Here is a 53,103-nt window from a genome sequence, read left to right as displayed (position 1 = left end):
CTCCACTAGCAATAAGATTAGAGTAGTTACTTAGAAGGTTTGGTCCATAAAATGCAGACCTTCAATGATCCCAATTAGGAGGATATGTCATTAGATTTGGCTCTACGATGCTAATTATTGGTGTATAGAATGTTGCCATTAAAAGAGATATATTAAGTGTTGCAGAGCAGGAAAGATGCTTAGGTTGGATGAGTGCTTTACTCTTAGAGTAGAATACGAAATAGAGATATATAATGAAAAGTTGGAGTAGCTCCAAGGGAATTAGATTAGAAAGAGTTGCTTAGATTCGTTTGGTCTCACATAAAAACGATGACCTTTTGCATGACTGAGTTGGAAACTAGATGTAGTAGTGTGTTGCCACCTAATCTCACACACTTGCTCTATCATTGTTCTCTTGAGCCAATTATACAATGAGTGTGTAGGAGATGCACATATCCGTACTAAATCATGATTATGTAACATATTATTTATTTTTTTTAAAATTGGTAATGCATATTATTATTTGGTTGTAGAGAATTTATTGTCCAAGTGTAGTTAAGGATATATTTAAAGTATAGAAAGTTAGAGTTATAATGTTGCCTATGGCAAGAACAATTTAACATTTGAATTTTTGGACAGGAGTGATTATTTCATCAGCGTAGCTGTTAATTACTTTCATTTATATTAGTAGGGGGTTTTTTTGTCCATATTGTTAGCACATAATCAGCATTACATGGCTCTTAATATAACAAGCCGTCTTATCAGCATCAACTGTTCGCAGCTCCCTTGCTCCGGCGGATCATTGCATCGATCAAGTAAACAAGTGCCACCTCGGAAAAGCTGTTGTTACAATGCCTCTTAATCACGCTGACACGGTCCCTAAACCACACTTTGATTCCTCTTCTTTATAGGCATATATAAGCCACTGTATCAAGCACCTTTGGATACGCATGGAAAATACAAAAATCACCTTCCGCTCCAAATCTCTTTCTCTTTTTTGTTTCTTAACCAACGGTCTTGGTTTTTGCAGGTTCATTTCAATGGCAATGAGAGCTATACCAGGCGCTGATAACTCCATAGCTATCTCTTATGGCAGAAAGTCAAGTTAACTTCTGCAGCATCCGCAGCTCCAACTACACTTCAACCTGCTACTACAGCAGCGTAATCGAACTTTCACCTCGCCCGCTCCTCTGAAGTTTATTATCTCAAACCATAAAGCACATAGTCAAATGTGCACTTAGCAATGATAATCACTCATATCATGGAGGCTTGATTTCAAGTCCTAAAAAATTTTCATCGCGAATGGTTTTTTTGAGGGAATTTCTCTCTGGCTTCCAATGTCTGACCCACCGAAACATATACACCCAGGCATCAACCACCAGGCAGACTATCTCTCAATCCCCAGCTATCAACTATGGACTAACACAGATCAAAAACCTTTCAGCTGGGCATTCGTTCTCTTTCACCATTTCTCCGAGCATATTCCTTCTAAATCAGTCGTTCCGTGACTCTACAGTAACATCTCATACGAGTATATTGGGCATACAGCTTGGAGCAAGGAGCTGCCATCCCACCAAATCCTATCAAGGGTTATATCAACTCAAATAACGAGTTGCAATATGAATCGACGATGTAAAGACTTACCATAAATCTAGTACGTAGCCAATTGTGAAAAATGTTGGTTCGAACAACATGTTCCGCTGCTGGTTCATCATGTGTAATCCTATTATGGAATATATAATTCTACATATCATTAAATGGCTTTACATCCTTTCTTACAACGGGTTTCAGAAGGTCGCTACTTTCTTAGCAGGCCATCCGCTAATTCCTGTTAGATGGCTTTGTATTCTCTGTGTAACTACCTGAAGAAATTAACATCATGAATGATACGCCGATAGGATGCTAGCGATTCCATCTGATTCTACAGCTCTTATAGCAATTTCAAAGGAAATACTACCAAACCCGCCCAAGAATAGATACAGCTAAATCAAATCGTGGTCGAGATTTCCCAATACTAGAGCACCTGCAACTAGTTTTATAATCCTGCTCGTCTCTAGCAAGAAATACATCGACAGTAACCTACACATACGCATCTTCTGTCAAATCTGTAATAAAAACTTGGTCATGCGTCGCTGTAAACTTGCTGGCATAGAGCAAACATTTATGACTTTGACTCTTACAGGTATATGTATCGTAGAGATTGCAATATTCGCTTCAGCATCCACGCTGCATTTCGGCCCGCAGCTACAGTCTCACAATCAGCAGAACAATCCTCCTACGAGTGGTATTTGGATCTGGTGCATCAAATCTGCATTCCTCACTTCTGATCTCTCAGCTGCAATATTCCAACCTTATAGCGCAGTGATAGCTACTCCATCGCACAATCAGGTTCATTACCTTCCGATACAGTCTAACCTGGCTTATCAAGGTCTTCTTCCAGAGTGACCTAAACTCTCCTTGTAAGGCTCCTTCTACCACACCTCTTTACACGTTCCTTTCTTAACACATAATGCTTCCTCTCTATCCCATAAGCTCACAACTGATAATTGACTTTGCTCAATTTGATTTGATTCTCATGGATCATCTTTAATAAGGACATCAGACATACTCAACCCAATCCTTAGAGGTTCAGTAGTCGAAGAACAGGTCTCTACATCCTTTTCTTCCTCATCAAAAGTCGGCTCTAGCATACTCCACAGCATAGCACTTCCATGCTGGCACTCGTCGGCTAGGCCACCCTCATGACTTCAACTTCTTCAGCATTTAGCTAGACATAGATAACTACTTATTTTGTATTTCAAGCTCTTCTACTTTTTTGTGTAGAATCATGTAATGTGGCCAAAAAGCCAAACTGAGCGTTCACTTCTAATGAAAAGCATCTCTATCTTTATTTTGCTCTTCGTACATTTGGATGTTGGGGTCCCGCACCTACTTCCTTCTCTAAATGGACTTTAATTACTACGTTTAATTTATTGATCATCAACTACTCCGATTCCTCAATGGATACTACCCTATGCATCATAAAGCCGAAGTTCTCAGCAAATTTCTTAACACCTTTACTACCAACTCATTAAGAATCAATTTAACGCAACAATAAAAATCTCCGATCTTGATGGTGGCGGCGAATACCTAATCCCACGTCCAGACAACTTTCAAGAACTCTTCTAACACAACATGCGGTATCCACACATCAAAATGAGTTTTCCCTATACTCCAGATGCAAAATGGAACTCCGCCGAGAGAAAACATCGTCATCAATCATGAAACTACCCGCAACATCCTTCAATGCAGCTCACTTACCCCTCAAATTCCTGGGATAGAAGCTCTAACTCAACTGCAAATTTATCATCATAAATAACGGCCTCCCATCTAAAGTCCATCAATCTTAACACACTCCTTACTATCTCCTTCATCACAACTCAACCCTGCTACACTCATCTAAACCTTTGGCTGTCTTTGTTACCACCTAGCTCAAACCCCTTTCTGCTCCCAAACAAAACTCCAACCAACCGATCTTCTCCACTGTATCTTGTTGTCTATTCTCCTCATCTCATAAAGGAAAAAATATATGATGCTTCAATCTTCAAACCAACAAAATACATATATATCTAGACACGGTTGTCTTCTACGAAGACACGTATTACATACAACAACATTCAATCTTCACTCCTCTCGTAACCACCTCAATCTCTAAACCTCTCGCACTACTCTAATTCCTATCTCAACCATACTGCTTCATCACTATACCTGCTTCTCCTAATCTCCTTACCTCCATTCCGATGCACATACCTACATCACCACAACAATTCTCTAGCTCCACCTTAACTCCGTTCTGCCTCCCACTACTAGCCAAATCCCGTCGCTCCATAAAATCACACTCCCACCTCTACCTCTATATTGGCATCGTCCACTACCTTACAACCCCCCTCACATCCAAATGCTTGACCAGATATAAAACTGGTAACCTCAAACCCAAACAGCAAACTTGATCTTACTTGCAATCATCTGATTCCCGTCCACTCCAACTGCTCATCAAGCAACAAATCTAACTACCTGGAGAAAGGCTATGTCGGAAGAATTCACGTAACTCTACCATCAAAAAACAGGGTACTTGGTTCCTTATTTCACCCCCCCCATAATGAACAAAACTATCCTTGGCTGTCGTTGACGTTTCGGACCAAACTAAAACCAGATGGTACAACTCGATCGCGGTCAAAAAAGCCGCGGTTGGTAAGCACAAGGATTCAATCAAGAGTTTGGGCATAGGAGCGATAAACTGGGAAAAATATGACCTTTAGTCCAGTTGCCAAAAATGCCCACTAATACAGAATCATGCTTCTCACATCGCTCTAACATCGGAATTGGTCAGTTCCTAGTCCAACGTTGACAAATATCCAGATGCATTTTTACATGGTTGCCTACAGAAGAGGCGTATATGAAACAACCATCCGAAGGTTTTTAGTTAGATATCAGCCATTCGCCAAAGCAATGTAATGCACTAAACTCACAAAAACTATCTATGGCTTAAACAAGCACCAAGCAATGGTTCCACACTTTCAGCAATTTTCTTCAGGCCATCGGATTTCTCTCAGCAATCTGATCCCCAACTCACTAACTATTCTAACAAGAAAGCGAGCAGTTCAAATCTAACATTCTTTCTATATGTAGGAGTGCATATACTCCGTATCGGGGCAACAGTTACTAGCAAAATTGCCTGAAAGTTTATTAAACTGCAGACGCCGTTTTCAGCTGAAGGCTCTCGGTCCCAAGTTTCCTTTTATTCTGGTGCAATCCAAAGTTCCCGCACTGCTAACTGGTTATTTTCTTAACCGTCCCAGTATGCTCACGACAATCATCCATTCGGAACCAGGTCTAACTGACTGTAACCCATCTCAGACAGCTATTGCTTGTCAAAACCATCTGCTAGTTCAACCCCATCCTTGGATCGATCCACATCTCTCACAGGAAAAATGCAGGATCATTGCCAATACCTAACAATCACTCAGCCAGAACATTGCCTATGCGAACTAAAACAATTGTTCTGTCAACATATGCATAAGCCAACTGTGATGGATTTTCACCCATCTCTTAAGCGAATTGCTGCGCTATATTCAGGGACCTGTTCCTTCGGCCTTCCTAGGACAGTCCTGGTAATTACTACAACTTACAGCCTTTTCTGAATTCCGATTGAGCAGACAGATCACAAATGACCGGAAGAATCTATGTTTCCGATTTTTGTACATTTCTCGGCCCATTCTTAGTATCATGGGTGTGTACAGAAGCAGGCTACAGTCGCTAATCTTCAATCTGAGGCAGAATATCGGGCCTCTAGCACATCAAGTCAACATCTGAACATCATATGAGTTAAGGAGGCTACTCTCTGACTTCGATGTTCACCCTGCTCACCATTTATCCAACCTTCTCTCCATGTGCAATACTATTAGTCGGGCACTATGCTCTTGCATAATAATCCAGTCTTTCATGCTAGATACAAAGCATGTTGAAATTGATACCAACTTTATTTCGCCGAGCCCGTATCTGCTCTTTCCCAAGAAATATCGCAGTCCACCATCACTTCCACATTGATCAACCAGGTTGATATAGCCACTAAGGCCATTTGTCTCTACCTTTCGTTCCACTAGAGCAACCTCTACCGATTCAAGCACCTGAATCCTAAGTTTGCGGGGGCCTGTTAGCACATATCACATTACAGCTCTTATACTAGCACATGCCCGAGCTTATCAGGCTCACTGTTTCCACCTGTATCAGCTCACTGTTACCATCTTAATCAGCTCACTGTTACCACTCCCCCTGCCTTAGGACCACGATCATCACTTCAACGTAGTGCCTCTGGAAAAGCTGTTGTCGTCACGCCTGCGTAATTCAGCTGACCTGCTCCTCCTTCTGATTTCCTCTTCTTTATAGCAAAGTATACTCGAAGTAAAGGTAAAGCAAACCTTTGGATATCATGCACGGAAAATACGAAGTATACTTCCGCTACCACTCTTACTCTTTTCTCCGTTTCTAACCATGTGTTTTTGCAGTTTCTCTCACAACTTCTCCACGACAATCAAGCTACCCTCACACTAGTGAGATCAACTATTGATTCATCACACGCACACACTCTCATCATGACATACATTGGTATTTAATCCCCCAATCGTTCGTAAGATCTTCATATAGTGACAGTATTGAAGCCTCATTATCAACTTCTTATTTGTGGTCCTATCTAACACAGTTCCAACATAATTAGAGAAAGATACACAGTTTAAGGAAGCTTGAGGACTTGCTTTGTGATGCAACTGGTCAAATTTTCACATAATATCGAGACAGAATGACTGATAAGGAGGCACAAAACTTCTATGATTTTGGCGAGGCGCGAAATTCAATTTAAATGGTGTATCTACTCAACGTATCACTTGAGTTATTTGTAGCTGTGTGGTCAGCATAAAAGTATCATATATATAATGTATCCAAAGAATGCTTTTAATTTAATCTCAATTGGCCTACTTAGGAGATCCAGAAATACCATATTGGGAAATAATAAGAAAATTAAAATTAATTTTTTCCAATAATTATTTTTTTCCCATACTAAAAATTAGTTTCTAAACTTTTTGTTTGAATGGCTAATAAAAATAGATTGGTTTATGATTAACGTAAGATGGCTGTTACACTACAAGGGATACAATTTGTAGAGATTAACATGTCGTTATTGTAACGTGGCCAAGGTTTAAATCAATCTAAAAAAAAGTAAAAGTGATGTGCCAATGGCAGTCGAGTTTATTCTAACTTACCCATTATTACCATATTCCCTAAACCGTTTATATGCCATCAATTGAGTCTTATGTTGCAGATATGAGACGAACATAGAAGAACACAGTTCACAAGTAGGTGTTCTACACACCCCCATACCGTCAATAAAGCAAGAAGTTTGGAGTGCACGTTGACCAATAGCAAATGCCCTATATTTTGTAGCATCCAAAATCCTTAGTTTATGATGCTAAAACAATTAGTTACTATTAATTAAGAAATAAGCAATTAATTAAATATAATTTAAGAAAATTAAGTATTCCTAATTTCTAATTACCAAACAGCTGCTTGCCAATAAATGTAAGGTAGCAGTTAATCTTCTTGTGTGGGCGCTTTTTAATTCAATTGATATTCACGTTTCAAGGGGTACTAGTTGGTTGTTGTAAGTCAAAGTGAAAGCAGGCAGTTTATGTGAAATGGGTTACCTATCCAATTTTCCTTCAAGTTTGGAATTTTTGGCAAGCAACAATTAGGAAATTGAAGGAGGAATGTTGATGTTTTGTTCCGCTGCATTTGATGATTCATAGTAGCTCTGTGTCTGTGTGTCTGTGTGTCTGTTTGAGTAAATTATTTGGAAGATTTAGTTCAGTAAGCAAATTCCAAAGCCAGATCCTGGATAAAAGGTTTAGTCGCGGCCCGGTGCGAGCGGGATTCATCCCGGGTCGGGTCGGGTCGTGACAACATGTCAATCAAGTAATAACGTGATGGAAAAGAGTGTGATCCCATGAGGAAGTGTTCTACTTAATTATAATTAAACTACTACTATTTAATATAAATACACAATTTATCTTACTGAATGCAAAATGAATATTTTTGAGCTTTTGTCACTTAAGGGTGACTTGCAAAAAAATTGGATTCTAATATAAATAAAGTATTTTGGACTAACTATTGCAAAACAATATATTTTTCATAATAAGCCCACTTAATTCTAAATATGGATCAAAGCATATACATCCTTAAATCTCTATCAAGATTGTAAGGGTGAAAAGGGAGGTTTATGACCTTCCTATAATTATAATATCTTCATAAAACCTAGAAGGTATAATGTCCTACGTCTAGATATGCCAAAATTCCATTCTTATACTCCTATTTGTTCAAATATTTCTCCGTTGAGGTAATACATCACACTAGATATTAACTATATACATGATCATTGTATGCATTAAATTAAGAGCAAGAGAAATTAAAAATGAAGTAATTCAAATAACAAAAATCTACATTAGTATTTTCTATGTGTTTACATTATTTGCCCAAAACTTAGAGATTTAGTCAGACATGAATAACAAAAAAATATACTCATGTTCATTTCATTCATATAAAAAAAGAGATACATGAGAAGTAATAAATATAAATACTAGGTGGAAGAATGAGTTAATGTTCTCCATACTCCTAATAATAGAATTGCTTACATAATACAAGCCAAGATATCCCAATTAAAGTATCTTGCAATTTACTAGCCTCTCTTAAACTTTACTCTTGGGGGATCTAAATGAAGATATTCAAAAGTACGAGACTCCACTGAAGACAAAACTCTCTAATAAAAGAACTGCAAAATTATTTATACAAGTGCATAAACGGCCTCAAGCCCCACAAAAAGCTTTCTCTATTGGTGGTGGTATAAAATGAACTAGCGCTTCAGTGCTATAAAGCTTGCTTCGCTGTGACTCTAGGCTTACTTAGCACGGTTAATGGTTGAACTGACATGACTTTTGACTAAGTTAGCATAGCTCTTCATTTTGAAAATTTCTCTATCGCAGCACTGCAAAAGTTTAGCACAGCGGCACTTGAAAGCACAATTCAGCGTTGTGGCATTGCGATGATCGATGTTCTAGCACTCATTTTCTCTAGACACCAGTACAACGTTGTTTATTTTTCTTATAACAGTGTAGTGAGGTGCTACAACACTGGCCTTGGCTCCACCAGGGTGTTAATTTTTCTTTAAATTCTCAGCAGGTCGGCGCTGCAATGTTAATAATAGTCGCTGGGGTATTGAAAATTAATGGCAATGTTGTGATGTTGTATCAATGTTATTTCCACCATGAGTGTATGTGTAAGATTGACTTCTGATTTCAAAAATGAATAATTTGTTATTTAGAAATTAGTTATGTTTGAAGTTAAATTGAAAGTTCATTAGTCACAATCATATGTATTAGCTCACTTATATAATTCTATTTGTTTTAAGTATTTGGATGTTTTTGTACTTGAGCTTCAACATATACCAATTTTTTAATGCACTTTTTTTTCATATTTTCACTTTTTTCATAATTCTAGAGTACATATTTAATAATTTTGAATATCAGTTTTACTTTCATCCTCCCGCAACCCTAAATTGATTTGATGTAAGATTTAATAATATCATTAATTCTATATTTAAGTTTACTATGATCTTCCTTATTTGAGTTACTCACTTATTTTCTCTAAACTCAACTACTCATTCTACAATTCAGTAGTTAGTGTATTAGTGCATAGTTTCTAAATTCAAAATAAGTCAATAGCTTAAGTAATTTATATTCATTAATTCTTAAGCTTTTCAAATTATGAATTATTATATATTCACTTCAAGAAAGTTGATAATTTGTAGTAGATTTGCAGTGGACTTTGTGATAGAAAATTTCATCTATAAAATTACGATGAATTTAAGACAAAATTTTCATTGAATTATTTGTGACGAATTTGCAGCGGATTCAAATCTGATGCAAATAATCTTACATAAACTCGCTAACTAGCCATTTCTTTCATTAGCTTATTCTGGACCTCCATCGACTAATACATTCTTCAAATGTGTTCCTTCATATGCTTGTTCTTAACCTCCTTAGACCCATGCCTCCTTCGACAACCTCCTTCGACGATTAGCATCCAAAATCACACTTCCTCACCATTTAGTCGAAGACGCTACCTCCTTCGACAATGCTGCCTACATCGACACTGCTCCTTTGATGACGTTCCTCATCGTTCAATCACACTTCGTTGCCGTTCAGAGCAGCCTCCCCTCTCACTGCGACTATCTGGCCTCATTTGATGACGTTCCTTTCTCTCACCTCATTCGATGATGTTCCTTTCTTATTGAGAAGGTGTCCATCTTTCTTCCTTATAATGAGTCTATTTTTCATAGTTATGATGTAATAGATGGAGATATTACTAGCATAATTCATATTGTATGCATGATTGTAGTGGAGGAATGCATCAGGCTTATTGTGTTATAGAAAAATTCTCTTCAACCATAATATTAAGTTAAGTGTTGTAGAAATGAGGATCCTTAAGTGGATGTGTGGCTTAACTATAGAGATAGTATGCAAAATGAGTATATATGTGAAAGGTTGAAATATCTCCACTAGCAAATAAGATTAGAGATAGTTACCTTAGAAGGTTTGGTCACATAAAATGCAGACCTTTTAGTGACCCAATTAGGAGAGAATATGCATTAGATTTGTTCTACGATGCTAATTATGGTGTAGAATGTTGGCCATTAAAAAAGAAGCATAATATTAAGTTAAGTGTTGCAGACAGGAAGATGCTTAGGTGGATGAGTGCTTTACTCTTAGAGATAGGATACGAAATGAGCATATAAATGAAAAGGTTGGAGTAGCTCCAAGGGAAGATTAGATTAGAAAGAGTTGCCTTAGATGGTTTGGTCACATAAAACGATGACCTTCCGATGACTGAGTTGGAAAACTAGATGTAGTAGTGTGTTGCACTCACTCTCTTCTATTGCCCAATATACAATGAGTGTTCACTCTCTTCTATTGCCCAATATACAATGAGTGTGTGCAGGAGATGCACAACTATCCATGTTACACATATTATTTATTTTTTTTTAAAATTGGTATAAATCTTATTATTTGGTTGTAGGAATTTATTGTCCAAGTGTGTTAAGGATATTTAAAAGTATAGAAGTTAGATGTATAATGTTGCCTATGCAAGACATTAACATATGAATTTTTGAATGGAGTGAATTATTTCATTCAGGTATGTTTTTAATTACTTTCATTTATATTAGAGGGGAGGTTTTATTGTCCATATTCCAAACACAAAAATCAAGCCTACCTCACACTGTGAGATTACTATTGATCTATATTATAAAGAATTCATGCCAAAATATTAGTATTAGACTTCATATAGTGAGTATGAGCCTCATTTCAACTCTTATTGTGGTCCGTCTACAAGTTCCAACATAATTGAGAAAGATAAAGTTAGGAAGCTTGAGGACTTGATTTATGATGCAACTGGGTCAAAATTTTAATAATATATAGAAGAATCACTGAATAAGGAGACACAAAACTTCTATGGTTTTTTTGAAAGCTATGCAAAAATCAATTTAGAATAGGTGTACTACTCACTCACTGTTATCTATAGTTGTGAAGTTGTTAAGCATAAAGACATAATATAATGTATCTAAAGAATACTTTAATTAATTCATTAGCCTACTCAAGGAGACCAATCCATCTGATAATATAATTTCAATAGATTAAAAATTAGTCTCAAAACTTTGTTTGATGGCTATAAAAATAGATTGTTATGTTAAAAGATGCATGTTACACTACGGGAGTAATTTGTTAGAGATTACATGTCGTTATCGTAACGTGCTAAGGTTTAAACCAAAATCTAAAAAAAAGTAGAAGGATGTGTCAATCAGTCGATTATTCTACTTACCAATTATTCCCATATTATAACATTTATATGCATCAATGAGTTATGCTGCATATATGAGATGACATAAGGAACACATCTCACAAGTAGGTGTTCTAACACATCCATCAAAAGCAGAAGCCTGGAAGCACTTTGACCGTACAAATCCTATCTTTTGAAACATCCAAAATTCAGGTAAGTATAAAAAAAATTATTTAAGAAAAGTATTAGTTTATTCTAAATAATTAGTTACTGTTAAATTAGAAATAGCAATTATATTAAATATTAATTAAAAATTAATTATTCCTAATATTCTAATTATCGAACAGATGCGAACAGGAATTGGAGGGCAATTGCCTTGAGAAATTCTGTAGCGGTGTAAGGGAAAAGGTGAGAGTGAAGAAGTGTGGAAAGCACGATTCATTGCTATGAAGAAGGTATAGTGCAGATTTTTGCAATAAAATTTGGCTATTGATTTCGGTACAGTACTTGGAAGTCCTTCGGAGTAATTCAGCACAAATCTCTGAAGGTTCAGAACAGGAAAATTGTGGAGGAAGTAATCGATTATGGGGTTTAGAGTGAAGTGGAGCAACGACTGTAGGAAAGAAATAGGGTATGAAACTAAGTAAATTATAAAAAAATTTATTTTGATTATTAATAGAATTTAGTTAATTTGGAATTTGTTGTCCTAAGTGTAGAATCATATATTTATTTTGTCAAAGAAATATATAGAAGGAAGAAGAAATTTAAGGAAAAGGGAATCAAGGTTAGTAATTTGGTAAATGCTTAGTGCAGATTTCCATTTAGTAGTAAATGTTCTTAAAGATGATGTATCTTATGGTGTTCTAGATTCATTTAGTCATATGCAAAGAGAAAGTTTTGAAGTGACTTACAATCATATAAAAGTTTAAAATAGAGGATTGGAGGAGGCACCTCTCAGCATGGAGGTAAGTAACACAAATATATTTCAAATATAATGACTTTCATTTACAAGCATGGAGGTTAATTTGAATGCATTAAAGAAAAATGGTATTATATTTATTTAATGTATAGAAAGGATTTTTACATCCAAATTTTCAAATATGAATAACCATATACATAATTTAATTATATGAGTTTAAAATAAGATTTAGTGTGTTAATCTAAATATTTTCCTATTTGATAATATTTTTGAAATATGTCAATTTCCTTGCTTATTATATGCATATTAATTGTATATATATGATAGCATAAATGATTATGAAAGCATACAACAACTCAAGTATGACTTATGAATACTGGAAAGTTTAATGAATATTAATTTAAGTAAAAGTTTGACTATAAAATGATGTATAATTTATAATTGTGAGTAGGGAAAAAGGGTTCCTACATATGACATTGCATTGTAAATAGGGCAAAAGTGACCCCAAAAATATGAGACCTACATAGCATGTTGGGCAAATGGGACCCCTAAAAGAAACAAAACTAATCTCTATATAATTTAATGGCGATAATGTCAGATTTAATTGGGCTCCATTGAATATGTTTATAAAAGTATGGTCAAATCTTTTAAAGACTAAAATGATTATTTAGTGTCTATGTCAAATGAAATAAATGATGATGTCAAATATGACTTTATGATATTTTACAAATAATGACAAGTTAATTCAATGATGATTTCAATGTTGTAATTTATTATAATATTACATTTTAATTATTATTTAATTTGCATAGCTTATCGAACCTCATAATTCACTAGTATCTTTCTTATTTGTTGTTGTTACAAGAAAGGGAAAGGAAAAGGTTGAAGAATATTAATTTTCAAGTATGTTAATTGTATATGTTAACATTTATCTCTGTTTGTAAGTCTACATCTGAGATATATAAACAGTTCAGTGAGTTCTTATTTTGGATTTAGTAGTGGCTTTGTAACTATGTCTTATTAAAGTTTAAAAATTACTAGGTGCTTGAGTTGATGTGATGAATGAAAACTGTTGGATTTTTTATAAAAAAATTTAAATGTTCAAAAGTATTATATGAATGATTGATAAAAATGTTATGTTTATGATAGTAATACTCCCAGTACTATTAAGGGATATTGTGGGTTGTTACACCTTTGCCATAGAACTAAGGAACGCAAGATTAGGTTTTATGTGCAGATAATTTTACACCATTTACCTAATCTTCATCATGTTACTCATGTTGGCACATGATACTCACTCGTTACAATCTTCCTCCAAAGTTGTGTATGACTACACCCTACATGTTTATGACACTTATTTCTCCAGGGTCACATAATTTAAAGGTAAAAGTAGACATGTTCTTGCAACCTTTAGTCAATGACTTAAATTTATTGTGGAATGAAGGAGTTGCCACAAATGATAAATCTACCAAACAAAATTTGACATTGAGGCAACGTTACTTTGGACAATTAATGACTTTCCAATATATAGTATGCTTTTCTACTTGGAGCACTGTAGGCAAGCTAGTTTGCCTATTTGCATGAAAAATACTAAATCATTCACTTTGAAGCATAGAGGGAAAAACACTTGGTTTGACTTTCACCGCATATTCTTACGTGTAAACAATCCATTCAGGTGAAATAATGATGATTTCACTAAAAATAGAGTGGAGACAACGCAGCCTCCACCAAGGTTAAGCAGTGAGAAAATATTTGAAAGAGTAAATTTTATACTCGCAATAATTAATTCTCCATCATTAGCTGTTCACAAAATACTCTGGTATGAAGTTACTCACAATTGGACAAAGAAGAGTTTTTTTGGTCTTTGTCATATTGGAGAACAAACATGATTATACATAATTTGGATGTGATGCATATAAAGAAAAATATTTTTGATAATGTGTTCAATACAGTGATGGACATCAAGGGAAAATCTATAGATAATGTAAATGGTAGGATGAATTTGAAGAATATTTACAGGAGGAAAATGTTTGAGTTGAAGGAAAATGAAAATGGTAAACTTCTTAAGTCAAAAGCTCCATTCACCTTCACTTTAGAGCAAAGGCAAGCGGTTTGTGAATGGGTGTAGGGCCTAAAGCTACTTGATGGATATGCTTTCAAACTTTTTTTTTTTAGATATGCTTCCAACCTTAGTATATGTGTTGACATAATACTGAGGAGGTTGTTTGGATTGAAAGTCATAATTGTCACATCTTCATGGAATATTTGTTGCCCATTGGTTTCAGTTATCTTCCAGATTCAATTTCAAACCCCTTAACCGAACTAAGTATCTTCTTCAAGGACTTGTGCTCATCAAGACTTAATGAAGAAGTTTTGTTCTATATTGAGCATAACATTCTTTTTATCTCTTCACAATGGCACAATCTGTTTGGCGATTGAAGGTTGTTTGACCACTTAAGTGACATGTGGCGCCCATCAACCGTCGCTTGAGCTACCAATTTTACCTCTTTTTATGTGCTTCTTAGTATATGGGCCAACAAGAATTTATACTGCCTCAACATTAGTTACATTGTTTATCATATTTACAACAACAACAACAGTAACATCATCAAGCTTTTATGTCACTACGTGAGATCAGCTACATGGATCTTTTTTTATATTGTCCTTTTAAGAGTCAAATTTTTATTTAAATATAATAAAAAAAGTTATTTTTAATATTTTCTAACTAAGTTATTTTAGGTCTACCTACCTCTCTTAACATAGGTCAAATTTAATACTTTTTTTTAATACATCTCTCTTAATCGGGTCATTAGAAGGCCACGTCTTATGTGACCAAACCATCTAAGGCAACTCTCCCTAATCTTATCTTCCATTGTAGTTATTCATGTAATGATTAGTAGGCAAGTTTTACGCTGATTGTCGACTACCTAATGCAACCATTCACTCTTCTCATCCAGGACTTGAGAACTGGCAATGACGGTGTTCGTATTTTGCTTAAAGTTCAAGTTTTTACCATCAATTTTAGTAGTTGGGTCCTGTGGATGTTTTGGTCCCTCTTTTTTATTTGGCTAGTTTAACTTGCGTGAGTTAGCGAGTTAGCAGTTCAATGATCAAGCTATAATTTACTCTTTTAGTTGCTACTCGACCTTATGGCTGCGATTTTGGGTGACCCCTGAATGTTCTGTTTGCCTTTCATTGCTGCCCGTTATGAATTCATCTTTATTTAGCTTTCAAATGATGAGGATTTGCATTGAAGGTGCCTTTCTTAGGACAACACCTGTGAGCTTTCTCTCATCTTTTTATTGTTTCATAGAACAACTAGTTAGAAATTTTTATGATTCGATTGGAACGGTTGCAACTTTTTATAAAAATTATTATAAAACTGTTAAGGAGAAAGTAAATTTTTTAAAAAAATTACTATAAAAAGCTGCTTCCAAGCACAAAAAAATTTTGAAAACATAAAAGAATAAAAATCAAATAAAAATTGAAGTTACAATTTGAGGAAAAAAAAAAGTAGCAAAAAAGAAATCCAAAACTCAGCCACCTCTACCATCTGCTGATTCCTGATGCTCCTTCTAAGTAAGAAATGATTCCTGATGCTCCCTTCTATGTTCGATTAATTATTTTGTGCGGACACAGGATGTCATCTGAACTTCATTATGTATCGCAGCTGTGTACCAAATGACGTGGCGCATTATGAGCTACATCCAGTGTCCGCACTGAATAATTTCTCTCCATGTTCAGCCCTTCCCTCTTTTTGATTTTGGTGTATCACAGGCTGCATTTATACCTCTCTACTTCTTTAACACATGAAATTTACTTCCCTTTCATTTTTAATAGCTATAGCGCCCAATTTCCTAACAAAGTTAATATTGTGATGTGATTGATTACTGGCCTTCCTTCAAAAAGAATCCAATCCTACCATTCCAAACAAAAATCTACAAAGTTATTCTTTCAATGGAAAATAAATGCCATGGAACCCCAAGTCAAAACTTTGACGGAGATTCATTTTTTACTAAGATGTAACGGCTTTCTTGCCATCCAGAAGCTCGAATACTTCCCACAAATATACAGGAAAAAAAAAATACTGAGATAGGATTGTCGAGAACCAGATGGTGCCAAGCCATTTGGATGTTCATTTTGATTAGCCAAGAAGAACATCATTTTTCTTGTCCAGAAGGATTGAATATTCACCGTAAAGAGAAGCACGAAGAAATATTCTGTGCGGAGTGCGGAGGGCATTCGGAGGCCAACAAAAATGCGTCATGTCATCTCATTGGTGGGTACCCAGCTCAGTACCCGCACTTGATACTGCTGGGTACCCAGTGCTTAACCGGACGGTTCTCCCATCCGATCTCCGTACAGAATAAAACAGCCCAAATACCAGCAGACAGAAAAAATTAATTATTTTCATTTGACATATAGACATCACAGTAACATATTATGGTTTCAGCAGAAATCTCATTAATATATATATTCTTCTCTTGGTAAATAAAGGAATTCTGTAAAGATATTCATCATTACATGCAAGAAGTCAAGAGCTGTCTTCAGTGTCATCATCTTCAACCTCGTGCACAGCCTGAAGAGGACCCCTTCCAGAAAGCAACCCGCTTTCAGATGTGTTAACTGGCCAATTTCCAAATAGGCAGATCTGGGGCTCTATTCTGTTGAGTCGATTCCACTCTTCGTCTGACAACGACCAATCGAAAATATCAATGTTCTCTATAATTCTATTAGGCTTTAGGCTGCAAGGTAAGACACTAGTGCCTCTTTGTAATCCCCATCTCAAAATCACCTGTAAGATGTAGAGTTACATAGCATCATGATTTTATAACTATAATGGCTTTCATGTTGAGTCAAAATTAACAAAATTAAGGTTTTGTTTGGGACGGCTTTCTTACTGCTTCTTAAAGCTACTTTCTAGTAATTTTTGTACTAGAAAGTAACTTTAAGAACCAGTAAGAAAGTCATCCCAAACGAAGCCTAAAGCTGTCAAGAACCAAGATATTCAAAATGAATGATATAAGAGATTGATGGACATAGAAGGGAAAGGCCAAGCTTCAACAAGTTAGATGAGAAAGTCAAGTTTTTGTATACAACAATTTCAAGTCAATGTTCAGCAGGCCAGATTTCTCTTCAAAAAAAAAAGGTGATGAAAAGGGAATTTGATTGATATGATCACATTTTTTAGAAATAAAAAAGCAACCTTCATCCATTGTAGAGATAAGACTACATAGATCTCTCTCTCTCTCTCTCTCTCTCTCTCTCTCTATAGAAGTTTAAAAGAATATCTACATAAAAATGTCTATAGTTTACTATAATGGTCAACATGAACAAACATAAAACAGATAATTTTGAAGTAAACATTGTTCTTAGTTAGTGGGAATGTTCAAATCAAAATAAACTTATAATATGACATTCTTCTTTCATGATAACACTTGGAAACAGTTTATTCTCTTTGCCATTACACAAGGCATAAAAGAGGGTAAAAGGAGGCAATTCTAATTGTAGGAAATAAGGACAATTCCATATTGACAATAACTTAGAAATTTAGTTGAAGCTCTTCACTAGACCATCAACAAGAACCATCTCAATATCCTTGATGATATGAGAAAATGATAGTTTCTGTCAAAACCAACATTCTACAGCTGTTGAAGAGTATCGATAATAAATGAATAAAGCCAACCCAGATGGTGCCAAAACTATAAGGTAGTTTTTTTAACTAATCCTATGCATACTATGTCAGGAAAGGAGCACGCCAAACTTGATGATACCAAAATGCTTACACATAAGTATGACGAACAACAAATAATAAAAAGAAATCAAGAATCATAAAAAGAGAACATCAAGATTTATAAGGATTGGATTACGCAAGCCTATGTTCACAAGAGAAGAAAAAAGATTCGATCCACTATGTTGAGCACCAACAAGAGACTTATTGTTGATCCATGCATTAAGAATCACAAAAAAGAACAAATCGACGACACAAGCAGCAATCAAGCAGCACGATGCGCTACTAAAGTGCTCAAACTGCGTTCAATCGCATCTTTTGTAATATTGCCTAATGGACCAAATCATCTAAAAATGATTGTAATATTGGAACGACCAAATCATCTAAAAATGATTGTAATATTGCCTAATGGACCACACGCGCGAGGAAAAAAACACCAATCTCGAGAAAAACAGCATCAATCTCGAGGAAAAAATGCGTAAATCGAGGCACAAAATTCTATTTCTATTTTATTAGTCTGTCATAATAAAAAATTATTATTAATTTTAATAATACTAATGAATTTGATTTATGTTTCTAATGCTCTTCCGTACGATCGTCTGTTCCCGCCCCGATATTATCGGGCTAGCCGGGCCGGGTCGTGACATGTACACTCCAGCAATCCTGGCCAACGCTCTGCTCCAACCCCAATCAATTCAGTCGAACCCGCCAGCTCTCCTGTTCGCAAGCCGTAACCTCAGCATCAGCTCGAATCTTGATACCACCTCCCTCTCATAGCCAACTTGTTTCTGCTCCTCCCAGCCAAACAATACCCAACCCTTGCTCACTATGTCGAGCTCTCCTCCAATTGAACCAATAGCTCACACCAACAACCTTCTCTCCCTCTGTTATTATAATTATTATTTAAAAAAAAAAGAAAGAAGAAAATAAAAAAGAGAAAAAATATATTTGTGCACGTTTTCGTCGCCGCCGTCACCTCAATACCTCCGTCATCATCTCTCGCACAAAGTATAATCTTCTCTAAACTTTAAAAAAAAAACCCAAATCTAGTTTTTAGCGCTTGTGGCGCAATGAGCAGACCACCTATGTGCACTTTTCTTAACGCGATGGGAGAGAGCTCGGTGCTACTTTTGTGATTAGGTGAGCGAGCCTTGGGGATACTTTTCTTAGTGTTGCGGGGTAAAACTTAAATACCCGTACGCGCTCAGGCTGGTGTGGAAAATTTGCAAGTCTTTCGCACAGGTACCTATGCAACTCATGCATGCCTTTCTTGGCATTGTGGGAGTTTCAAGTAAACGCAATTTGCATGCAATCAATATCACCTAATGGCAAACAGACATGACAACCCGCCTGCAAATGATAATACTTCTTACAAATATATACAAGAAGACTACAATGAATGTCATGATATGTTTATGACCAAAACATGAAAAATATGCAACAAATGTAACAACCTCCCTATGATCAATATCAAATAGCTTGCAAATGAATATGTTAATTCCCTACAAACAATGGCGATTGATGTATAATGAATGCCATAGATTTGGGAGAGCCGGATCTTCCTCTCTAATTGAATATCAAATTGTATCTCATGTTTTTCTTCTTAGTTCCCTCAATAAAAAAAGAGTTATTGTATGTTCTTCTTCCTAAATTTCTTGTGTCACTCTTAGGTTTTGCTGAAATTGCATCCAATTCCTATCATATTAGGATACACAAAAATTTCAAATTTTGCAAAAGTTTTTTTTTTTTTCCAACCAACTATAAAGAAGCACTTTGATTGGTTAATTGGCACCAAGTTGGACAAGTTGCATGTGAGAAATATGAGGAGAACACAAATAAGAAATTCTAATTAGCGACTTTTATATGGATGAAACAAATTCAAGTATTCTTATAAAGAGAAGTACTGAAAATATGCTAAATTTGAAAATTTTAATCCTTTTCTGAGTGGAGAAGGTAAAAATTTTAACCTGTTCAGGTGTCTTCTTATGATGTTCGGCAATGTCTCCAACAACAGAAAGCTTCAGCATTGGTCCATGAACCGATCTCGATCTTCTGAAAGCTATTCTAGGAGTTCCAGGCTCATCTTCTGAGCCACTATCTGAAAAGCCAGAACCTGTGTTCATGCTAGGATTACTTGCAGGCACTCCCAGAGGAGTATGAGCTGAAACATGAATACCACTCTGTTGGCAAAACTTTACAAGTTCATCCTGCCTCCAGAATGGATGCAACTCCACCTAGCAATAACCAATTTATTTATATTATTTAAAACCACTGCAAGTTATGTAAGATCATGTTTGAAGTTGGTGTAGATATCTCCAGTATGTAAATGGCCGATAGAAAATAGTATCTTAAGAAATACAAGCAGCTTATAACGCACAAAATACAACATTTAGTTAGATCCAAATAATCATAACCTATCAAACTAAAATGGTTGAATGCAGTTATACATGATGTCATTTCTGATTATCCACCAATGTGATCATATTGCTTTTAATCAGTGAGATCTCTGCTGAAAAGAGCAAACAGCTAGAACAACAGAGGTAAAAAACCGGTAGGCCCGACAGTCGGGTTCATCAGAGAACCAGAATAGCACAAAATCGGTAGAAAACCGGTAGGCCCGACAGTCGGAACCAGACCGCAAAACTGGCAATCGGTGTCGGTTTTCAAAAACTGCTCGGTTCGGTTTATAAGGAGAAATTAGCAAATAAAAACCTAATATTCCCAATTGAGCTCATATTCCTTCCTGTATCCCGTCGCCTGCTCTCACATCTTGTTCAAACATCTAGAGTGTAGCCTCTCGAGTCTTCCGCATCCCTCTTCGTTCGTTCGTCAACTCAACGAGGGCTAAGGTGACAAAGGCATTATTCCTCTTCGGCATCACATTCATTTCTCTATTTTGCTTCAAATCTAAACGGTGGAATGTAAGTTTTTAAAAACCCTAATTTTTCTAAGTTTAGTTTTGATAATTTTTTTAATGTTTAAGTTGAAAAGATTTTGGTATGAGCTTTTTATATGTTTGAATTGGGATTTGATTTTAATCTTGAAAACCCTAATGAAGATAATGCAAATTTTAACAAAGTTATTTTTATCAATTAAAGTAAAATTGATTTTGTTCTTGATTCTTCGTTAATTAATATTGTTTTTGTATTAGCTTTTTGTATATTTTGAATTAGGTTTTGGTATTCCTACAAGTTAGGGTAGATAAAATTCATTTATAGTATTTATTTTTTATTTGATTAAAAATAAAATAGAACTGAAGAATGTATGCATTCTTCAACACCCAATGCACAAAAGAGGTTGACAAAATATATGCATTCCTCCCCCAATGCAATGTCGTTTGGTAATCCTGTGTGAGAACCAGGAGCCACAGGATGTCCAGACCACCTCGTGCGGGAACATGGAGCCGCAAGGCATGTCGTTTGGTGATATTGTTTGAATTACAATTACTCTCCATTTATTATGTTAGTTATAAATCATGCTTAAGTTATTTGTGAAATATTTGTTTATGATTTATAGACTTACTTGATGCCACATTTGTATTGTGTTATTTGTTTATGTTTTATATATTTAATTAATGCCACATTTAAGTGTTTTGATTAGTGTGATATGAAAATGGAGTTTAGAGTGAAGGTAATAAGTTTCAATGAAATCCATAAGTCATATGATGTTAAATGGTTGAGGAGGTGAAACTAATTTTATTAATTTTTAATAATATTATTATTTATTACATCATCAAGTTCGACCGATCGAATTGTGAACCTCTCTTTCTTCCGATTCGTTGTCCGGTCTGATTTTCAAAACATTGTATATATCCGATATAACTTCTTGATCTAAGACTAAGTGAATAAAATTTGTTAAGGCACGTGAAAGGTTTAGGTTTAGACAGGTTAAATACGTAAACAAAATATATTGGTATGACAATACCAAGTGATTGACTCCCATTACTAGGCTCAAGCTTTTAGTTTGACAATAAATTTGGCCACTAATGCATCAGACCCAACTTCAATTCTCTTTTGATTTACACACTATGGGTAGTATTAAAGCAAATGGTTTCGATAGGATCGATCCACAAGCTTATAGAATTTGTGGCTCTTAAGGAACTTGGTCGACTTCTATAATGATTAAGAAAAGTACAAGGATGAGTGACTCTCATGATGAATACATGTGAGGTGAGCTATTAGTGATTAAATGATACTTGAGGAGCTTCCATTTAAGAGGAATTAATCGATGTGAGCTCTAATGTGAGGCGGAGATTGCAAAGACATGTGAATGGTTTGGATGTGGGTGTAGAAATATTAAGGAATCGGCGTTCATCTATAGGCATAACATTTTGGGTTGAATATAAATTTAACCATTGGTGCATTTGCCCCAACTATAACTGCCCACTTGATAAAAAAAGTGGAGAAATGCCTTAGGGGTACTTTATTTGAAGATAATTTTATTTACTTAAAAGGGTGAATTTTATAAAGTTGCACTTAGGTTGTTATAAAGATCTCAATGTTGTATGATAAGATAGTTACTAATAATCGGTTTTAGTAAAAATAAAAATATTAAGATAGATGCGTATCAAAATTAAAAGTGTTACATTGAGAAAGAATTATATAAGATAAATATGTAACACTTATTAAAAATATGATAATTTATGAAAATAGATTTACACGGTTCAAGCATTCAAAATAAAGAGCAGAAGATTAATCAATAAGATGGATAAATAAAATTAATGTGGAAGAATTATGATTAAAAACTAGGTGGACCAAAAATAACATGGACTAAAGTTATGCAAAAAGACTTATGAGAGAGAAATTTCAGGGGTTCACGTACGTACAACACTTCCCCCCTAAGCTTGAGCTTGAGAAAATACTTTCCTCCAATTTATTAGAAAGCTTGAAAATTTGAAGTGGACCCAAGCCTCAGCAAAAATATTTTCTAATTATTCTGAGCTGAGAAAATGAGTGACAATGTTCTTTAGTAGTATTGTTTCTCGAATAACATCGCAAGCAACGCCAATGTGTTTTATTCTTTCATGAAACATAAGATTATTAGTACTAGACATAACGGCTCGATTGTTATAGTTTAGAACCATATGTTGAGTAAAATGGAAAACCAATTTCCACTAGAAGGATCTTAAACCATATCATTTCACACACAATATGATGGTTCTATATTTTCCTCTGCATTTGATATGGCCACCACTATTTGTTTCTTTCTCTTCTATAAAACCAAATAATCCCCCACCAAAATACAATCCCTTGATATGAATTTACTATCATCAATGGACCCAACATAATCCATATTAGATAAAGCTTTCATATTAAGGTGTTTCTTCTTTTTATATAGAAGTAATTTTCCAAGGGACTTCTCTTTATATATTTTAGGCGAAATCTCTGTGAAGTGTATTATTTTAAGCCCAATCTGTCTTCTGAAAATTTGTCTCGAAACTTAATTCCTTAAAACTCTCCTGAAAGCAAGGGAGGCCGGGCACGAATTTTCGGAGCCCACATGAATATAATGAAATCATTCTTTGATGACAATCAAAGCTTTTATGAGGTAATTAGAATTTCTTGTTGCTTGATAAAGCTTATGGAAGCATGATAAAATAAAATTTCTTATTCATAAATATATGCCTTGAAACTTGTATCTTTGTTCTTTATTAACTCCCCCCTTCTTCAAAGACATTTCTCCAGGAGACATAAATATTTGATAGTGGATTAATGTGATGCTTGAGTTATTAAATACTTTGGTTATGATCAAAATAGAATTATGACTCACTTTATTGAAAGATAATAATCCAAGAAAGCAAAATTTAAATGAGAAAACCCAAAGTGAGATCAAATTTTTTTTTCTTGATTACAAGAAAGGAAATATTTTAATCTAATCAACTTTCAAAAAGGTTAGTTTGGGCAACCAAATCAAGTAAGAAAATAAAGTCATCACACCCTTAACTTCTTGAAGAGGTCATTAGAAAATAATAATTTCAAATTATAGATGAAAAGAAGCCAATGAGATGTGGGGTGGATACTTCTCCTTTATCACAAGAAAGAAAATTCTTTAAATGAATGAACTTACAATAAAAGGTTAGTACATGTCACCAAATCAAGGGCCAACACCCGAAGCCACTAAGCTCTTAACTTCTGGAAAAGGAGATTAAAAAAATTCTAGATAAAAAAATAAGTTATTGAGGAGTCAAAACTAAGATAAGAAACAAGTATTAAAAGAAAGAAGAAATCAATGAAGTTATTCTCATACCCAATGAGATGGATCTTACTTAGTTCTTATACCAAGTTGATAATATATCGAAGATGATGGTGAATGACGATATACTAGGAGTTGATCTTGGCCATGGTGAAATAATGGACACAAAGCCTAGACATATAGAATATAGATTGGTGGAGAGGAGAAATAACACCGTCATGAACTATAAAAAAAAAATCACATACTTTATTCATGATTAAAATAAAATTTAAAATATTATTTAATGAAAAACTAACCAAAATTCTCATAGGATAAAGCCACAAAGCCCTATTTATGAAAATGCACAAAGCATTCTACATCATAAAACCCAAGCTTAGTTTCTATTATAATGCTATGACATATTTATAGCTATTACATGATAATTACACGAATAAAATTATTCAATAAATTTCATTCATGGGATTGCCATATCCTCTTTAAAATTGAAATTTAAAATTACATTAAATAATGCTTTATGGAATCCTCCTTAATTTAAGCTTTATTTCAAAGAAGAGAGTGTGTAGAGTGTGTTTAATTTGAAATTATCTCAAATAATACTTCATTAACATTACTTCTCCTTAATTTAAGTCTTCCTTGAGGGGAGAGAGTTTTTTTTTTTAATTTGAAGTTTGAATTTGCCTCCAATAATTCTTCATTAGAATAACTTCTCTTAATTTAAGTTATTTTTCAAAAAAGAGTGTTATTTAATTTTAAATTTAAAATTGCCTCCAATTATACTTCAGTGGTACAACTCCTTAATTTCAACCTTGCTTCAAGGGAGGGAGTGTTGGCCAAAATTTGACATGGCTTATCAGACATTTAAATTTAAGGAGACGCCATAAATTGAAGAGAGACAAATAGCCAAAAAATTTATGAGTGGAGGTGGAGGGTCAGCTAAGAACAGAATCTCCATAAGTATCATTAAACTTTGATGCCACATAATTAATATAATAATATCATTCTTAGGTTGAAATCCAAGCCTTTTAGAGGCAACTAATATTTCTTCTTGTGTGATAAAGCTCGTGTAAACATGATTAAAAATAGATTTTCTTCTTCATGAATATGATACCTTGAAACTTGCATCCTTCTTCCATGTCAATATACTTCCTTGAGATAAACAAACTATTTTCTCGTAGGCATATTCTATTTCCAATAAGTATTTGGCTCAACCCAGATATTTAGACAAAAATTAATATTTCACTAAGTAGATTGATGAATATAGGGGCAATGTTGGAGACGGTGACATCTAGGAGCGAAGTTGTGGTCAATAATGGTGTACAAGAGAGAGAGCGTGGTCAGGAATTAAGGAGAAGATGACACGTGATAAAGGAAGCACTAAGAACCAAAAGAGTTTGAAAGTAGCATGAAAAGAATGAAAAAATCAAAGATATCCAAAAATATTAAGGGTAAAAAAAAGGCGGATCGCCCAATACAAGATGAAGAAAGGGTAACATTATCAAGAATAGTTAAAGAGAGTCACTCATAGGAGTCAATTAATAAACTAGCAAACAGTTAATGTAGTGTCCCTAGAATTATCATAGAACATCAATGTGAGGGCAACACGAGTAAATGATAATATTTATATCTAGCAATTTTATTCTGAGGCATATAGGGAGGACATGATGTATGTTGAATGATTTTATTATCAGCACAAAATATTTTAAATTAAGACTACATAAATATCAATAGGAAGAGTCTTAATCATAATAGAAAACTCTTTTCAAACAAAATTTGTGAAATACAAACAGTGTCAAATTAATATTTGAATAAACAGACTCGAGTGACATGAAAAAAAAAATCATAAATAAGAATAACAAAATATTTAAAACCTATATGGGAAAAAATTGGACTTAGACCACAAATATTCAAATAAGCTTACTCAAAAGGGGTACTAGGACTAGACAAGAAAAAGATAGCCAAATAATGATGATTACCAATATCACAAGCATGACATGTGAAGATGGAGAGGAAAAGGGTAAAAATAAACTACCAAAGATGCTATCATGGAGGATAATTGAAATAATAATGTTATTGATATAGTGCGATTATGGAAGTGAAGGTGATGAGATTGTAAGGGTTATGAAGAAAATTTCACTAACTTCAATAACTCTATCAATCTTCTTGTTTGTACTGAGATCTTGAAACATAAATGAGCCGGGTACAAGATTAAAAGAACAATTTTGAGAGTATGACAATGTATTAAAAAAATTTATAGGAAAATTGAGAACATACAATATGTTATAGAGAGCTAAGCCCATGGAAAATGATACAAATCCTTTTTAAAGCGCATAGAAGGGGGGGATATTAGCAACAACAACAAGTGGGACAGAGGTCTCAAAGGAGAAAAACAAGTGACACTTATCATCATATCTAAAGATCACTAAACTCTATAATCCAAAACATGATAGAAGTGGCCTCAACCGCAATGTTTAAAATTGCGCATTCGGATATTGAGGCGTTTTTCATTCGTGAGGCGAGGCGTAAGCCTCAAGGCGTTTTGAGGCGTAAGCCTCAAAATCAAAAGATTGCGTAAACATAGAATGATAAATTTTTTATATAATAATGAGTGAATAATATAAAACATAAAAAAAGCATAAGATATGAAGTGAAATCAAAATATCTCAATAATAAGACAACATGAAATATAGTTCTAACTCAAAATTCTATCTTTCTCAAATCCCAGTATTCTTTTCATTAACATATAATTCCAATTTCCAAAAATAAATAGCAATGACATATCACATAAGAACTCATAAGTCATCAGCACTGTCATCACTAAGGGGTTCTTCATTTGAATCATCATTATGGTGAACTGTTCTCTCCCTTTCCTCCTCTCCTATAGAGTCTAATGTCGGACATTTACTTCAAGATTTATGTAACTTTTAATATATATAGCGTGAGGCATAATCCTCATGCCAGTGAGGCGAAGCGGGCCTCAAGGCGGGCCTCAACCAAGTTGAGGCGCAAGCCTCATAAAAAAAACTCAAGTTGTAAGCATCGAGGTGTTTTTTACCGGAATTGCGCAAAGGCGGTCCTCAAGGCGAGCCTCATATTGCGCAATTTTAAACCATGCTCAACCGAACTAAAATAAAGAGCAAAAAGAGAAGAAAACAAAGTTGTTTGGGAGTTCTAAACAAGGCGGTCATAATCCTATTGAGATAAAGTGATTGATCTTAAAGCAACATTCGGAATGAAAGGTCAACAGTTAATTAGAGACATGTTGAGCAATAGAGAGAAGACCAGACTTGGCCCAACACGATTATGAGGCATGATTAGAATGATCACAATGATATTAAGGATAAAAAAACTTTGCCCTTGTCACAACCACCATCAATTAGACCACCAAAATGCCAGTCGCAAGAGTAGATTGATCATAAACCATATGAGAAAGAAGCAAGAGCTCAATGAATTAAAGAACTAGAGAGAGCATTAATAATGTTGGGCACAATAGAGCTGGCCATCATTTGTAATAGAGAAAAGGATAAAACCAAAAGAGAAAGTTGGAAAAAAGCTTTTCATTATATTTTCATCAATCAATAGATTCACTAATAAATGGCTTGTATTGGAAAAATTTGTTCCACTTTCCACATAAGCAACTGTAGTAGTCTTGGAGAAGCACATCATTTTATTAAAGAAACAATATCTCAAAATATAAGGTGTGAACATAAGAAATATTATTTTTCAGAAATAGGTGGAATAAAAATAGCCCCATTTTTTAAATTACCTCAGAACACTACAATTAAAGCCATAAATGGTTCAAGGTTACTGAGTAACTAGGTGAGAACAACAAAATCAATTGAAAGCTATTTCAAAAATTTTGGCTTCAATGAGAGGCAGAGGAGATGCATCAATTTGCTAAAGTTTATCAAAAGAACCAACAAGAAAACAAAAAATTTGTAGGTAGTACTAATTGTTAGGGATGGTTTCGTCGCAAGAAGAGAAGGAGATGCTATGCCAAATTGAGAAAAGAGGTAGAGAGAATCTAAAAAAATTAATAAAAAACTTAGATCATGGCAATGAGTGAAGGCTAAAAAAGAACAAGCTCCAAGTACGAAGACAAAGACAAGGCAAGGGCAGACTGCAAACGATATTGCAAGTGTTGGCGAGGTACTAGAAGCAATGAGGAAGAGCAAGGAAAGGTCATGCACGAGCGAGTGCATTTAGGACGAGAAAAGCAACAACAAATATGTGCAAGTAGCTCAAGACAAAGATGCACAAGAAGTGCATGCATGACAACAAAAAAAATGCAAGCGGTGTGAGCATAAGCATAAGTGAATATCATGGCAATGAGAAAGCGCAAGTCGCACGACAATGAACAAGCACGTGTGACATGAGCACAAGTGAGGCAACAAGCAGACACAACCACAATAAGCGAGTGAGAGAGCAAAAAAGCAAGCTAGTGAGGGGGAAGGGTCGTGTGTAGACCAAGCCAGTGAGTAAGGGTGTATGAATGACAATGAAAATGAGAGGGAAAGAAGGGGTACAGTAGCAAAGTTTAGGATTAATGCTACTCCAATAACCTGTTTAAGAGAAGAAAACTTTGTTATATCTTATTAATTAAGAAGAGCACCTATATATAAGCAAATAAAGTAAATACAAAAGATAAAAAAAATAAAGAGGAAAATACCCACCATTATTAGAAAATAACATCATATTTCCTACTAATCAGCTTAAAAGTGCTTCCTCACATTTTATTTCTAAGTCATGTTTTCCAACAGAGACCATGGTTAAATCAATAATTAGAAAAGATACATTCACAAAAGAAATTCCTTTCACATGGATAAAACACAGTTAGCTTAAAGTTGCTAGGGATCATAAGCTATGATGCACAGACACGGACATTGCGACACGACACGGACACGGGACACGTCAGCTATTGAAAATATAGGACACGAACATGGGTTGGACACGGTATTATAATTTTTATATTTAAAAAATAGTGTATAAAAATTAAATAAGTATAATTTTAAAAATAATTTGAAAATAATAAGTCATTTAACTAGAATTTATGCTTAAAATTATTAGTATTAATCGGACACGTTTTCGGCGTCGATGCCGTTTATCAGTCCCCGAGAGAGGAGATGAAAATACCTTCAATGCCAAAAAGAAATAAAAATGAGAATATTCGATGATTGGGTATTAAGTGCGGACGTTGCTTTGGTGTTGTGGATAGGAAATAAAAAATTTAGTTTATATCCCTCCAAATACAAGAAATTATATTTAAAAAAATTCATAAAATATTTAAGATACGCGTGACGGACACGCATGTCCAATTTGTATTTAATATTTTTTAATCGGACACGTTTTCGGCATGTCCGACATGTGTCGGAGGAGTGTCGGACGAGTGTCGTGTCCGATACGGTGTCAGACACTGCACGCCTATTTGAGAAGAAGTATCGGTGCATCATAGATCATAAGAGATGCCATAAATATTTAATCAAGTGTATTTTTTTATTGTAGAAGAAAGAGAAGCCCTTCAACAAAAGTATATTAATTAAGAAAAAATGAGCAAGAATAGTCAATTGAAGTTAAAAAACATCTAGCTTTCCTAGCACATCTAGAACTCAACCCTCTAAGAGCCTTAATATGTGAAGCTACTCCTCGTTAAATGCTATGAAAATAAAACAAAATGCACATCACAAGCACCTTGAGCTTTTGAATTTATCTATGTGCATAGTTTCCGCTCAAAGCAGCCAACTAGCAAGTGTGCATTCCAACCATGTGATGTACTACTGTGATCAGATCATTTTACATGTAATTCACATATATATTAGTTAATTGGACAACACTTAAACACAGTATATATCAAAGAAAAATAGAAAGAGTAGATTATTGAGCTTATGACCTTTTAATCATAATACAGTCCAGCTTGTTGACTGCTTTCTTTTATGAGATGATTTATCTTCTAAAAAAGCAGACGAAGTTAAGAGAAAATTATAGGGTGTGTTATAATTTCCAACTTGATCTCTCAACTAATCAAAAAAGTCGAAGCGAGAGATCAGAAGAATTATGTTGAAGGATCAAAAGAATCAAATTTTAATAAATTGAGGTCCCAAATTGGAGAATAAAAAAGTAAATTATCAAAATGAAACACACCCATAATATTTTGTGGGCTAATATGATCATTTTCTCCTTAGTTAAATGGCAAGCATGATTTTAATCTAACAAAATTGGTCAAACAGTAAAATATATAATGCAATTAGTATGATGATATTCAAAATAGCTCCTTTGCAGAGTGCAAGCACCATTCTTTTCAAGTAACTATAGAAATTCAAATTTATGAAAATCTAATCAGACTAACCTGGTTAACAGCCGGAACAATTTTAGCAAACTGAAGTAGTTCATTGATTTGAGGAATAGTGAAATTGCTAATGCCAATGGCACGAACAAGGCCCATCTCCACTAAGTCTTCCATAGCTTTCCATGTCGGTTTCAACCGCTGCAAGAACTGCTTATATTGATTCCCTGATTTCAAAGGAGGGTCTGTGGCATCTTCCAGAGCTGAACTCTCAAGCCAATGTACAAGATACAAATCTAAATAGGACACACCAAGACTTTCAAGAGAAACTCTAACAGAATTCTCAACCCTCCTATAAGAATTAGAAGGAAAATACAGCTTAGAAGTCAAGAACAAGTCTTCCCTCCTAAGTCCGCCATCAAAGGCTTCTGCCAGTGCTTTGCCTACTTCAACCTCATTTCCATATAGATGTGCACAATCTATGTGTCGATATCCAGCCTTTAATGCTGCTGTCACAGCTTCAATGCAGATGTCGCCTTCGGATTGCCATGTCCCAAGCCCTATAGCTGGAATCTTGGCTCCAGTATTCAAAACAAAGTAGTTCTCAGCTCTTGACCCTTTTCCTCTCATTCTGTCAACCTAAGAAGAAAAAACAAGGGGGAGGCAAGCCATTAGAGCTAGTTGAGACTAGAGTCAAGTTACAATCACAACACTGACTCATTTGGTTGCTTGAAAGTATAGAACATGCTTTAAAAAGCAATGATTTTGCCTTCATTCATTTCAACTGTAAAAATTGAATCACCATATTTGAGGATAGTTGAGGGGATTTTGAAGGTGTTTCTAGAGTTTAAAACTGATATCAATTTCTAACTTCATGCAAGTAAACGATAGAATCTAATAAATTCATCATTTTTAGAAGTGCAACACAACTCCCACCTTAAAGGGAAAATGGCCGAACTTAAACTTCAAAAGCTATTTCATAAGAAGTAGCAGAAGAAGAACAAGGACCAACTATGTTAGTTCCTTTCTGAAGCAGCAAGAAGTGTGACAGAATAGCAATCAAATAACAAAGGAAAATAAAACCTAGAAAAATTATTCTGCAGTTAAAAAATGGAAAATCACAATTAGGTTAAACTTCTTAAAAGAAAAAAATATATCATAAAATGAAAATTTTGAAAAGAATTATGAAACCTAATTAAAAATGAAAGGTTATTGGATCCAATTAAGAGTTCATCTAGGGGAAAACCCCATAATTTGCATGTAAATATAACCGAATAAAGCCAATAGCGAATGCAAAAGCCTCATGAAACTACAATCTTAAGCAACAATAATAAAACAATCGATGACGATAAGCAAAGTCAAATTGAGATGAGATTTACCACAAAGCCCCGTTCAACAACACAGACACTTAGCCCCCAAGCGGAGAAAACTGAAGCTAGCAAGCAAAATTAATCTTTTTTTAAAGATGAAAACTCAACTCAACAACCCTCAAAAAACCGCACAAGCCTGGACAATGGATGAAACAGAATGCAACATTAAGACAAAAAATGAAAAGAAGCTCCTTTTTCTGCCCTGCTCTTATTAGCAACTAAATAGAAACTCGATACGCGATTTCCTCGCCAGTATCCATCCACAAGAATTCCAAAACACAAAAAAGTATTCAAAATCGACCAAATACCATCGAAACCCGCAAAAGAAACCTTAAGGAACAAGAAACAGAAGAAAAAAAGTTAAACAAGGAAAAAAATCACGTCTTTTTCCTCCATCTATCTCCAGCTTTTCCAACTCTCACCTAACAGAGAAGAACATAGATCTACCAAGCCCACCAAACATTATAAAAGAAGAGAGAGAAATAGACACGAGCATGAAGAGGAAGGGATACCGAAAAGTTACTCTTTGACTGAGACTGAAGGAAAAGAAAAAAGTCCCTCTTTTCTGCTTTGTCGCCTCCCAATTGTAAATCCCTTCTTCTCTCCCCAATCCTAGGTTGCAAGCTTTCTTCTTTCTAACGGTAAAGGGAAGTGTAGGAAAGAAAAGACGAACTCAAGCTGAGAAGACGTTTCGGTAAGTTGAATTAAAGGAATTGCAGCAGTAAAAACAAAAGAGTGAACACCCAAACATACAGAAGTCTGTGTACTTAGCCGTTTTCTCATAAGAATAATGAGAAGAACAGGAGGCATGGACCCAATCTCTTATTATAGGGTTTCCTCAAGGAAACTGTTAACCAATGAGGCCAGAGAAACAGCTAAGCTAGCATTTAAGGTATTAATTTCAATCATTGGAGGCATTGTGGGCGACATTTTCGTCCAATTGCTAAAATTCCCAAAAAAAAAAAAAATCCAATTGCTATTAAATGTCAAAATTTTAAACATCTCTGGTTGTTTGATTCATATTATTTTCCTTTCCATGCAATAATTTCCGAATCTTAGATTCTCACCTTTGATTTTCTATGACTCTGCATTATTTTCCAGGATTCTGATTTGGTCCCATTTGTTTAAAGAACGGTAATTTAAATTAAATCGAATTATTTCAAATTTGCATGAATCTCTACATTCCTTTAACAAAGAAAGAATGTCATTTTATAAAAAAGAACATGTTTTAAGTTGAAATTAGCTTAAGAAATAGACTAATGAAAAATTTTAAAAAAGAACAAATACAAAATATAATTATCGGATTTCTACCTTACCGTGATTTTAAAAGAAATCGAAAAATAAAATTATTGTTCCTTATGAAATCAGAATTTCTTAATCTGATTTCTTAAGAAAACATTTTTCTAATAAAATATTCTGCCACTAAAAACTTCTTTTAAAATAATTTTTGTTTACGTTATCAGAGAATAGGCATGTTACATTTTCTATTTTTGCTTATAAAAACTCTTTTTTTATTTATAAAAACAATTTATTATTATTATTTTTAATAGAAAGTATAAATTATAACTAAAGTAATTCATTAAAAATTATTTTAAATTGTAAATATTTATATTATTTTATAGAAAATTTTTTAGGCCCATTCTTAGCAAATTTTTTGAAAAAGTACCCTTGTCAATTTCTTTTCTTTACTTTTATCTATTTACCATTTTTTAATTTTTATTGGATTTTAAAATTTATTTTTAATTAAAAATGTTCTTGAATTTATATTGTCTAATACTATTTATATTTGATTTTTGAATTATTATTTTAAGTTTTTATTTTATTTTTTTAAATTAGTGAGTATAAATTTTTTAACTTAATGTAAAAACTGATTATTTTTAAAAAATAAAATTAAATAAATGTCCTTATTCAAAGTAATTTATTTAACTAAAAATATATATACAAATTAGTTATTAATTATACAAATAATCATAATTAAGACAATAAATATAAATATAATCCGATTTATTTATTGTTGATTAAATATAATATAGAAGTTATATTCTATGAAGTATTACATTTTGATGTATTTCTCTTGAAGTTTAATGGATTGTTAGATATTTATATCACCTTGAACATATATGATGAATTTCACAAAACTTGAAAAATTTTATGATTGCTTATTTTTTTGTATGGTTCACACATAAATCAAAAGATTAAATTTTTTATTTGTTAGGATATAATCACAAATAATCCTACCAAAATATATCATGTATAATGAATAAAATCACTGTTAATTAAATAAATAAATAGGTGAAAAAAAAAAAAGGATAAACACAATAATATTTTATGTGGCTTTGTTCAAACCAACATATGTCCACGTATAAGCACCAACAATCTTAAGACTTCACCATCCAAAATACTCATTTACTAGCAAGTCAATAAAAATTTGTTACATTGCTTCGTAGTTGAAGGGTGTAGCACTTAGATCAAACAAAGTCACACTTTTAAATCTAAAAGCTAACAATAACAATAAAGATTATAGTGCATAAAAGATTTTATTGATGCAATATTTTTATAAGAATACAGAAGAAATATCAAGAGTGTTTAGACAAGATATTTGAAATCAAGAACTTTTGATTCATGCGAGAAAATTTGAGTTTGGCATCTTGAAAGTTTTTAAGGGTTAGAAACATGTAGTATTTATAGGAGAGCATTAGGGTTAATAAGATATATTAGAGAGCTAAAGATGGATCCAAATAAGCAAGATAACGAAAAAAAAAAAGCTAGAAAAATGAACACTAATACCAAAACAAGTTATCAGTCAGCCGATATGTCAATAATAAAGGTAGAGTGGCTATGAGTGGAGAAATACAAAGGTCTAACAAAAAAGTATCATGCTCACTTTCACTTTGTGAATGATATATAAATAATTATTGAATTATCGCTACTTATCAACACCTATTAAAGGATGATTGATGCTCATAAGCAACTAAAGAATTTAAAAAAAAAAAATTTAAGAAAATAATTTTGCAAACTAAATAAACAATGAAATATAAATAAATAAGTCAAATTAGTCACATAAATATTAATTAGATAATAATATATCTATAAAGGTGGACAGATATGATACTTTGACTTGACCTACTTCATCTCATTGTCTTAAATACAAAAGTAAGTTCAATAGGACCAAGATAAAGTCCTCAGAACTTCATATGTTGACCTTGGCCAATACCCTCTTTTGGTGATATATATTAATCATTAATTGGTGTTTGTTGAGATGAGGGAATTGCATACCCACTGACTCCCTTATAGTCGATGGCTCCATTAGTGGTTGATATCTTCTTATTTGACTTTTAGCATATTAAGTGAGTCAACAAGCTAACTCAAATATTGGCCATTCATTTTCAATTGACTTGCTTCTTGGTCTTGTGCCAAATACCTCTTATCCTTTTTAGCTTTTGAGTCAATCCCTTTTTACCTTCAATTATTGGTCTCATTCTTAATCTTAGGTTTCCAACAACCCCCCTCAACATTTAGTTGCTAACATCTTGTACTTTGACTAACCTTCAAGTTAATTTATACATGCTTTGACTCAAATTCACTTCATAACTTTTAATTATTTTATTTATTATCAAGCACTAAGCAGAATTTCCTCATCACCCTAGCTATTGCCTCTCTAGTCATTAGTCGGTTAAGAACTTTTCACAAGCCCCCAAATAAACATTAGTTATTTTCAAAGAAAACTTATGATTCATGATATGGATTATATGGATGCTTCAAGGAAGAAGTTGAGCTTAAATGGCTATAACATGATCCACTATAAATCAAGTTTAGAGCATTCAGCACTAAGATAGGATTAGTAGGGAAACTCTTTATCCTCCATTGCATTATCATTGAGGTAAGAAAAGTTTCCCAATAAATCTCAAAGTAAGTGATTTGTTGTCGAGAGAGAATTAACTAAATCAAGATTGTTAAGGTGGCTATCTTCCCAAACTTGAACAAACAACTATAGTTACTTAGCTCAACTTCTTAGGATGGTGAGGCTGAACATAAGGGAGTTTTGGGTAGCTACTCATGAGATGGATATTAGCTGTTAAGTTTAAGGGTATCTAATCACTTGATATTGAACTCAAGTTTGGTAAGTTCATCGGTTTAAGTGAACCCACTTGACTTAAGTCAACCATAGAAGGACCATAATAGTCTTAGGCTTAGCCCATTTGAATTTGGGCTAAATTTAACCTAACTAGTTTAATGGATTCCCATTAGCTTCATTATTGGTTAAAATTCAAATCAAGTTAAGCATGGTTAATGATGGGTTAGCCTAACCTTTTTAACTCAGTTAAAGCCTTCTTTAACAAACTAGATTCATATATCCCTAAAGTTGCACATAATTGGTTTATATATGATTTAAATTTGATTTCAAAGAAGTATTATATGTTGGGATTAGTTAAGTTTTGATGTTGAGTCAACAAGTTTAGTTGAACTTATGTTGGGTGGGTTTTGACTAAGATGGGTTCTTATGAGTCTTAAGTATAATCCATCCAAAGATTGGATTAATCCATGGTCAAACTAACCTAAATAGCCCATATCCCCTATATGGTCATATTGAGTCTCATATTTGATCAGGTCTTGTCCATGGCTAAACTTCGTTTGCTTAAAATCACTTAGTTTATGAAATGGTTCTTAAGAGTTGCTATGACATCCTAGGATAAGTATTAGACTAAATCATCCCACGAGCAGGTCAATCGGTCACCGACATATCGATAGATTTCTACTGAATTTGATTAGATTATTTTAATTTGTATTGGATTTGGTCTTAGGGTAATGCCTTATCAAGGTTAAACCACTCTATGATTGTGTTACCTTACTCAAAGGGTATGCATGAGTCTACCTGGGTTATTTTGGATGATATAAGTTCAAGTTTAAATTTGAGAAAGAACACAATTAGCTAGAGTTTGAAGAGACATTAAGTCTGTCATGCATTAGAATCATATAAGGCTAGTCTAATGATTAGAATTTTTATCAAGGCAGTAGTAGGTCAAGCTAAAGTCAATGTGGAAAAGCACTAAGCTAGGGTAGATAGGATTATTCTAAGGCAATTTAAAAGGACATAAAATGAACTAAAAATTCCTAGGGTTAGGCTATGTCATACTTCAGGATCTATATTAGTTGCATTTATTTTTCATTTTAGCATTTGACTAGGCTTACCAATTTTAACATTTAATGAGTTTTTATATAGCTGAATTTTTATTCTTACCCTTTCTTGAAAACATGTAAAATCATGTAATGAGCTTATCAATTTCAAGAAAATTTATTTCACATATTTGAGTTATTATATGCTAGGCTTATTATAGGATCAAAGTATCATACTATCATGCCCCAAAATCTAATTTGTACTAATTGCATATTTATATCTTTTAACCATCTACCATAGCCATTAATAATCAGCTATATAACAATTAACAAACACAACTGAAGCAATCTTTCATTTCATTTCTTCAAAACATATGAATTTACATTTCCATAATTCACAAATATATATAGTAGCCATGATAATATCTATCCATTCAATCCATCTTAATACATTTATGACTATGAAATAATAAATAAAAAAATATAAGAGATACATATTTCTAGAATCTAATCAGCCTCACTTCATTGAGTCCTTATTCTTCACTAAAATCATATAAAAACTAGCTTAATGAGAAGAAGCCCGGTAGGTCACCTGAACCTAACATGCACCCAATGCAAGAAAAGTATAAAATTATACACGAAATCATTCAAGTCATATCAATGTAGTATGTCTTTTAGTATGAGGAGTATTAATCATAATGAATCATAACATGAGTAGTGATCAAAGTGAAATCATGAGTAATCATAAGCATGAAATGGATCTGTAATCATTAATTTAGTTATATCCCAACATATCAAGAACAATGTTATGGTGAAACTATCATGGGAAGCATGTAAAGTAATATACTTATAATTTGGGTTTATCGAATATTAATGCATGTCAACATTATAAATGTTATTTGTAAGTCGTATCAAGTTATTTTTGTGGCATTTGCTAGTCTCATGTATCATATGTATCACGTATATGTTTTTGTATCAGTGCCATGGTGCATCATGTTCATTTATTAAATTATGTATCATATTACTCATATATCATATAGCTTATACACGTTCATGTTACTTCTAGTTATCATGTCATGTATATATGTACATATTCACATTAATGCAAGTCTGGATATCCAGCTAATCATATGGTATTTTCTTATATCTTGTCATATCATGTTATATGTCACTATCTTATGGTTATGTAAGAGTTATCATTCCTACCGTTAATGTATCATAACTACTTATGACTCCTTATTTTGTATTGAGATTACATCTCAAACTCATTATTTAAAAGAAATTATGTTGACCCACTCTCGTATATAGGGTATCTTACTCATGCTAACTTGAATTAGTTTATAACTAGCCAACATTTCTTACATCGCACATTAATGTTATATCTTACATGCAATGTATTGTATACCATATATGTATCTTATGAAATTTAATATGTAGAATATCATGCTATTAATATGCATTTCCTACCAATATACCTACCACATTATGCATGTTATTTCAGCTGAACTGTAACATATATATGTCATGTTAGGTTTACTAAGATAGATGCAACAATCATAAGTTATTTACATGTGTACCTTCATTCTTGTCATTTCAATTAAAATATTGTACGTGTAATTCTACTCGTGAAAATACAAGATGATCATACCAAAATATACAGAATAATCATATCCTATCATATATGAAAAGTTATACCGAGAAAGTTTATTAAATTAAAAGATAATGCATTTTAACCAGATTTGAGAAAGATAGAAAATCAAAACTTAAAATCACCAAAAATAGAAAAAAGATTCATGGTATCTATCACAATCGAAACAACTTTTACAATTGAGAAAACATATGAAAATACACTGATGTGGAACTTCACTCCCTTCTCTTCTCTTTCTCTCCCACCTTCTCTTTTCACTTCTCATTCCTCTCTTCTCAGCCAAGGAATGAAATGGGGAGGTTGGGTATGGGGCTTAGGAACTTAAAATGGGTGAGTTGTATATTAAAAACAAATAGAATTTCAAACCTAACACAACAATGCTAGATGATGAATACCTCAAACCTAAAAGGCTAGCGCCGCAGACCCAACTTTGGGGTCACTATGCCTACACAACCATAACTCATAATACAGACAAGCCAGCATTGCTGCGCTCACAAGCATTGATTTACGACGCTCCCCCACAAATATTCATATATCCAGGAGGTTTCCTGTGGATCATTAAGAGGTTATTAATGGGTCTTTTATTATGAAAAAAAAAAATTATGATCATTACACAAAGATACTTAGAATTTAGATAGGCCAATTCATGGTTATGCCCACCTAGTGTATAACTAAAAAAACATAGATCAACTATTGTAAAGGAAGAGTGAAGAATTTAGGCTAAACCTACCAAGGCATGGATCTAATCAACCCCATTAAAAAGTAAGCCAACAAAACCATTATACAATCACATAGATCATCTTCTTATAACATTATTCAAAAATTACAAAAACTTGCCTATTCTGGTCAAAATTAGAATAAACTACTTCATCCAGTTCAAGTTATCCATCATGATCTTCTTATCCTAGTATAACAAGAAATTTAAAATTAAAAGATGATAAGATTAACAACAAGAATGACTAGAAGTGCATGAAGGAGCTTTAGACTGACATTGCTTAATTTTTCGAGCAGAATATAATTCAATTGATACGAATATTAACTAAGAAATTTTAGTCCGAAATATACTTTCAATTATATTTAGCCTTCGTTTGGGATAACTTTCTTTCTACTTTCTAAAGCAACTTTTTAATATAAAAATTTTTTGAGTTAAAACTTTTTATTAAAAATTTATTTTAGAAAGTCAAATTTTAACACAAATTTTTATCCAAATTTATTATTATTATTATTATTATGACACATATAAAGTCAAATTTTTATTTTATTTTCAATCTGATTAATGAATTTACTATACATAGCATAGCTTCAACGTCATGTAAACAGTGATGCCCGGTCTTTTCTCTTTTATTAAGCTTGGTAAGTACATATCATTATGGACAGTTGAATTTCGCAATATAATATCAAGTTTCAAATATGAACGGTTTTTTTAGCCGTTGAAATATGGAGTAAGAACGATTATAAATAATACAAAAAAAAAAAGCTTCTTATGTATGTGGTTATGATATGTAATTGTTTATTGTTATTTTTCTAAGACGCGGAAAGTGTAAGAACTTAAATGCATAGCATATTTATAGACCACTTCATATTGCAATTAAGTCATGATAAAATGAATGTAATATGAAATTAAAAAAATGCGACGATCATCGATAGTGTCTGTGGCAAGTGGTGGCGACTAACGGTGGCAATGTCGGCGGTGAGGGCGATGCCAACGGCAAGTGGTGGCGACCGGCTAGAAGCGACGGTGGTTAGCGGCAAGAGAACCAATATACATCAAATATATCATAATAATCATGATTGCACTATCCCAACTTCCAACCACCACATTTTGTACCAAATCTAACAAGATAGACTCAGCACAACATCAACACGCCAGATATACCCAAAATACATGATCAATCATCGCTACTAGAAATGCTAGGTTCTGCCTCCTTCGCATGAGCCCGTTAGGGGTGTAAATCAGTCGAGTTCTTACTTAATTGAGGCAAGTTCATTTTATTTATACTATGCTCGAAATTGAGTTCATTTGTTGAGCTTGAGCTCTATTTGCGTAAAAATTTTGATGCTTGAGAGATTGACACATTTTGGAGTTTTTTTTTTTTTTTTTTTTTTTTGAATCTAAGAAAAAATAATAATTAGACTAATATAAATATTGATGTGTTAATTAATATTAATCGAGCTATCTCGACAAGCCAATGAGTCAAGTTAGGCCGAGCTCGAATTTAAGCTTCAACTTGAACTTGTAGTCCGATAAGTTCAAATCACAAGGTCGTTAGCAAGACGGGTTCGAGCTGGCTCATAATCTGGCTTGGCTCGCTCGCTAGTTTTGAGATCATTTGCTATGCTATATTGCTATATAGTTTTGAATTTGATATTGAGTTTTTTTGGAGGAGATTATTTTAGAAAGTGAGGGGAATCTTTATGAACACATTATTGTTATTTTAAGCGATCCTTGGAGAGGGAAAAGAGGCTTAAAATGCTTTGAAGGGGATTGGCTAGCTTGAGCACTTGGACCAACAAAGTTATTACTTCTCCTCATTTTATTTTCTAAATATCAATCATGTATTTTATTTAATGTAATATGTTCTAAACTCATTTTAGAAAGGCTACAATATAAACTAGAAGTTGTGAAATTTCTTCTATTAATAAATTAAAATGCTATAATTAATTGTACGACAAATATATCTACTACGATTTGATTGTGTGACATACACATTCAATTTTTCAAGAATTTATTGCATTTAATTTACATTCAATTTAATTAGTTGATGTAGAAACACCAAAGCCAACTATTAAAAGCCGCACGGAATCCTCCTCAGGAGTGGATATATGATTACCCAAATTAACTATGCACTAAAGGGTGTCAATAAATAACACGATCCAATAATATGGCCTACATTATACTCAAAAATTTCGGGCGCAACTTGATCCCATAAATATTCAAGTGAGGCGAACTTGATTGTTATTCGATTCAGGCTCGAATTGACCCAAGTAACCTGAAATTGACCCAATTATCATTCAGGTTCATGTCAAAAAGTTTTAGATCAATTGGTTTAAATGAGTAACACTTAGATAACTTGTAACGTGTTGATCCAAAAAATATATATGATTCATATAATAAACAAGTTAAACGTAACAAAATATGGGTCAAATATTTTGACCCATATATATGTGGGCCCAAAATAACACCCTTACATACACTCATTGACTAATTAGTTCAAAACAAAAACATGACACAAGTTTCATTAAAAGTGGGCAAACATTACAAATATGATTGTCTCCTCTTTTTCCAGAAAATTCCAAGGGAAAATGAGCAATTACTTCTTTTTTTTATTTATTAATTTAAGTTCAAATTTTATTTTATTTTATTTGGAAGTTGGGTATAAAAGTAATTATAGATAAAAAATTAAAAATTAAAAAATAATTACAGATAAAATTGCACATGAAGTTAATAAATATTTAATTAAAAGTTTATAAGTTTAGGCTTTGTTTGCAAGTTTTCTTAGCATTTTTTAAAGCAGTTTTGTAGTAATAAAACTTTTTAATTTAAAAAGTTATTTACTTAAAAATTGATTTAGAAAGTAGTAAGAAAGATGTCTCAAATAAAGTCTTATGCTTCGTTTGGAACGACTTTCTTACTATTTCTCAAAGCACCTTTTAGTACGATAAATAAATTTTTTATACTAAAAAACTGATTTAAGTAGTTGTAAGAAAGCCGTCCCAAATGAAGCCTTGATCTGTAAGTTCCATCTTAACACTTTTGGTCACCCAATTGGTTCGATCCACTAATAAAATCGTTGTAGCATACAACCAGCCAAAGCCAAGTAGAGCGGTTGAATCCGTTGAAATGGCGAACCGGTCATAATTTCATTGAACTTGTAAGTTCTTATTATAAATACTAAATTATCATTATTTTGTATTCAAGATGTTAACAATCAATTTAGAATTAAATAATTTAAATAAATTATTTTAACTTAAGAGAAAGTAAGAAAACCTAGCTCTCTAATTTTTTTCGATCAATTGTATGCCCAATTTGCTCACTCACTTTCGGTCGAAGTTAAAATTATAATGTTTATATTTTTAAAATGAGTATTTTTATTTTTATCATATATTTGTATTATTAGTACCTCATTTAAATACTATTTAAATAATTTATAATTTTATTATATCATTTAGTTCAACCTCTTTGTTCAACTCAAATTAAATAATTTATTTCACAAAGTTACAATGCATGTACCTTTGTTTGTTTGTCTTTAATCATGCTAATAATTAGGAGTGTCAAAATAGGTTGAATGGCAGGATTTGGGTTCGAGCCAAAGTTAACCCGATCCTAATCCAATCAATCTGAATTTGACCCATTTAATAAAAAGATTAGAATTGTCAATTCGAACTTGACCCACTAGCAACCAACTCAAGAGCTAATTGCTATTGATCTTCATGAGGTTGAGTGGCAATTTAGGCATATCTTCAGATGTTTTGTCAAGAACAAATTTTTTTCTCATCCCTATTTCTTGAAAGCTATGAGGCCTAATGTGGAGAAATTATTCTATGCATAGACCGGACGCAGAACCCATCTGGAGACCAACCAGAATGTGTCACGTTAGCAGTACCGAGTCGCGGTATCAAGCAATACCGAGCCGCAGTATCGAGCAAGAGATGACGTGACACATTATGATTGGTCTCCAGATAACGTTCGGCTTCCACATATAATAATTAATCCCTAATGAGAGTCAAACTAGGATGGCGCATGATGGGCTTATTAAGGCTTAGATGGGACCAGGGAGCTTGAGTTGGGCCTCGTAAGCCATTGGCTCAAACTTTTATGCAAGAGAATAAGCATTAACAATACATGATCGGGTAAACCACTAGTATTTCCCCCCTTTATATTAACAGTTTATAGCTTGTGTTGAAATCCTTGACAATTTCTTGAGCTTCTACTCAGTGACCTTAATATTTTAAGATTGTGGCAGGCATGTAATATTAATGTTTTTGATGTTATATATGTAAATAGCATGAAATAAAGTTGTATATATGTAAATTTCTCTTAAATAATTTATAAATTTATTATATCATTTAGTTCAACGTCCTTGTTCAACTCAAATTAAATAATTTATTTCACAAAGTTACAATCCATGTAACTTTCACTTATTAATAAAACTTATGTTTAATGCTTTCAAAATCAACTTTTAGTATAAAAATTTCTACTTCAAAAAAATTGTACTGAAAAATATTTTAGAAAATAGCAAGGAAGCCGTTCCAAATGATGCCTTAGACTTCGTTTGTGATGACTTTTTTATTGCTTTTTAAAGTAGCTTTCTAGTATAAAAATTTTAATTTTTGTACTAGAAAGTTATTTTAAGAAACAGGAAGAAAGCCGTCTCAAATGAAATCTTAATGTGATAACAATATACGAGTGATATTTATCTGCTTTCTGAAGTGGCCTCTTTTAAATAAAATATGATAAAACATGAGGCAACAATGGTGTGAGTTTTGTGAAACTTCATTGGTCAGGCTATCATTTTTGGTATGCCTTACTTTAATTCATGTCCTGCAAGCCTCTAATTATATTCATCATTTCTACCTTTTGTGAAAATTTCAACAGTACTCTACTCCTTTTTTTTCTAATGCCAATAAGTAGTTGACATAAAAAGGGTATGTGGGCAAGGAACAATTATTAGGTCCTCCGACCGGACGTTTTCCGGTCGGCACTAAATTCCCGCCAAAAAATTCGGTATTTGCTCAGTATTGCTAGGTATTATTTGGTAAAAACGAGGAATACCGCTCTGTGAAGACCAATACCGAGCTATACAAAAAAATACATAGTTTTTTCTAGGAAAAACTCGGTATTTTTTTGTATAACTCGGTATTGTTCGGTATAGCTCGGTATAACTCAGTATTGGGTCTTTACATGATGGTATTCATCATTATTGTTTGGTATTGCTCGGTATTTCTTGTTTTTTGGCGCGATTTTAGTTCCGACCGAACGTAACTCTAGATCCGATCGGAGGACCTAATAATTGTTCGTGGGCAAGACCCACATACAATCACTTAAAAATTGAAAATTTTGTGAGTAATTTAGGTCACATTTATTTTGTGAAATCTTGATATGTATCAAATGTGGGTGTCAATTAGCATATTTTGCAAAGATTTTGAAAGTTGCTGTCAATATTTTTAATTTTAATCATTCTCACATCCAATTAGCAAAATTAAGTGTGAAATGATTCATTTTTTTATGTGTATTTTTTTGTATATTAGGATCTAATTGGTTATTGAATTTAGGGGACCACCTATTGACAAGTGTACATGGCTCATTTAGGTTCCAATTGTAGCGAGATGAATCCCAATAAGCTTTGAAAGGTGCTCATGAGCTCATGGGGCGGTTCTTCCTTTTAGACTTATTTGGAATCTAGGGATTAGATGCAAAACAACATAGAGTTTTCAAGGTGTGCTATTTCACTATCCTTGAGATTTCCCTTAGTGATTTGGATCATCTAGGATTTATATTAGATTTGGGGATTTTTTTTTTTTGGAGAAACCCCACGGAAGAGGCTTACGTGTTAATTAAAGAAAAGATACAAGTCCTTAAGGAAATCAAAGCTCGCTAAAAATACAACAGATAAAGAAAACCTACGAGCCTTAGTTTACACCTAATTACAAAAACAGCACCAAAAGGGAACAAAACAGTAAAGCCAAACAGAATGCAGCAGCTAGAGGAACAAGTCACTATCAGCAACAAGAGACGCATCATGAAGACAAAAACCCTTCCAGCTCCGAAAGCACCGACAAACAACCCAGTGAAGTTAGCCAAAAATCACCTACAAAATTATAAAAGAAGGGCCATAAGACCCCCAAAAAGCATGATGAAAAAGAGCCCCAGCACAAAGAGAAGCCTATTTCCTAGCTTTCCTTCTATGATGTTTAGAGCCACGTGAGAAAGTATTATCCACCACCTTACAAACATCAATACCATACATATCATTAAAAGAATCTATATTGTCCTCACCAATGTCCTCAATACCTGCTCCCGGAGAAGTACATTCATCACCCCAAGAAACCGGCGAGATACAAGTGGAACTCACATTAGAAGCCACACAAACCTTGAAGTTATTTAAAGACATAAAACCCACAGGCACATCAACTAAAACCCTACCAGAAACCAACGAATTAAAAGGAGGAGAATCAGCAGGCGGGCTAGAATCCCCAATAAAGGGAACCGTCAATCCAGGAAGAATGTTTAACTCAGGTTGAGCCTCATCAACTTGATCAGCCACCACCACCAAATCACTATCAAGCACCATCCGCATCTAAAGCAACATCAACACCTACAAAAACATCATCCACCTCATAGCCAGCCTCAGAATTAACACAAGCCCCTGTTATATCAACCTTCTCAACCATCTCAACCAAAAAACCACATTCCTTATGAAAAACAACCTCCCCATGCCCAATGTCCTGAAGGACCAAATCATTAATCATAGGAGGAACATCACCAGGCACTTCACAAGATTCAATGGAATTCAAATTTACCCCCACATCAGCCATAGGAGCCTTTGCAGAGGTAGCAATAGGGATAACAGGAGCATCATTCATTCGGTTAGGAGGACCAATATCATTATTAGGAAGTAAGATCGGGCAACAATCCCTCGCATGACCCAGGGATTTACAATGAAAATAGTAAGAGGGAAATTCCTCCATTTCAATCTCTTGAGTATAACCCACGGATTCCGAACCAATCCAGACTTGTTTAGCATATCGTTTGGTTACATCCAACTCAACCAAAATATGAGCAATAGAGGCACGGGTACCATGCACCGTGGCATTATCGGTCCGCAAGGGCCTTCCAAACATTGATCCCAACCCGTGAAGGATGCGGGGTGAGAACAAATGCGGACAAAGATTTGGAAAAGAAATCCATATAGGAACAGTGGGCGATTCCACACTAACATCAAAATGAGGAGTCCATTGAAAAAGTTTCAAAAAATAGTTGGATATGAAATAAGATCGATGAGAAAAAACCCTACAGTAGTCTAGGTCATTCACAAGCTTAATCAAAATATTTTTCTGATTCAAAACTATAACAGAAAAAGCACCGCCAAGCTTAAGATTGAAAAAAATTTTTGAATAACATCTAAGGGATGGCGGCGGCCTGGAAATTTCCCTACCAGAGCAAACTCGAAAGGTACAACAAGAGAATGGAGTTCCTCATCCGAAATAAGTAAAGCAGGCATACCCAGATGAGATGAAACCATCAATGGCGGAAAATCCGAAGGAGGAGCTTCATCGGCCAAAGCATCTCGAAATGACCTAGATTTTGGCTTACCATCCAAGAATCCAGGATCCCTTAAAGCAATTTGCATCCATTACGGCCAAAATCGCAAGAAAATGGAGGTTTAGGGAAGAAGACGGAACGAGAGGCGAAGAGCGCGCTCGGAAACCCTAGAAAAAAACATCGCCGAATCTACATTCAAAGTTCGATCTCAAGAACAATCTCTATTGATGACATCATTACTATATGGATTGGTGGTTGTTAACTTTTGTTTTGTATTTGGTGCATGGTTGGTTCGGGATGGAATGTTAACTTAATTAAGATCTTATGGTCCCGTCATCCTAGGACAACCGAGCGGACCCAATCTACCAATCCTGATGCTACAAAAAGCCAAGTCATCTATGGAGTTGATTAGCAGCTATGATTTTTTTCCAATAAACTATCCCAAGTAGAGATGACTTTAAGTCCAAAGTTTATATAACTAGTACACACTACGCCTAAGGTTCTCATGATTTTGATAAAATTGGAGAAGCTTATATCCCTCTTTTTGGGTAAGAAAAAACTTAGAAGGCTAAAGATTCATATGTTTGGTATGAAGCTAAATAAATAATTTTGGAATTTGATGACTTATTTATGAGGTGATCTTGTAGTATTGATGGCTTTATGCCAATATGAAGTTTACTACAAAAGAAAGTACAAACTTAAGTAGAGCTTGAATTCAATCCCTTAAATCCCTCTAATCAAGCTTTGAGGGGGGGTGGGGGATAGATCGAGGATTGATAATTTGTTATTTTGTGGGATTCTTTTCAATATTTTTTAGAATTATCTAAATTTATAATATTAACCAAATAAGTTGAAATGACTATCAAGATGAGTGAGTTTCCAAGCTATTTATCATAAATGATAAGAGAGTAGCTCTTATCAATTATCATGTATATCCAATAGCGAATTTGTTAATTTAAGAGCTTTTAAAGGCAATACTATTATCGTAGATAACTCGATGAGGTATGCTAAAACCATATTCAATTTGATTATGAAAAAAATGTAATGCATTGTATACTTTTATTTCTCTTAATATGATGGCTTCAACTCATTTTGAAAGTATTCCGTACCAATTAATATGAATCTATGCTCCTTTGTAGATAGGTGGTTAATAAGCCTATAAGATATGTATCCCAACATTCAAATGACCATGAGACAATGTTTAGATATAGAAAAATTGGGGAAAATTGTGAAATAGGGTTATCTATTTGATATTGATGAAATTTCTTCACAACATTTATACAATCGTAGAGTAATAGTTTGCCAAATAATATCACAACCTTTTAATTTTTAATTTCATCTTAGGACTTGATTGATAGTCTCTGACATAAACTCTCATGGACTTCCCTCATGACTTAATGGACTTGTACCTTATCTAGAAAATGAAGTCACATCTGATCGAATGAATAAGATATTATAAGTTATCATTGATTGAATGGATCAAGTGGGCTAAATTGACCTCAAATATTGCACTAGCATAAAACATTAGATGAGAATTCTTATAAATATACCTTAAATATAACATAACTTGGTTGATTCCATTTGACCATTATATTGATCATTAAAGGGAACATGCCTTTTTTTCAAATAGCATAGTTAACCAAATGATCATTTTAAATTAATCACTTGCGAGCTATTTTAGAAAAAGAGGTTAAAAAAATAAACTTAGTTGGATCATAATTTAATCAAATCATTTTCATCCACGATCATATTTGGGATTTAAAGCAAACCATAAATAAGAGTTTAGAATGCACACTTCATTCATAGTCACCTGCAATCATCCTGCTTGCCTCCAAAAGCTTTCGACAGCTACCGGCAAGGTCCGACAATCAAAATTATATTAAGGTTTCGTTTGGGACGGTTTTTTTATTGCTTCTCAAATTCTATAAATTTGAGGGAGGATTTATCCCCTCGCACCTTCCTTAAGGTGACGCATCCATATTTTTTAGCTTCAAAAGCTCATTCTTTTAAAAATTAGATCGAGTGGTTAATATGGTTTGCAATTAGGTGAAAAATTCCTTAGAAAGAGTGCTCTCAATCCCACAAATCCAACACCATCAAAATCTCCAAAATGTGTGAAGTTAATTGGGATAAATGATCGCAGGTTGGCGGTCAGGTCACTCAGGTCAGCCAACCCGCAATCTGCCTGAAAACAGGCCCTGAGGCATATTTATGCAGCTTTTCTACCTATTTTGGAATTTCCTAAGTAACCCATACAGTTCTTTCTACCTATTCAAATGCTACTTGTGAACCAATTTGGAACTGCTATATGGGTTAAAATTCATACCTCTGGAAAGAGCCATAACCTATCACCACTAAAATGGGTCATTCGATATCCTTTGTTGTAGGAAAATATTCATTTTAGATCAAGAGGATTCATGATAAATAGTACTTATGTTCTTGGAGTCTCCTAATTATTAATGCACTGTTCTAAAACATTTGGCTTGAGGGAATTGCATGTTGCATGGATCAAATGATTTTTTATGATCCTATATTTTCTTGATAAGATCAAATTTTAGGTGGCTCACAAAATTAGCTAGTGGAAATGAAAAGATAATTGAACTAGTAAGATGGATGAATTTATTATAAAATGGAACATGAAAGATAGTTTTTGGCTTTTTTGGGATGTTGCTTTCTATTTTTATGTTATTCCTTATTCACTCATACTTGACAGCGGTGAATGACGCACCATAGCACAAAGTATGTCTTAGAGCATTAGCGCATAGCGCACGGCACAATGCGCAACATTTTGAACATGGCACAAAATTAAAAAAAAAATTATAAAAAATAGGTATTCAATGAAATATTGTTAAATTGAAAGATAAACTATCATAATAATAAAAGATAATCAAAATAATGCATAAGTTCAAGTAATCAACACCTCAATCTCTCATAATTTAAAATAATACATTTTTTTTTAAGTTCAGTTATTCATTTTTTAAAGCTATAAGAAAATATTGTGGATGCATAAAAAATTAATATAGGAGATATGGCCTGCTACCTTCGGCTAAAGAAAGCAAAGGCGCAAAAATTAATTTATGGTCGCTACCTTTGTGAGTAGAGGTGTCAAAATGGGCTTCAGGTCAGTTTCTAGTCAAACTCGGAATTGACTAGGGTCCAATTAAGTTGACCCAAACCTGACCCGATTTTATAAACGGGTCAAAAAATTCAGACTCGAACCCAACCCACCAGGTTACCGGGTTGACCTGACCCTACAAGAAAACCGTAGGTCAGCAAGCTCTATAAAGAGTGTAGCACACGAGACATGAGTGAACTCGGAGTAGGGGCCTTATGAGGGACTGTGCCTGTGGTGCGGGGAGAGGGAGGAACCTTGCTGATGTAAAATGTACATGCAAAGATGATATATTTGATGAATTTGCACGCTTAATTTTAGAGAGAACAAATAATTATATCTTTCTAATGATTTGAATGACGAGATAAAACATTAAGAGCGGTAAAACGAGCTTGGCTAAATCACATACAAAGGAGTTAAGATCGTAAAACATTCAATTTAATCTAACGATGCGTACATGATTGATTTTCAACGATGAATCCCTAGACTAACAATGAGTTTAGTCGTTACAAGAAGATCCTTCACACAACTCTTCCAATTACTAGGCTTTAGCGGAGAAGCATTAATGTGATCGTCATGAATCTACTAGACCACAATTGAAAAGCACTTCGAAGATAAAAGAGTCGGGGGAAGAGTTTACCCAAAGACGAGAGATTACGAAGCTTCCCGTTTAATCACCAAGGCATTGGATGAAAAGAAATTAGCAATGTCAAGGCTTGGACACATTTAGGAAGGTGATCATTAACTTCTTGGATAGCAGGGCAGTAAGAAGACGGTCACCAAACTGATTGGACAGCAACTGGAGATGTGTAGGCAGCAGCAATTGTTGGTTGAAAACCCCTTTTGGCCTTCAAAATACTCCCAACAACAGTTCGAATAGCAACTAAAGCGATGGGACAACACTTTGTCCCATTAGAGGAGTCTTAGGCAGCAATACGGGCCTACTGGAGAAGGCAGAGCATCAAGATTATGCTGTTGTAATTCACGGCAGCATCCAGGAATTGTACTCCTCTACAGGTAGGAGGCTTAGGGGGAGAAGAGGCTTGGGAGGGGGCCGGCTATGGCAGCAGGGAAACAAGGGAATTCTATCCCAGAACTCTCCATCCAGGCTGATTGGAACAATTCAAATCCAATAGGAATTAATTGGATTCAATTAAGGAGTGATTGGGTGGTCATTATGGGAAAGAAGTAAAGAGGAGGAGGAGGGGTTTTGTTTTGAGGGGTTTTGTTTTCAAAACGTGAAATTAATTTCAGGATTTGAATGAAATTGGGGGGAATAATTGAAATTTGAATTCCAATTAATCTTGCAATTAATGGAGTAATGGGGGAAAGGGGGGCCGGTGGTTATGATTGGAGTTATGAGGGATTTAATTGGTGCTTAGGTGGCAAAGTGTAGAGAGGAGGGAGGAAGAGAGGGGCAGCCCTATGGGGTTGAATTTTGTGTCTAAATTCAATGTGAGTGGGGCCCATGTGGTTGAATACAAAAATTAAATTAAATTCTGAGTTAAATTCAGATTTGATAAATATGAAAAGTTTCCCAAATGGGTTTTATCATTTAAGGAGGGATTCAAAATTCAAATTCCAAATTGAATTTCAAATATGAAACTTCCGAAATGACAACAGAAAGAATTAGGAAATTATTGAAAGCCTATTCGAATTTGAAATTCAAATTCCAAGGATAATTTTGGATGGCCGGCGGGTGGGGTTCCATGGGTGGCTGGCGGCTTCAAACATAGGGTCCGGCGGCCGGTGGGGGAGGAAGTGGGGCCGGACGGTAGGTGGAGGGAGCGGGATCTAGGGTTAAAGAAAGGGGGCGGGTTGGGTGGCTAGCCGGCTATGTGGGGGCTGGTTGGGGAGCCGACAGGTATAGGAGAAGGACGAGGAAGCTCGGATGGGGAAAATGGGAGAGAAGAAGAAAGATATGGGATAGAAAACCAAGAGCTCCACCAAGGGGCTGTTAGGTATGGCTTTGAGCCTTTCCAAGGCTTTCCTCACTTGAGAACTCACAAAGAGATCCAAAACAAAAATTTTCATTAACAATAATCATTATCTCCTCTCCAAGAGGAGGGAGAAGGCTTAAATAGCCAAATACATGAAGGAAAATAGAAAGACACAATTGCCCCTAGGCAAACATAAGATAAAGCCCTCAAGTGAGGGTAGAAAGAGAAAAGTACAATAACAAATCAAATACATAAAATATATTAAAATAAATAGACTCGATCGTAGCCGTTGATCTTCGATGTCCTCATCATTCTCCCCATGTGGGAGAAAACTCGACTCCGTCGAGTGGGTATCTTAAGAACTCTTGTGTATCTGAATCAGTCAGATGTATCTCCATGCGCTCTTTTGACTCTGGTGTACCTCTCCACCTCATCAGCTATCTTCTTCATCCACCCTCAAATGTAGAAATAATATCATCACTCGGAATCATGTCAACGTTCTCCGCTATAGATAATTTGGGAATATTTGGGGAGTGGAGGTAGGCTGGGGTTCTAACAGGGTGAGGGCACACAAGGCTCAATTTGAAGTGGAGATGGTGGGTTAAACTCTGGACCCTCATAGGTTACTAAATCCTCTATGTTAATAAAAGGATAAATGTTGAACTCTGAAGGCAGAGCCACCATGTAAGCGCTATCAATGATTTTCTTGACTATTTTATTTGGTCTCGCACTTCTAGCATGTGATTCCTTTACAGTTCCTTGTGGGAACTGCGCCGGACGAATCCGCAACGTCGCTGAATTACCAACCTCAAAAGCTTTAAATTGTCATTTTTGAATTCAGCATAAAGTTTATAATTATTATCGTTCTATTCAATTAGGCGTGCAATTTCCATAAGTAGGTCATGTGGATGCGATGTAAATGCGGTATGTACTATGCATATTTATATGTCTAAAATTCAAGACTCAACAAGATAACTAATATGAGAATGAAGTTGTGCAAGAGATTTGATATGCAAGATGAATGAAAAGTGGATTCACACACAAACTTTAAACAAAGAAAATTTTGGAAGACAATAGACTACAAAACACACACAACAACATACTAACTCACACGAACACATAGCTAGAAAAGGTTGGCG

At 34.2% G+C, this 53,103-nt stretch overlaps 1 protein-coding gene across 7 annotated transcripts; it reads right to left on the bottom strand.

The window, feature by feature from the left end:
* Positions 1–16,709: 16,709 nt before the first annotated feature.
* LOC110093981 (aldo-keto reductase family 4 member C10-like) lies at positions 16,710–32,711 on the bottom strand. Of its 7 annotated transcripts, none has more exons than XM_028693084.1 (4): positions 32,640–32,711; positions 30,580–31,155; positions 20,015–20,281; positions 16,710–17,111 (listed from the first exon to the last, which is right to left on the bottom strand). In XM_028693084.1, exons 1-4 carry the CDS (start codon positions 32,694–32,696, stop codon positions 16,851–16,853), a joined length of 1,161 nt encoding a protein of 386 aa, XP_028548917.1. In that variant the 5' UTR covers positions 32,697–32,711; the 3' UTR covers positions 16,710–16,850. The 7 variants fall into 7 exon arrangements, with proteins under 7 accessions (XP_028548917.1, XP_020674722.1, XP_020674721.1 ...); XM_020819063.2 differs by lacking the exon at positions 32,640–32,711 and adding an exon at positions 32,309–32,633; XM_020819062.2 differs by lacking the exon at positions 32,640–32,711 and adding an exon at positions 32,399–32,633.
* Between the last annotated feature and the right edge of the window lie 20,392 nt (positions 32,712–53,103).

Source organism: Dendrobium catenatum, unplaced genomic scaffold, assembly GCF_001605985.2.
Source record: "Dendrobium catenatum unplaced genomic scaffold, ASM160598v2 fragScaff_scaffold_0, whole genome shotgun sequence".
Lineage (NCBI taxonomy): Eukaryota > Viridiplantae > Streptophyta > Magnoliopsida > Asparagales > Orchidaceae > Dendrobium > Dendrobium catenatum.
Note: the sequence above shows the minus strand (reverse complement) of the source record. Positions and strands in the feature narration are given on the sequence as shown.

Excerpts from the sequence above, each read along its gene's own strand:
- LOC110093981 (XM_028693084.1), bottom strand. The coding sequence starts at position 32,696 with ATGCCTCCTGTTCTTCTCATTATTCTTATGAGAAAACGGCTAAGTACA. Across the intron at positions 20,282-30,579 it reads TTGTTCCGGCTGTTAACCAG|GTGGAGTTGCATCCATTCTG; the intron begins GTTAGTCTGATT and ends GGTTATTGCTAG. Across the intron at positions 17,112-20,014 it reads ATAAGAAGACACCTGAACAG|GTGATTTTGAGATGGGGATT; the intron begins GTTAAAATTTTT and ends TACATCTTACAG.